This window comes from Pinus tabuliformis, chromosome 2_2 (genome assembly GCF_031772625.1).
Source record: "Pinus tabuliformis cultivar Carrire ecotype Pingquan chromosome 2_2, CPIR1, whole genome shotgun sequence".
NCBI lineage: Eukaryota > Viridiplantae > Streptophyta > Pinopsida > Pinales > Pinaceae > Pinus > Pinus tabuliformis.
In genome coordinates, this window is record NC_142300.1 from 1,310,589,222 (window position 1) to 1,310,661,310 (window position 72,089).

Below are 72,089 nucleotides of genomic sequence, written 5' to 3' on the forward strand. Positions count from 1 at the left end.
ATAGGGCCGAAAAGGAGGAGCCTTAAGCACTCGGTCACGTGGGGGAAAAAGGCAGAGGTGCTAAAGTACAAAGGCGGGACCCGTGCCCTAGGAACCGGCGGTATTGATCGGCACACCCTTGAATGGTAAGCGGTTTTGGAGAAAGCAGAGTGATCACACTCAGCGATCGACGCGTGGCAGTGAAGGTGAGAGAAAAACCGCCGCTATCGCGCGTTATCGGTCGAGCAAGTCAACCACGCTCGACGTACGAATGACGTTGGATCTGGAGGAGCCCAGATCGGACGACTGAGATTGCACCCGATAGATAGAAGCGGAATCGACAGGGGATTAAGCCGCGATTTAAGGGGATTTGGAATCCGTTGACCGCCACGGTGGAGAAAGAAACGAATCGACAAACAGGCTGGCGCTATTCTGATGGGGATGCGTGGCTACTTCTCAAGCATTCATGCTGACGTCGAACAGGGAATTCCAAGCACACAGGCGGCAGGCGAATTGACGTAGGCGGGAGAGGAACTGAACAGGCATGGAGGTCGAATGGCTAAAGCCATGAACAGAGATAGTGAACGGGCATTCGAAGGGAGAACGAAGAGTCCAAGCGACCAAGAGAGACAGTGAACAGTGAACCCTAAGAGGAGGACTGAGCACAGAGAGCAGTAAAGCCAAGTAGAGGAGACAGAGGGCCGAGCTGACCATAGGCAGCATTGAGCACCAGAGAGCTTGAAGAATCAAGCCTTCCCATAGAGGAATCTGTCTAGATTGAGCATCACAGTTGGCTCTTTCCACTGTAGACCGAGGGTCATAGAGCTGGTAGGAAGAACAAGAGTCTGTGTACTCCAAGTGGCTTGGGGAATCCAAGAAACACCCTACCAAGCAAAATCTGCTTCAGGAGAACTCATATCGAGTCCCTGCATTGTAATTTCTTTGCTGAAAGACACAATAAAATAAGGCCACCACTGAAGCTGGACTGGAGACGTAGCCCTGGAGAATAGGGTGAACTCCTTATTAAAAATTGTTTGTGTCTTTGTATCGCTTACTGTATTTCTCTGTTGTCTTTCCATTCATTTTCTGCGTATTGGCAATATGATCGATCCGTTGTTTCAATAACACAGAACACACACACACCAGCACATGGATCTGTAATACCTTTTGTTTAATAAATCTTCACTGAGGTCACTCATAGGGTGATTATCAGATCAACAGTGCTTTGAAATACAAGAGTAAACGGATGCTTGAAATAAAACCTACTTGCAATTAAAAGAAACTCAATGCTTTGAAACTAAATTATTCACTCAGGAAATTAACAACAATTATCAATCAAGGATGCAGTAGCAATAACTCTTTCCTCTTTCAACTGATGTAAATGAGATCAAACATAAACAACATCTTCAATCTGAGAACTCTGACAGTAATAGCCAATGTCCTTTACAGTTGTTGATCTCACACTCCACACTAAAATGACCGATTGGAAATGACAATGAATTAAATCAACAATGCTGATAATGGAAATGGAATAAATATGCTAACTGTAACAATGCTGAAAGGCAAAACCAAATACTTGCAGAAAGGAAATGAACAGCAATGCTATTTAGTAGAAATGAACAACGGAACTTATGAAACTATAATGAATAGCAAAGTTAGTTTACTGGAATGAACAGCGAAGCTCTGTAATTGAAATGAACAGCATAACAATATAGTTGCAGAGAATAATCTTATTATGATGAGAAGGAATGGCAACACAATTCAGTTACAACATATCTAATGAAACAATTCATAAATTCTCGAAACAAGGAATAGTAAAGAAATGTGATTCCAATAAACGAAAATCAAACCAAACCATCACACAACTGCGAACGTAAAGGAATGGTACAAAATAGCAAGTGGATCCACCAGGGCTAGGCCCTTAGCTGCTAGTGAAGCACCGTTGGACTACTTCAGTATAGAAGAAGGAACAACAACCGGATTATGTATTAATCATATGCGAAAATGGTTACAGCCAATCGTACTCTGTTTTAATCAACGAGAGTCGATGATCAAAGTGAAAATACAACAGTAAGTTCTGAATAATGATGATGCATGATGAATCCCCCATCTTTACAAGCGTTGTCCCTTTTATAATGGCCAGGTGGATAAAACAGGAATAACAGATAGACTTTGAAACAACGATCCCTCAGGATCAAGAGATCCTAAGGGATCCGCTCAATCTTCTAACTCCAATCAACTCTTTGTCTTTTTGCGTTGATGCTATGATCTTTTCCGTTCTTATCCTTAATTGTGCACTCCAATCTTGATCTACTTGTCTGGATACGGCTCCCTGGTGAAGGAACAACAGTTACTCTATTTTGTCTTTTCCTATAGAATGGTAATTTCCCATTTCTTCTCTTTCCTGCATGAGAAAAGACAATAATTAACTAAATTACAATAATCAATAACTCCCTAGTTTTCGCTATAATTCTTTGATATGTTACCATCTTAGAATATAAAGGAGATATGATTAAGGAAAAAGATACGGAAATAGATGTCAAATTCATACCATTTCCATAGCTCAACACTAATCATGCTTAAATGGTGTGGTTAAACCTCTAATCCTATTTATTTTACTTTGATGAAAATGTGGCATTTTAACTAGCAGTACAATATTCAAACTATACATGTCAAATACATACCATTTCCATAGCTCAACACTAATCACGCTTAAATGGTGTGATTAAACCTCTAATCCTATTTATTTAACTTTGATGAAAATGTGGCATTTTAACTAGCAGCACATTATTCAAACTTTCTAAGGTATTACTGATGCATTTTTTCATTTTTTGAGTGGCATTTAGACTTGCTCACTTATTTTTGGGGTATTTTGATTCTTTTTTCAATTTTCTCATTTTTTTTTCTTCACATATATATTTTTCTTTTTGTGTCCCCTTTCTTTTCTTTTCTTTTATTCTATTTTTTCTTTTTCTTTTATTTTGGAAATAATTTGCAGAAAGGGAGATTATTTACAATAATCATATACATGAAAATTCACAGATAATCAACTTATGATCCTATAGATTATAGGACCCTAACATACGCCATTATTTTTTATTGCAAGCTTGAAGTGGGTAGCATATGCTTGTTGTATAAGTCCATCCTTTGGATGAATCCATCCTAGTAAGTTTAATGAGTCCTAGGAAGGTGAAACTCGGTCTCATCATGGTGAAAAGTCCTACATCATTTAAGTTTTATAAGTCTAACGGATGGGTAACTCGCCATCTTTTTCATGTTTAGAGAGTTTGAAAAAGTTTGAAAAAGAGGCGAAAAAGAAAACTCTAAAGGTCCCTTTTCATAAATAGTCTCTTGAATCTGAAAAGGTAGAAAATAATATCACAGAGAACCTCTTAGCCATGTTCGACTAAGGTATTCATTTTTTTGTATAATATTCTATATCAGTCCAGAAAAGCGTTAAATATATACTGAGCAGACATTATTCCATTTACATTAATGAATTCGAAACGACAAGTACTCGACAATCTTTCGATATTTCGAGAGTCAGGAAAGAGCTTAAAGATGACTCCACGGGGTTCCTTTTTCATTTATTTTTGATGAGACTGAAAAAGTAATAAAATAAAACTCGTTTATACAGTCAAAATTAATCACCGTCACCATGTATCCATGACCTGTTGCTGCACAAGTGAAACACACATTACCCATTTTCGAGAAAAATATTAAAATATAAATAAAAAGTGCCCTAAATTTGTAAAAATATATTTAAAAAACTTATAAAAAATCAAAAAGTGAAAACATTTTTACCATTTCACATTTTGTAAATTAGAGAGCACTATTTACGCTATTTTATCCGATCTTCAGGCGAGGAGTGCGACCAATCCAGGACACCATTCTTCGATCTGTTTATTGTAAATAAGAGGTATGTCTCTTCTCTTCATTTTGGTTAGGATTTTATGTGTTTTCATCCATAGGATAGGTAGTAAGGAGGGCTGGAAAAAAAATTTGTGTCGAGGGTGATTAGCATGGATTTTACCCATCGGACCTGCACTGCTCACCCTATGGTCAACTGTGTCAGTGCACTGGAAGCGTGGAAAAATATAGGAACAGAGCCGCTGATGCAAAGTTATAAAATTTTCGTAAAATCCTCCATGTTTAATGATTGTTTTCTAAATTTATCTACATAGATGCTCATGAAAATTCAGTTTATGGATGTTCCACAGGTTAACCAATGAAAAATGATGATTGAATGGAAAGAGGCAGGACATGAGGCATAAGATCATTAGGCAACCCAAGACCCAAATTGCATAGTTTCCCTTCGAGCATGTGGGTTACTAAAATTCTTCCAGATTCCTGGGATTAGGATCCAGGTTGAGTTACTGCAACATTTGATTGGTTGGTGGGATGTAGATCACCAACTGTTTATGATTGGGGACCAAGAACTTGAGATAGATGTCGCAGACATCTATTTCATTACGGGTTTGTCCAGAAGGGGACAATGGATTCAGCTGTCTGGTTCTCGTACTGGAGGGGAGAGTATGGATATGTTGATCATGAGACATTTCCCAGCCACTCGGAAAACTAAGGGTGGGAAGATAGACATAAAGACCATCACCAATATCCCACTAAGAAAAATTCTCCATACCATGGCCTGAATAGCTGTGGCTCATGCTTTGCATGAAACAACAAAGTCTCATTTCCAGGATGCCACTGATTGTCTAAGTCCAACATTTTTTAACTAGTGTGAAGGATTTTTGGTCAACGTGAAGAGCCAACTCATGAAATGCAAGTCAGGAAATCTGAAACAGTTCAGTTATGGATCTATCTTGGTGGTGTTCTTCTTGGAGCGTTTACCATTGTTCAGATATCAATGGATAGAAGTGGATGCACCAATGCCCAGGGATCAACAATTGCTGAGGTGGGGTGACTTGATGCCTTGATAGGGAGGTGGTCAGCGAATGTCATTTCCTTAAGCATTTTTTGGATGGTTGCGATAATAGCTAATCATGGTAAATGATTAAGCATACACTAGCTCATATTTCTAGAGAGATCTAGACCTTCCACTTCCACCTGGAACACTGTGGACCAATGCAGGTAAAAACTATTTTTAATGTTTTTAATTTTTTTTATATTTGTGTACTAAGATTTGACACTTGTGATTTTTGTAGATGTTGTACCAGAGAGGCTTGTAGGGGTTTCTCCGATAGCAAGGTGAGTGGCATGATAGATAGGGGATGCTCCCTATGAGGAAGGAGTTGACCCGATCATAGAGGTGGAATGTAACTTGGAAGTTTTGACAAGAGGCATTCTAGAATACACGTCTATTGATGAGGTGCCACTGCAATATCAGAGGCATATTGTAGGGGTGTCTGCTAGATTACATTAGTTGTTGAACCAAGTCATCAGAATTGTTTCGCATTACCATAAGCACCACATTGGCAGATAACCGTCTCTATTTTTCATTTTTCTCCACTTATGTAGGCTCAAGAATCCATGTGTCTCAGAACACAAATTTTGATATTTTGATGTAGAAAACATTTTGCAAAATTATATATATACATGTTTCCCTTGATGCTTATCTAATGTTTCTATTATATGTTTTTGTATTTACATATGATGCAAATGTCTATCTAGAACGTAATTATCCAATGTATTTGTTAATGTGTTCAAACATCTTGGAATATGTTGATAAGTGATATAATCAAAGTCTCGTCTCAAGAGATGAAATTGCAAATTCATTCTCAAAATCTGAGGGTTTCTGACTGAATATTGTCTGTTAAGTTGTAGTACAATGAGCTGTGAATCGAGATTAATGACTAACTCTCTAATGCCAAGAGAAATGGCCTCTAACAAAAGCTCAATAACCACACTATATTCAGCAATGTTATTAGTGGTACAACCTAAAAATATGCCCTATAAATTAACTAACTCGCCATTAGGGTCATAGATTTCCCATGCGGTGGAAGATAAATTTAGTGTACTACGACAAGCACCATCAGTGAAACCAACATCAAGGTTCGATGACATTTGCAAACCAAGTAGAACACATGGTAAGCAAAGGAAAACACGTTTTCAAAGGCAAAAAAACACACCAAAACCAACTGCACACTAATGTACAAAGTATTTACACGAAATCACGCATAATACTTATTGAGGAAAAGCCCGTTTTGGGGTCAACTAAATGAATTCCTTCATAATTAACCAACTGATAAGAACATTTCTGTAATACGTGTTTAACAATGTAAGGCCCATGCCACATTGGTTCGAATTTCCCAACTCCCAATTTATCATTGGCTTGATCGTATAATAGGACCAAGTTGCCTTCAGAAAAATACGGGGAGTAACAGTTTTATCATATTGTGCTTTAACTCGTTTCTTTTGAGCTTCAATAACTAATGCAACAATACGACAAGTTTCATCAAGCCATTTAGGGTAAAGTAATCGTTCCTCCTCCGGTGAAGTGCTAGGGAGTAATTCGACAGCTAGTTTAAATGAAGGAATCTCGCATTCAATCAGAAGGATTGCCTCTATACCTTCATTCGATATGCCCACAGAGCTGAAAATAGCATAAGGTGCCAATTTCATTTATGCATCCCAACAGTTCAATGAAGCATTATAACCAAGAGTTTTTTGACTGCCTCAACTTGGTCATTGGCCTGTGGGTATTAAGGAGTTGAGATGTCATGACGTAGACCCAACTGAGCAGTAAGCTCTGTCATCATATAATTTCAAAAATGAGAGCCATGGTCAGTGACGATGGCTTGAGGGACACCAAATCGAGCTATGACATGATTAAAAAGGAATTGAGTCGCATTTTTACTGTCAGCATCATATGTGGGACATCACCTCAGCTCATTTAGTGAAATAATTGACGTCGACGATGATATAACCATGTGCCATGGTCGAGCAAGGGTTACATGTAATGAAGTCAATACCCCATTTTGTAAAGGGGCTGACAGTAACAACTGGGTGTAAGGGAGTGGGTGGGGCACGCTGTTTGCAGTTATAAATTTGGCAGGCATGACATTTTTGGACTACTAAAATGCAATCTTTGAAGATCAAAGGCTAGAAATAAATGATGCGAAATATTTTTTGAGCCATAGCATATCCCGACATGTGACCACCACAGGCCTTAGAGTGACAGTCATTTAAGACTCTCTCATCTTCCTCAAGTGTTAAACATTAATGAAGGATGGAATCGACACCAACACGATACAAATTATCCCCAATAATTCGATAAGGTTGGGACTGATGTCAGATGCAATGATGTTCAGAGTTGGATAACTCTGGTCGAAAATTTTGGGTCTCTATATAGGTAATGATATCTCCATACCATGGTTTGAAAGTACTAATGGAAGAGAGTTTTTTCAGGAATTAGCTCGTGATCCAGGTCCGGGTGTGACAAAGGAACCTTCCAAGACCTTTTACTTTCGTGATGTGTTAAAGTGCATTTTTAGAAGAACATGAATGAATACATTTGCATGTTGTAAAGAAGAGGAATAAGACAATCATCAGCGCATGAAAACATAAGCCGTTGATAATGGAGTTTGTCCTGGAGGGACTACGTCTCCGGGCCGCAGTGTCAAGATGGTGTAGGCCACTGTATTAAGTGATGTCAATGGTGATGTATATAAGAGGTGATGTCGTTATCATACAAGGAAAATGCCCTCACTCAGGAGTGGCTCTAAGAGATGTTCCACTACAGGAACTCTCAGTCAAAAGACTCCTATCAATATGACACAAACTCATGCATGATGAGCATCCCGCCAACATGGCATAAAAGGGATCTCAATACAAAACATGCATGATGACAACTAGAGTATCCTAGCAACATACAACAAAGGGATCTCAAAACATAACATGACGAATCATGACAACAAGTACATCACATATACAATTCCGCATCACATCAAGCAAGGAATCATGAAGACATGTAATAAACAAGATCCTGCATCAACATCAATCAAGGATCTGTGCAACATAATGCATAAAGAAGAAGTACATGAACACATCATATACCTCACCACCAGGGGCCATCTGAAGAAGCAGATGTCAAACTGTTGAAGCTGTTCGGACCATCGATCTCACGGCATCGATTGCATGAACATGACTACTTGCACATGAATGTGGACATCTGCACTCGCACTTAGAAAAGTGGCTAGAAAATGAAATGAGAGAATGAAAAATCTGAATGCACCATCAGATTTGTGGTGTCGAGTAGTGCAAAATCGACTGTCCAAAATCCAAATTTTGATAAATTGAGAATTTGGGGCTCAAGGAATCTTTTAGATTCCCCCTAGATTCCTCAAAGACCCTGCGCCATGGGTGGACTAGAAATATGAAACTAAAATGGCGAATCTGACCTCGCCATTGCGATCCCTGTGGAAAACCGTGAAAAACAAGTATAAACTTGACTATATTCCGACATGGAGAAAAATTACCTCCTCGTGAAAATTTCAAGGCTCATGGTTCCACTCCCTATTTTTGCAGCAATCATGGTTCCACCTGCATACTGAAAAATGGCCGAAAAGTGCAGAAATATGATGGAGAAACCAATAGTGCCATTGCGTTCATGGTGACGAGAAGTGCTGAATCCATATAAGATTTGTCAAAATCTAACAACATGAAATTTCACCCCTCTTGCAAAATGTTGCCTCAAACTACATGCACAGTGTCCTCCTGCCTCAAAATTCATGCCTACTCCTGGTTCCTCCATCTCTAGGTGCACTGGGCAAAGGACAGGTTTATATTAAATTTATGGGTGGATATTTCAATGTGAAAGCTGTTGGCACGTTGGTTTATGATCCGTTTATTGGGGAGGAGGTCGAGCGGTCAAACCCCGCCCCGTCCCATTTTACATAACAATTTTTTTTAATTAAATAATGTGGTTGGGTCGGGTCTGCCTTGGGCAGCCAGCCCACCTTACCAACCGTTATATATATATATGTTGGTTATGAGCAGAGGGGGTGGCGGGGTTGGTGGCCCCCATCCCCCTTTTTTTATTTTTTTTGTTACATAAAACAACTTGCACGTTTTCTGGAAATTCGTTTTTGACCGTAGGAGATAATTTAATGACCCCACAATTTCGCTCGGAATCCGGCCCAGGTTTTTCGGAATCCGATGGTTGGAAAAAGTCCAAATTGTGACCTCCTTAATCCTGCCAAGTCATAAAAAAGTCAACCCAACTTTGACTGCTTCTAACTTTCGCATCCGGACTCGGATTGACGAACCGGTTGCATCGTTGCGATCAGGACGACGAGATCTACAACCTGAACTTGGTTCTAGAAAATTCTGATCACTTTGGTTTTTGAGCTTCCATCAGTCCTCTTTGTCCTGTGTGTCTCTCTAGAGCCACCTAGATCAGCTCGTCAGATGCAGTAGACGTGGTTGTAGAGGGAAGGTCACAAATCAACTCGGCAAAAACTAGTGATTTCTTCGATTTATCTTTAGCAAATTCCAAATCAAATTATTGTAGGATAACAATCCATTTAGAATACTTTCCCCCTATCAACTGATGAGTTAGAATGTATGTCATGGGGTTGCAATCAGAAACAACAGTGGTCTTATGCAAGAGAATATAGTGGCGAAAGCGTTGAGCAATGTGAACAACTGCCAAAGCCAATTTCTTAACATGGTCTTATCGAGTTTCAGTGTCAAAAATATTTTGACTCAAGTAATAAATCACGTTTTCGTCACCTTCATCATCATCTTGAACAAGTACCATAGTAATAAGTAAAAAAAATAATCACGGTGATAATTTTGGGGATACAGTAAAGGAGCACTAATGAGGGATTAGTTAATGTATCGAAGGATTTTTTAGCAACTTCATACCCAATGAATGGGGTCCCTTTTGTGATAATGTGAAGATGCGCTTGGAGTACCTGAAACCAAATGAACAAGAGAGGTATAATTCGGAGGAAGTAAGGGTTCACTTCTTTTAAGGGGTGGAGTCATCCCATATAAGGATAGGGCACATATGGAAAGCCTTCAGGTGGAAAGGGATATTTAGAACCATCACCAATACCAGGAGTATGGGTGGCTGAGACTTTTGGAGGAGGATCTCGAGGAGATGTTAGCATAGATGGAATCTCACCTTCTGATGCCATGGGTGGAAATAGTTGACGAGGAGGAACCCGCGACGTACTAGGTGAACATTCCAAAGGTACGTCAAGATTATCGAATGGACTATATGGGCATTGAGGAGATATCACCAAAGGATCATAAAGCATATTCGAGGGAAACAACAAGAACTATTGAGGAACCTTAGGACTTTCTGGTTCAGATTCCTAAGATGACGAAGACGACTCTCGAGGTGGAGGATGAGAAGCAAGGGGTTGAATTCTCAAGACAATTCCAAGTTCAAAACCTTGATCTTCAAGTGACTCTAGAATATCAGGATGGACTCCTTGTGATAACCCTTCAGTATCAGATGGTGAAGGGGGTATGTGAGGTGAACTTGGCAGTTCTGCCACAATGACCTTTTCTCAAAATCAAAAGGAGAGGAGGTGATTTATTTGAGCTTTAATTAAAATTTACCATTAATAAGGCATAATGAGGCCAAGGAGAACTACATGGGTAGGACATGTTATCATGGGCAGTAAATTTTAGAACTTTAAATAAAAAAGGGTAATCTAGGGAAAAGGGTTTACCAAGTATCTGTGAACCGTAATATACACCTTGGTGGAACCAAGGACTTAACATACAGTGGCCAATCTTCCCAAATGTTGTGTTCCGTGTATCATGTCTACAAGCCAGCTGACTCGGTTACCTGTGGGTAAAGGATAGAAACACAGTTGGGTCTCCCAATATATACGCGATGGTACGGGGAGCACAAGTCCATGTTAGCGTAGTCTAATGCGTAACCATTCGATGAGAGTGTTCCCAAATACTTTCCATATGTGGGGCACCTCAGATATACGTAAAAGTACTAGAGAATTATCTTATATATGTATATACATGGAACAGGATATCACCCCTGAGATACAAAGCTAGAAGATAATGAAAGTTGCTAGGTTTATAGACGTCGGAACACGTCTCAAGTTGATATGAAAACAACAGAATTGATTATTTTCACAATTTCACCAAATATTAACTAAGGTTGTTTTTTAAGTGAATTAATAAGGAAAATGGATTTTGAAGTGCCTTAAATAAAACTTGAAATCTGAAATCAACTATGAACAATAGAGAATAAGAATCAAACACATAAAACTTGATGACGAAGCTCATCCCTCCTGGACTACATCTCTTTGTCCGCTTCCAATGGGCGTCCGTTGTATTGAAAATGCTCATAAACTCTCTTTACATCAAAATTCACCATTCTAGAATGTGCACACAAGCATCATTGGCTACTATCAACTGTTAGACCTCGGCCTCAGATTTCCAACGCAACTTACAGATTTCAAAAAGGCCCAATATTGGCCAAGTCATGCCTCAAAAGGCATTTACAAGCACAAATAACACCAATTTAGATTCGACTTTTTTCAACTCCTATTGCACTGCCGCAGTGGAAATTCATTTTATAATCCATAGGCAGGTCCCGAGGTCAAACTCGCGGGCCTCCTGGAATCGGATTTTCAAACTTAGTAATATGTTGCAACATCATATGTTAACATAGTATACGGGCGAAACTATATAACGAATATCATATAACTATTGTATCATGTAGTTTTACCTTTGGAATTTTTTGAACCGGTGGATATATGTAAACATCCCCATGGTACATTTGTTATAACCAAAGTTGATACCATTAGACCGAGGTGTAAGATTGGGGTATGGTTATACCATGAAACTATCATTGATGCATATGAATCCCGCATGGCATATAGTTGCAGCCATAGCTTGACTTTGGATATGTGTTGTTCCATAACTGTTGTCTACACACCATATGTGAAGATTCCACTAACTATGTTTGGAGCACCATTTACAACAACATTTGGGTTTGGAAAGACCACCGGATATGACAGGCTCTGCCAACCCTTCCCCAACATAACCATCACAATAAAACTTAAATATAATATTCCACCCTTAATATAACAAAGCGATAGCATGGGCCAATGTTAAAGTTTTGTGATGTCTCTTCGGAGGTTGCAAGTTCGACCCCCGAACTTGCTAGTTTGACCTTGCCTGGTTTGATCGCTTGGTAGTTTGACTTTCGCTTGCCATGTGTCCTGCTGTGAGATTGCCACTTGGCCTGCTCTGGCCCCTTTGTTTTGCCTATTTGGGAAAAACTTTAGAATGTGTTTTCTCCCTCATACGGAGGCCATTTTAAAAATCAAACATACCACCAGAATCAACACGACGAGCTCTTCAACTTGACATTGGTTTCATGGGCATTTGAGACTGTTGAATTTTAAGCATTTCGAGGATCCTCCTGGATCATTCCTTTCCACTGGAAGCTTTTGGACCACCAAAAGTTTGGTTTTAAGTAGACATTAGGTGATGCTACAACTCCCTGACCCTTTTGATCTCCATGCACCTTGCTTTGCTTGGATCCATGCCTTTGATTCCCACTCGAAGATACTCAACATCTCCTTGCTTGGAAGTGCGACCTTCCTATCCAAGATGGTATCATCCTGTAACTCATTCATACATTCAGGTGAAAAATCATCTACAGTTGGAATTTGAGCATTTTCCTCTGGATCCATGATTATAGGAGGTTCATACAACTTCAAATTTTCAACATTTACAACTGAATATATGTGCAATTATGGAGGAAAATTTAACCGAAAAGCATTGTGCCCAATATTTTCAACAATCTTAAAAGGACCATACCTTATAAGTTTCAACTTCTTACCTTCACCTTTCATTGTTGATGTATAGCCAGACATGATCACCAACCTGGAAGTGATGATCCACCCAATGCTTGTCATGGCATATTTTGTATTTGGTCTGTCTTTTCTCCAATGGATCTTTCACTACTTCATGAATCTTTTGGATTCTTTGAATGAACTTGATTTCTTTGTCAGCAACTCCATTTCCATCCTCCTTAGCTTCTTCACCAAACACGAAGTCCATTGGTTATTTTTTTAGGTACCCAAAACATGTTTCAAAATGAAATCTACAAGTAGAAGAGTGCAAGGCCCGCCTGTAAGCATGTTGGACATAATGTAAAGATTCATCCCACGACTTAGGATTTTTGTTGCAATAACCTCTGAGAAGATGTACCATTGTTCTGTTCACCACCTCTGTTTTCCCATCGGTTTGTGGATGAAAATTTGTGTTCTTTTCAACTTAGTGTCCATGAGTCCCCAAAAAGTGGACCAAAACTCCCCCATAAAATGAGAGTCCCAATTTGAAATTATAGAAGTAGGCAACCCAAAATGAACCCATACATTTTGAAAGAATAACTATGGAATATGTTCAGCAGTTACTTTCTTTTTACATGGAACAAGAATACAAATTTTGCTAAATCTATCACCCACAACATACAAATAATCATGCCCTTTTCTAGACATTGGAAGTCCTCCTACAAAATCCATAGATATAGTTTCCCATGGTCTAGAAGGAACTGGAAGTGGCATATACAAACCTAACTTTCTGTTGTTTGGTTTTCTTGTTGAACACATGACACAACTTTTGATGTATCTAGCAACTACTTCATTCATCTGAGGCCAATAGCAATACCTTTCTAACTATGCCATTGTCTTCGCTACACCAAAATTCCTTGAAACACGAGTAGAATGTGCTTCTCTGATGACATGCACTCTTTCTCCTTGTGGTATGCACAACTTGCCAATATTGTACAATAACCTGTCATGAACATGATAATTCACTTCTTCCACCTAAGCACCATGAGTTAGTGATTCATAGACATCCTTGAAATCAGTATCTGTGGCATATTATTCTATATAACTTTCATGTGCTAAAGAACTATTTTGAAGAATAACTGAAGCATTCAAAGAAAGTCTTCATAACATATCATCTACTTTATTGGTGGTACCTTTCTTGTATTTGATTACTAAATGAAATTGCTGCAAAAACCCCATCCATCTATAATGTCTAGAATGTTGAAACTTAGTTTGAGATTGAAGGTACTGAAGTGGTTGATGATCTATATGAATCACTACTTCTTTGCCCATTAAATAATGTTTCCATTTTTTAACACTTTCCACTAATGCATACAATTCTTTATCATAAGTTGGATAGTTAGCATCTGCTTTAGAAAATGTTTCTGAATGAAAACAAATAGCCTTTCCTTTTTTCAATAACACTTCATGATCCCAGATCTAATCTTTTATTGAAATTTCATTTATTCACTGTTAAATAGTGTTAATGCATAATTCTTAAAAACACCATTAAACACATAAGCATGAAGAACTGATAAGAAATTTGCAACAAATTGAACGGCAAAAATTGAAAAGAAAAGCAACACAAGAGATTGTTAACGAAGTTTGGCTATCTTCAAGCCTACATCTCTGGGCCCTGGTCTTCAATGGGGAGGCCTTTACATTAAAAATTCAAAGCCAATAGAATACACCAAAGTTACATAAACAAGATCTCTGACTTGTCCCACTGAGTTTTTCTCGACCTCAAAATTCTGACGCAATTGACCGCGTTGAAAAATACCCCCTACAACTCCCAGAATAAGCCTGCAAAGTTTCACCTCCAAATCTCCAAAGTTGTTGCGATGCTCTTCTCTGTTGCACAAAAATGTCACAAACTCTTCTCTCAAAATTCCAAGCTCACATATCCTTCTTCTGGCGCGTGGGTGTAATGTTAATTTATAAGTTTTTGAAACTCTATACATGGCAATTGGTTGCAAATTTGTTACAAAAATAACATATAGTTCAAAACCGCACCATATCTAACATTACATTTCGTTTTCAGTGCAATGAAAACTATGCACGAAACTATACAAAGTTATCAACATTAAACTCTAGCGCATTTTACATGGTTTCCAAACTTAACATGTCATTCCAACTTCCCCTGACGGTGGATGTCACCGTTGCTTGTGAATGGTGGTGTCATAACCTTTTGCGGTCTCGGTGGAGCAGTGGATCTGTGGCACTAGATTTGAGTCCTAGCAGCGAAGGATTCGACCCATGGCATGTGACCACACCACCCTCATCCACTCGGTGTTGTAACGATTTTTAAAACTGGCGGTTCTGCAACAGACCTCAACCCGTGGCATATTTTGTAACCGTTGCATGTGATAATTCTAGCAGTTTCGAAGCATCATATGTCGTTTGGACCTGTGGTGATGATACATAATAATATACCATATATGTAACCCTCATTGCAATCGCAATATAATACATGGAATTTTGTTTAAAATGCATATGGTTATATCCAACCATCGGTGCAACCATAATTAATTACGTAGGTTTTGACAATTATATTATTTTTCACATTTTAATATATGTACCATGTAAAAAAAGTCACCTCTTAAAACTAATCAACCCAAAACCTCACCTTGCAACCAAAATGGAGTTTTTCACCTATATATTGACACATGTCCCACTGTGGAGCTGCCACTTGGCCTGCAAGGCCTCATTTACCTACTTACTCATAAATGTCAACGAGCTCTTTCTCTCTCATCTGGAGGCCAAATACGCCCATTCAAGTTGCGTTGGGATCGTTTCTGTGAGCTCTACACAATGGCAATGCTTCCGCTAGAATCTAGTTACTTTTAATTTTAAGCCTTTTATAGAACCTTAATCAATTTCGGATCATTTCCTCCTCACTGAGACCTTTTGGACCACCAAAAGTCTTAAGTTCCATAAATCAAATGTGGGTCCTATTTTCCCAGTTGGTCGTTATCTGTCCACTCTATTCTAAATCTCTACACTTTACTCATCCATACGACAGTCAGTAAAACACAAAAATTACAAAGTATATCAAGTCCTTTTTCACCCACAACTACATTCATGTTTGCTGCTATTATCCAGGCACCATTAAACATTAATAAACCCATTAACAACATTGAAAGTATTGAAATAGATGAAACCATACCCTGCTTTTCCTTTATAGATGAAACAAAACTCAACTTATCATGTTGCAACTCTTGTTGATATACAATTTTAGATCCCTTAAGCATGTCTTTTTGTTTGTGATTAATTTTAATGATCTCTTTCTTAGGTTCTTTAGATTGTACAACAACATCTTTTCTGGCATAAGATGATTGTTTTAACTATTCAACTATAAAAAGAGATTTATCTTCTTTTGTGTGATGATAATGTACAACATATTCAATTCCTTTTTTGAACAAGTGATATTGATTATTTTCCGTGTAAAATATCGCTTTCATGTCATATAAATATGGGCTACCAAAGACCATCCCACATGTATCTATTTTTACCACCTCACACATTGCCTTATCCTTAAAATGAGAAGTTATTGCATATGGTAACATACATTGCTTGGTCACTCGCAATTTATGGTTTCTTCTCATCCAAATTAAAGTATAAGGTTTACGATGATTTATGGTTTTGTTGATGCCTCAAAAATTGTTGCACCAACATTGGGGATAACCACCCAGTCCGGCCCTTAATGCAGTTCCTTTTCCGTTTGGTATGGTGGCTCCGACTGGATAGTATGGGACCAGTTTCCCAATAAAATGTGTTTTGATGAATTGGTGTTTAATATATATAACAAAATGATAGATGGTTTGGACAATAAACTTATGAAAGTATACAAATAGATCTATATATAACCCGGGTAATCCAATATCAATGCGATTTATAATGATTTCTGGTAATCAAATGCTAATGAAGATCAATCACTTGGCTACAGAAAGTTAAGCATGAATGATGATCACTTTAAACAAAGTGATATAGAACATATCGCATATCATAATAACATCAATTGTCAGCATATGTGTTTAGAATATCAATTCCAACTTATTCAAAAGTGATATAATGCAGAATTGTATGAACATTCACATATAACAACAATATCGAATCGAAAGATTGTTTAATTGCATAACATGAAACAAAGGACATTGATAAAAGTACCATATGTATTTGAATCCTCTTACGGAAGTAACAGTCTGGTTCGCTCTTCTTATTCTGAAAACTTCAAAAAGATACAAAAATGCAAGTCCTCTTGAAATCCCTTTACAACAAGTTTGAACCTTGATCCCTGTCTTCTACAAAAGTAAATTAAGAAGTGCAGAAATGCTATCTTCTTCAATCTAATTTAATACAATTTCAGGACCCTTTCTAAAATGACATGAAAGGGTCTTTATAGAAAAAATAAAAACAAACTGTTTGTAAAAAGTGCTTCAGGTGGTTGGAACAACCTTTCCCAAAATATGGGATTTCATGTTAAAAATAGAATTGCAATAACTTTTGAAAAGATGCATTGCATCTATTATTCCTCCTGCGGCTTTAACTGACAAATCTCGAGCATAGTTTGGATCTCTGGCGGATGACTCATCCTAGCATGCAACTGACCTGTGTATACTGCATCCGAGAGTTCTGGAAAATGATACATTTTCTTCAAGTCTTCAAGCTTGAAGGATCCAAACATTCTTCTGTCAGTTGTGAAGAGCGTCCTGTCCGTTATATTGATGCTTTCAATTACCCATTTTACCATATCATTATATGGAAAAACCTTTGGGCGGGCCGCTATTCGATGAAGAAAAGAGTCGGCTAAATCACCAAGTGTGTTTTCTGACTCTGCAGGTCCATCAGTTGTTGCATGTCCTTTCGTTACCTTTGGCTTTTCCATTTCTAACATATCATATATGCCTTCCCATGAAATTTTCCCACAATATTGACATGTAGTATCCGAGATCAACACAGTTTTTTCCGGTCCTTCCGCCATTGCAGGGGGGACTTTCGTCTTTCGAGCTTTCTTTGACATTTTGGTTGGCTGCATACTTCCAGATTCAAACTGCGAAAATGAAACAAAGGATAGCGATAGGCTAAAAATTTTTAGAGCAACTAAAGTTTGTAAAGATAATAATGTTGAGATTAGTACAGACGAAAATCGGAGCAGAAGCATTTGATGCGAAAGATTTCGTATTGTAAATTGATAATAACACGAAGGATGAAATCTCGAAGGGCCACAGTCGTAACTGTTTTTAATTTTTTGCCATAACCAAGGACGTGAAACTTTAATTCTCAATTAATAGATCACATTGCAGGTTTCCAAGATTCTATTAGAATGTGTGCCATAAACTTTCTGGTTTTGCAATGAGTGATTTCAATATATTATTTTAATATTTAAAGAGCAATCGCATATCGCAAGTCAGGAGTTATAAGTGCCATGTTCTAAGAGTCTTTCAAATTTCGTGATTGCGATAAGTGATGACCTAGCATATAGAGTTGGGAAATTCCTCATTTAACTCACCTGAATCATGTTTTCCCTTTATTATTATTGAACCACTTTATTATATTTTAACATCGCATCGCGCATCCCTGAGGTAAGTATCACTTGTTTCCACTGGGATTGCGATATGCGATCGATGTATATCGCATCGCAAGTTTTCGAGGCTAGCTTCCTTTGGTTTTTCGAGGTATGCGGAATGCGAGAATCATATCGCATCGCAAAGTTTCAACAGACCATTAAAACATATTTTTTGGAATCTGCGATATGCGATATGTGATAGTTTTATCGCATCGCATGTTTGTCAATGGATTGTTTTAAGAAGCTCTACGATTGAGACTTTCGCATCGCAACATGGATATTTGGATTGAATGTACCTTAGCCTTAAGCGAATGCGATTTGCGATGTTTGATTTTTTAGAAAGTTTTTTGAAGCACTTTTTATTTAAAAAGAAAGAAACAAAGAAATTTATTTCTATGTAAAGGTTTTATTGCTTTTTACAAACTAAAGGGACCCTATTTCCTATCTAGCATCTTAGAATAAGATTAAGAAAGGTTTGAAATGGGGGGGTTGTTGTATAGCACAACAATTGGCGATTCACTGAAAGAACCAGTTATCTCTGAATAAAATGATGAAATTTCTAACACTTTCTCAAGTACAAACAATTGAGGAAAAGGAAACTATTTTGAAATTAGTTAGATAAATAAAATTACTCTGAATAAGAAAAATTGATCAATTTTGCAATTTCTTTTAGAAACCCTTATTATAAATGAAAACATTTTTGGTTTCTTCAAGCCTTGATTGGTTGTTAAAGATAAAGTAGGGGGCTCCTCCAACTTAGCTTTTGAATTTACTCTTTTGTCACAGGTAGTGCCACTGCTACCAGCAAACGTCTATAGTATTGACAAGGTTACCTTTTAACCATCAATCATTCATTATCCCATACATATAAGAGTATAATCTTTTAAAGATAAATTCAGAGAGATATATCTATATATATTTTTTACTTTTTATTTATTTATTTATTTATTTTATTTTATTTTAATTTTTTTCAGATAAAAGCCATTGCCCTAGTTTGGGAGCCAAAAGGTGATAATTCCATTCACTGGTTGTAATTGAACTGAACAAGCTGGCTCCTAATGAGACCCTTTGTCTTATGATTATAAGCCATTACCCTGTTTTGGTATGCAGTATTGGTAATATCAGTTTAATTAGTTCCTATGATCATGGTAAGCAGGCTCATAATGAGACCTCTTATCTTTTAAATAAGATATATTTTATAATTACACTCTAAAAAATCATAAACCTAGTGGATGGGGTGATTCTTTGGCTCCTTAAGAGTTATTGGATGACAATTATAGAGATGTAGATGCTTAGTTGTAGAAAGTCTTTACTTTTTTTTAAAATAACCTTTCTTAACTAATAAAACTTCAAATGATTCACTATGTTTTCTAGGTTTGAAAGATTTCACAATTTCAAAGAACATCTCAGAGTTTTATGATGTTTATCTAATTTCCAAAATTGTAATCATTTCCTTGAAAGTTTCTACTTTTTAAAAGTGGATATTTACAATATATTTTCAAAGAGATTTCAATAGTAAAAAGCCAATGGTATACTATTTACAACATTATTTCTGAAAGAAATCAAAATTTGCATAAAAAAAATATGTACAGATAAGAAGGGGTTACCTCCTTAGGGAAAGAATTTCTTTAGGATAAGCCCATTCACAGGAAGAGAATCTCTCTTTCCTGTTAAGTCTTGCAGTAGAAATGTTGATGAGCCTATCTTTTCGACAATCTGGAATGGTCCAAGCCACATCTTCTGAAATTTGGTATGCTTACCTTTTTCTTCATGTGCTTTGTCCCATTTCAAAACGAGATCACCAATCTGTAATGTTTTTGAGCCAGCTAAACTTGCATCAAAAGAGGATTTAATGACTTGCTGATGTTTAGCATGAGTAATCTTGGCTTTTTCTCTTTCCTCATCTAATTTAAGAATTTGATCAAACCTTAATTGAATAGAGGAAGAAGGAGTTTCTTCAATGAATTGTACTAGGGCTAGTGATGGGAGGGCTAGATTTGGTGGAATAACAACTTCTTTCCCATACACTAAGTTAAAAGGAGAAGTACCTATTGAGGCCTTCTGAGTTATACAATCTGCCCATAGTGCGAATATTAAATATTTATGCCAATTCTTTTGGCTTTGATCAACAGTTATTTTAATAATCCCGATGAGATTTTTTTTAGTTGACTCTACTAAGCCATTTCCTTGGGGATAGTAATTTGTAGAGTATTTTAACTTAAAACCTATCTTAAGAGCAAATTCAACTAAACTATTTCCAAAAAAATAAGATGCATTGTCAAAGCTAAGTGCATTAGGTAAACCAAACCTGGTGATGATGAAATGATCAATAAATTCAATAATCGCATCAGAATTTTCTACCTTTAGTGGAATTTCTTCTACCCACCTAGTGAAGTAGTCCATGGCTGTAAGGATGTATCTGTGTTGCTTGGAAGAATGAGGAACAATCTCTCCTATAGTATCAAGCCCCCACTGCTCAAATGGTTGCTCAATGTTAACTGGATGTAAAGGAAAGGCTAGTTTCCTTTATCTCCCACTAGCAGTTTGGCATATCTTACATTTCCTCACATAGTCATGGGTATCTTCGAACAAAGTTGGCAAATAATACCCAACGTACATTATTTTTTGTGCTGTAGTGTCTCCTCCAAAGTGTCTGATCTGAAAATGGGGCTCTTAGGCTTCTTGTCTAGCTTACAAGAACCTCTCCCACTTCCAAAGCTTGAATTTTCCCAAGTCTATTTGATTAACCAATGCAAAATTAAGAAATGCTTTAAAGTATAAGCATATGCTTGTTTTTATTGTTGGCTGTTATGTGCTTTTAAAATCTGTTGTGTATGCTGATATTCAAATGTGCTTGAACATATATATAAATGCATATAACAGTGTATAATGCAGCAGTAAAACAAACATATGAGACAACAATGTAATATGGAGTTCACCCTGATATCTTGGGCTACATCTCCTTGAGCTCTAATCAACTCGATTAGGCTCTTTGGGATTATGGTTGAATTATTTTACAAGTCTGCGACTCAACTCCATATGGTTTACAAATGAACCAATGGGCTCAGAATACCATCTTACCCCTGGTTGTCCTTTAGCTGCAAACAGATCTAAGCTTCTCTAGACTAATTCTTTCTGTCAGTGCCTGAGCTCCTTTGAGCTTCTGGCTTCTCTGACTCCCTCAGAATTATTTACTGTCTCTGGACTCCTTCTTCTGTCTTCAACTCAAACAACACCAGCAACAGCTCGATCATTCGGTCTCTTTGCTGTTTGATACTTCACTGAAGTATTTATGCACTGCCTCCAACCTCTGGTGGCTTTGCTCTATTAAGCGCTCTGGCACACCGAGCTTCCCAATGGGTTCCTCAGTGCTCCAACTCTGCTCACACATTCACTTCACACTGTGGACTGCCCTCTTGGCACATTCTCAGTGTCCAAGCCCCTCTGCGCTTCTGGAGCTTCCTCTGCCTCCACGCTACCTGCTTATACCTCTTAATCATGCTCTCAGACTCAGCCAACCCTGTTTCTGTTATGGAACGAATTTTTAAGCCCATCGGCGCTTGTCTATTTGTTTCAGCTCTCAGGCTCTCTAGCTCCCAGTCATTGTCCCTTCACCTTCCTTCTGGAGCATTTAACAGTCATTGATAATGTCCCAAGGCATGGTGGCCATTTGTTTTGCATGGAAGGGAAATCGGCGCTTTAAATTCTTCTGAAACAGTCGTTCTCTATTTACACAGAGAACACTGTAAAAACAAGGGACAATCCACATAAAAACACAATTCTGGGCTTGAAATTCCCATAACTGTGCTTTATTTTCCTATCGAGTCTGCCCGTAGGTCGCTATCGTAAGTCGCAATGGCTCTAAGGCCTGCCCCTTTGTATTTTGTAAATATATTAAAACATGGAAAATATCGCAAAACCCATGGAAATGGCTTTGGTCCGGATCTGATCACAGTCGCAAGTCACAAGTTGCATGGCCCAAGGTCCTTCCCTTTTGGGATCTTGGACAGCGATCCACCGATATCGGCAATCGCAGTCGCAAGTTTCATCAGCCTGGTGTCCTTCCCTTTTGGGATCGCAGTCACATGTCGCATCAGCCTCGCCCTTTGTTAAGTCCTCCCATGAATCTGTGCGATGCTATAAAGCGGCAATCGCTTATCGCAATCGCTGATGGCCCAAGGTTCTTTTCCTTATAAATAATTGCGATGCGATATTTCCTCTTGACTAATCAAACAAGGCCACGTGACCCAATCTCGGCCTGCCACATGTCAGCTATGGATTAGCTCGTGAGCCTATACTAAAATCAAGATTTTCAATATAGTTCAAAATTTAATGAAATTGCCTCCTTTTCTAAAGACATTGAGCAATTTTCGTTTTACAATAACTCCTTCATCCAGAGTCCATTTTCGCACATTCAAGTTGCGTTGGATTCAGAATAAGGAGATCTCTACAATGAGACTATTTACAGGAGCAGCCTGCGATTTTCATTTTCCTCTAATTTACAAAGGATTTGTGCCATTTGGCACCTTTTACCTCTTATATGAAGTCTTTTAAACTTATAGGTTTATCCAGGATCCATTTTTGGATCACGCCTTCCCACTAAAATAACTTTTGGTCTCCAAAAGACTGATATACTAATCTGAACAATAAATGAGAGTGACTCACCCTCTTCTTTTAGCCTCCCTACACTTGCTTTTTCATAGTGCCTCTTAACCAAAGTTTTTTACCACTTCCCTTCTCTGGATGGGCTAGTCTTCTTGAGAAGCACTATCTTCCTCCTTGCCTTCTTGCAGAACTTCTACTGAAATGGTCATAGAAGGTAGTTTGAGCTTCTTTGCCTTGATCATTGATCCAAGGTGGCTCAAACAAATGTGAAGTACATCTGCTCCACAAAAATTTCATTTGTACTTGTTTGACAAGCTGCCAACAACACTGTCAACAACAACAGACATACAAACAACAACTGGATGGACTAAAATCATGCTTCAACAAAAGAAACAGATTTTCACATCTTGTGAACAACTCCATGTCTTACATCTTCATACAAATGATGGACTAGCTAACGAGCCCACAAAACATGCCTTTAAAGAAAATGACCCTTCAAGTCAAGCATGTGGAAAAAGACTATTAAGATTCTTTTCAAAAGATGAAACAATTTCATCACTATCTCCACCAAACCAACTTTACATGCATGTTTACAACAAAGCAATCAACCCTTCAAGTCAATCACACACACATGTTCCCAAAAACAAGGAAAACATCAACATCCTTTTGTTCATGCACATCATCTCATGCATGCAATTCATCCTTCAACTTTCGCTTAAGCACACTGTACTTTCGAAGCTGAAATGAAATATAATGTTGCAGTTACAAAGTGAGTCTCCTACCAAACATTTTCCCATTCACCTTCTTGGTAGAAACCTGCAACTTGCATTCAATTACCACAGAAATGCAAATAGATGCATCATATCCATAGGCATGTAACTTTTAATTGGATAAGAATTCTAACCATTTCTTACCAATCCATTTCAAAGGTCCTTCCTTTGTCTATGCATTAGCTTCAATATGTGAATCATCTTGAGACACATCATTCATGGAATCTTCCTTTCCATTGTTGCCATTTTCTCTTTCCACCTTCTCCTTCAACTTTTGTGGAAGCATTGCTGGATTCAGAGTCCAACACCTTTCAGCAAGATGCCCTTGCTTATGGTAGTAAGTGCAACACATATGCATCCTCTTGGCAGCATGATTTGCCTTGTCCAATGGACCTTTGGCTGCTTGCATCTTTTCCTCCAAACTTTCCTATATGTGGCCATTCTCTTCCAACATCTAGAAACATGATGGTTATCCAAACCAAAAAAGGAACAAGCAACTCTTTTTCAATATCTATGTGGAAATTTATCATGTTTTGCAAAATCAAAAGGACTATGGTTAGCACTAGATTTATACCTGCCTCTTTCACCTATATTTCCTTCATGAGGAGGTGAAGCAAATGAAGAAGTGGCTCCCTTTGGAATTCCATCAATCTCTTCAAGGCTGTCAGAGTTTCCATAACTCTCTCGTTCAAGGGTGTGCTTCTGAACACCTACACCCTGCAAATGATGTTGCAAGCCATTGCATTCCTCCTGGACACAATATTCACACTCTTGAGATAGAGGACTTGCAGTGAAACGCCTTCTTGGAATGGTTTCAATGGCTTTCATGGCAGCTTTGGAACTCTCTCCATAAGACTGTCCATATCCAAGACCCAAATATTTAGGCCTCTCTTCAACCATTATTGGTTCAATAATACCTTGTGCATGCTTTCCCAAGCCCTTGCCTTCATAGCCCATCTTGGACATTAGCTTGGAACCTATGCCCTTAGTATGCTTTTCAAAAGAACCAATATGAGCATTCTTAGAAGAATTTGAAGACAAACTGGAATGGCTTACCTCTTCTTCAAGCTGATACTTGACTAAGGCTTCTTTGGCAACAAAGAGCTATGACTCCAACTCATGCATCCTTTTCAGGTTCATATTTGCAATATGAAGTTGCCTCTCCATTTCCTGCAGTCTGTCAGCAAACAATTGCTTCTCTTCCTTCATCGAATTCAGCTGCTTTCTAAGTATGTTGCTCTTCCTTCCATCCTCGTACATTTCTCTTACCATAACCATCATGGTAGATAATTCTTGCTTAATGTCTTCATCAAAGAGTCTTGTGAAGAGAGCAGAATTTGAGGACCCACTTGTAGAAGTTGTCATTATGTCAATGAACAAAAAAACTTCAACAAGATAAATAAAGAGCTTATTTAAGCAACCTCTTGCAACAAACCTCTTGTGCTTTGGATTTCCTTGAGGTCCTTTGGGATAGAAGAGTGCCTTTAGCCCTTCTCCTTCTTGTCCTTCCTGGACTGAGCTATTAATAGTTTTCCCTTTACCTCTGCAAACTCAGAAAATAGTCAGTTTGCAAAACAAGCATACAATCAACCTCTTGCTATTCAAACACCTTTCAGACAAGCAATATTTTCTTTGTCAATCAAGCATTCTGATATAACCTTCCTAAAGGTGTGGTTAATCAATCTTAAGCTCTGATACCACCTAATCTGAAAATGGGGCTCTTAGGCTTCTTGTCTAGCTTACAAGAACCTCTCCCACTTCCAAAGCTTGAATTTTCCCAAGTCTATTTGATTAACCAATGCTGAATTAAGAAATGCTTTAAAGTATAAGCATATGCTTGTTTTTATTTTTGGTTGTTATGTGCTTTTAAACACTGTTGTGTATGTTGATATTCAAATGTGCTTGAACATATATATAAATGCATATAACAATGTATAATGTAGCAGTAAACAAACATATGAGACAACAATGTAATATGGAGTTCACCCTGATATCTTGGGCTATGTCTCCTTGAGCTCTAATCAAATCGATTAGGCTCTTTGGGATTATGGCTGAATTCTTTTACAAGTCCGTGACTCAACTCCATATGGTTTACAAATGAACCAATGGGCTCAGAATACCATATTACCCTGGCTGTCCTTTAGCTACAAACAGGTCTAAGCTTCTCTGGACTAATTCTTTCTGTCAGTGCTTGAGCTCATTTTAGCTTCTGGCTTCTCTGACTCCCTCATAATTATTTACTATCTCTGGACTCCTTCTTTTGTCTTCAACTCAAACAACACCAGCAACAGCTTGATCATTCGGTCTCTTTGTTGTTTGATACTTCACTGAAGTATTTATACGCTGCCTCCAACCTCTAGTGGCTTTGCTCTATTAAGCGCTCTGGCACCGATTTTTCCAATGGGTTCCTCAGCACTCCAACTCTACTCTTGCATTCACTTCACACTGTGGACTGCCCTCTTGGCAAATTCTCAGTGTCCAAGCACCTCTGCGCTTCTGGAGCTTCCTCTGCCTCCAATCTGCCTGCTTATACCTCTTAATCGTGGTCTCAGACTCAACCAACCCTATTTCTGTTATGAAACAGCTTTTGAAGCCCATTGGCGCTTGTCTGTTCATTTTAGCTCTCGGGCTCTCTGGCTCCCAGTCGCTGTCCCTTCACCTTCCTTCTAGAGCGTTTAACAGTCATTGATAACATCCCAAGGCATGGTGGCCATTTGTTTTGCACAGAAGGGAAATCGGCGCTTTAAATTCTTCTGAAACAGTCGTTCTCTATTTACACAGAGAACGCTGTAAAAACAAGGGACAATCTGCATAAAAACACAATTCCGGGCTTGAAATTCCCATAACTGTGCTTTATTTTCCTATTAGGTCCGCCCGTAGGTCGCTATTGTAAGTTGCAATGGCTCTAAGGCCTGCCCCTTTGTATTTTGTAAATATATTAAAACATGGCAAATATTGCAAAACCCGTGGATATGCCTTTGGTCCGAATTTGATCGCAGTCGCAAGTTGCATGGCCCGGGGTCCTTCCCTTTTGGGATCACCGACAGCAATCCACCAATATCGGCGATCGTAGTCACAAGTCACATCGACCCGAGGTCCTTCCCTTTTGGGATCGTAGTTGCATGTCGCATCAGCCTTGGCCTTTGTTAAGTCCTCCCATGAATCTATGCGATGCGATAAAGCGGCAATCGCTTATCGCAATCGCTGATGGCCCAAGGTCTTTTTCCTTATAAATAATTGCGACGCGATATTTCCTCTTGACCAATAAAACAAGGCCACGTGGCCCAATCCTGGCCTACCACGTGTCAGTTATGGATTGGCCCGTGAGCCTAAACTAAAATCAAGATTTTCAATATAGTTCAAAATTTAATGAAATTGCCTCCTTTTCTAAGGACATTGGACAATTTTCATTTTACAATAACTCCTTCATTCGGAGTCCATTTTCGCCCATTCAAGTTGTGTTGGATTCAGAATGAGGAGATCTTTGCAATGAGACTATTTCCAGGAGCAGCTTGTGTTTTTCATTTTCCTCTAATTTACAAAGGATTTGTGCCATTTGGCACCTTTTACCTCTTATATGAAGTCTTTTAGACTTAGAGGTTTATCCAGGATCCATTTTTGGATCAATGTCCACCAGCTAAGTCATCATGGAGTTCCTATAAAACCGTTTGCGCTTCAGATTTTTCAAGGCATCTTAACAAAACAGAATCATAGTTTCTCCTGAATAACACATTATCAATGATTTCATAGTGTTTGGATTTTAACCTTAGGGAACGTTTTTTTTTGTAGCTATATTCAGGGGGGGCATATCCATTTTTCAAGTAAAAAATCAGATCAGCATATTGAGATTCAGAATCAATCATACTTATCTCATTTACTTGTGTAGTACTACCTGAATCTTCATGATCTGGTATATTGGAAGCTCCTGCTAATAACCTGCAAAAACCTTGTCCTCTAACAATTTTCACTGGTTTAATATCAATGTCATATTCTTGTAAAGTTGTTACCCAGTTAGCTCTTTTCTCTCCTACTTCTCTTTGAATTAGCAATTGCCTCACTGCAGAGAATGGGACTATCACTTTTGTATGTGTTTTTAGGAGGAAAGGTCTAAAATGTTTAACAGACTTAAATACAGTGAAGGCTTGTTTCTCGACTTCTGAATAATTAAGCTCAACACCTTGCAAATTGGAACTAAAGAAAGATATGGGTGCTTCCACCTGCTGATCATTGATTTGTGTTAAAACAACAGCATAAGATGATTGAGTGGCCAAAGTATACAAAATAAAATGACTAGAAAAATTTGGAGTATTCAATGCAGGAGCATTAATGATTGCTTGTTTGATTGAGTCAAAATCTTCTCTTTCGTTATGTCCCCATTTGAAGACTGAATTTTTCTTAATCATGGATTGCAAGGGTAGAACAATATGAGAAAAATCAGGAACAAATATTTTTACAAAATTTATCTGTCCCAAGAATGATTGCATAGATTTCTTATTATGTGGTAAAGGGATATCAGAAATCTCCTTTATCCTATCAGGATCAATGTATATGCCATTTTTGGATACAATAAACCCTAAGAGTTTACCTTCATTAAGAGCAAAGAATGATTTTTTAGGATTTAGGGAGATCCCATACTTTTTGCAACATTCAAAGATTTGCTTTAAATCATGCAAATGGTTGCTCTTTTTCTTAGAATAGACAGTTATGTCATCCAAGTAAACAATGACCATTTTATTGATCAAACCTTTGAAAGCTATGTCCATGGCTCGTTGGAAAGTAGCTCCAGCATTTATCAAACCAAAAGGCATTTTCTGATAAGCATATGTTCCCCATTTGGTTCTAAATGTAGTCTTTAATCTATCATCTGGATGTACCAAGATCTGATTATATCCTGAAAAACCATCAAGAAAAGACATTAATTCTGAGCCAACTACTGATTGAAGTATCTACTCCATTGTTGGTAATGGGAAATTATCTTTTTGACATGCTTTGTTGAGATTTCTAAAATCTATACAAATCCTAATATCACCATTCTTTTTTCTGACAGGTACCAAATTTGAGACCCATTTCGAATGTCTGACAGGAAAAATTATTTTGGCTTTAAGGAGTTTATTCAACTCTGATTTGATTTGACTCTCAATATTGGGGTGAATTTTCCTTAATTTCTGCTGTACAGGTTTCTCATCAGAAATCATTGGAATTATATGTTGAATAATAGAGGCATCATAAGTTTTTAGATCTTCATAATTCCAAGAAAAAATACCTTTGTATTTTTTAAATAATCTGATGAAGGAAAATCTTTCATCAGGTGAAAGTCCAAGTCCTAGATTGACATTTTGTGGTTTGGCCTCGGTACCAAGATTTACTAATTCAAACCTTAAAGTTGAACTTTGAAGTTTTGAATTAGTGACTTTTTTGAATCTATCCTTAATATCATACAGATCTTCCAATTTAACCACAGATTTAGGAATAGGGTTTTCATTGAGTTTCTGCTTTAATTATAGATCATGATCACTTTCATCGATGATTTGGTCTTCATAAGATTCCTCAGATGTTAAGAAATTCAAGATATCTTCATCATGATTGAACACACGCCAATTGGTGACATTATCTGGGATGGATGGTCTAAAAATTAATTCAATAGAAAATCTATCTGGACTATAATCCTCAGATGGAAGGAGCTTAGAAGCTACATTAGCCAGGAGATCTGCTGCTGCATTTTGTGATATGGGAATAGGAGAGATATCAAATGCTAGAAAATGAGAAATAAGATCTTGAGCGAGTGATTGATAATGTTTGAGGTTTCCTGAAAGACAATGAATAGTATTTCTTACTTGTTTTATCACTATTTCAGAATCACCAAACACTTTCAGATATTTCACATCAAGACTTATTGCTTTATAAAGACCTTGAATCAAGGCTTCATATTCTGCAATATTATTGGTACACTCAAATTATAACCTGCATGATAACATTGTATTTTCTCCTTTAGGACTAACTAGAATACATCCTGCTCCTGCACCGTCATTAGATTTAGATCCATCAAAATACAAGGACCAAAATAAAGGCTTATCTACAGGTTTATCTACAAGTTTATCTACAACATTAACACACTTAGAAGTATCGGTCTGTGAAAAAATCTCAACTTGTGATGTGACATTGCTAACTAAAAAAGGTGATTGCTAAGCATTGAAGTTCCCGAAAAATGATTCAGCCGAATAGTTTCCAAGAATATTATTATTGAAGGCTACTGGTTCATTTTCTTCTTCAAATTTTATTACTGTGTGAGTCAAGTGTTTTTCATGGTCGATTCTGATTTGATTTGGCTTCCCATTATAAGGAAGCCACATGTGAGACCAGTCAGTTGAAATATAACCATGAAGTTTTTCAGACCAATCTCTGCTAAGAATTAAACCATAAAACTCAAGGATGTCAACAATCAATATATCAATTATTTGAACAACCCTTGGATCAACAGATAGTCTAATAGTAACTAAATTTATTTCTCCTAAAACTTGAACCTTAGTTCGATCCAATTAGACAATATGAACTGTAGACTTCTGGGTTCAATATTTAATTTGGAGCAAACTGATGCTGGCATTATATTTGATGAAGCCCCTAAATCAATCAAGCAGTTATGCAAATTTCTATTGTAGATCTCATAAGTCAAAATAAAAGGAGGGGTATGAGAATTTGATCTATCTCCAATTAAAACGGCATCGGTAGAATCCACCTTATCAGATGGTGGCCTACCCGATCCTCTGGCAGCCTTGGATAATACACTAGTTGGAAGAGGAGAAGAAGGTATTGCATTTAATTCCTTAAGCAACAACTTTTGTTGATGTTTGAGCTTGCTAAGTTCATGTAGAGAAATGTTTGCTTGAGTCTTCTTCATATCTTCAACTATGTTATAATCCATGGAATCTGAAACTACTAGAGTTTATGATGATGCTGGAGGATTGGATGAAGATGGTTTTGTTTGGGGAGATGAAATTGGAGTTTTCTTCGCGGGAATTTTCTCTTTAGTAACAGGATTTGAGTTTTTTCTCTTTTGATTTGACTGATTAGGCTCTATGATACTTTTACTTCTGGTGTTTACTGGTAGGGCTTCTTGTTCACTTTCGTTATCAGAGTTGGGTAGAATAAAGTCCCACATTCCATGGCATTTAGCTGTTTCTTCTCCCTCTGTTTCTTCAGCCGATAAAACTGTCTCTTGCTCTTCATCATCATCTAAATTAGATTCTGCATTTGATATAATGTTTGGAGGCTGAGGATTTTCTAGCTGATTTCTTTTAAAATTCCTAAATGGTCTTTTTGATGAAGATTCAACTACCTGCTTTTTAATCTCTACCATTTCATTGGACATAGTTTTAAGAACCTTTTGTAGGCCTTCCATGTCATATGGATCTTTGGTTACTTTCTTCTTTGATTCATCTCTAAAAGTTACTTTCTTGGATTTTCTTTCCTCTAATGCATTTTTCTTTTCTACAGCCAAGATACGTTTTTCAACAGCTATTGCTTCTTTCATATTTTCTGCTAACGTTGGTTTGGCAGCTCTATCAACAAAGATGGTTGTGTTTGAAGGTAGAGCAGAAATGTACCATTCATTTCGGACCTCCTCACTAGGCTTGGACGTCATAGGTATTTTATTCAATAACTTATTGAAACATGAGTTGAAGTCCTTAATGGGTTCTTTTGGTTTGGCTTTCAAATTGGAGAGGTCATTTATCAAAGTTGTTGTAGACCTATCATCTCCAAATTTAGTTAAAAATTGCTCTTGAAAAGCATCCCAGCTATTAATAGAGCCTGATGGTAACGAAAAGTACCATGATCCTGTTGCTCCTTGTAGAGTATATGGGAATAATCTTACAACTGCATCTTCTTCTGCTACTCCATTCAAATTAATGGACAACATGAAATTATTTATATGTTCTTCAGCTAACAGGCCATTATCAGGGTTAAATTTAGGTAACCATTTTTCTGGATGTGCTGGAAATTGGGTCAAAGGTCCAGCCATTCTAACAGCCCCTGGGTTGGTCCATGGCCTTGGCTGAGGTTGATTCTGTGCCATTGTTGGGATATTAGTAGAAGAGAGTGAAGTAGTGGTTGAAGGTGATTGGGTAGAGGATGGTGTAGCTCCTGTACCTATGTGAATCACGATTTGGAGTTGGGAAGCAGGTGTGTGACCTTGCAATGATATGGATGGAATGGATGATGATGATGAAAGAACCTCGTTGTTAGATTTTGATGGTGTCTTCTTAGCCCTTTTATGACTTGGTAGAGGGAATTCAACTGGTGGGATTCCAAGTTTTTCACTCTTTTCTCTAGTTAGCGGTTGTGATGGGATATATTGAGAAGTGACACTGCCTTGGGATAACTCAGACTCTTCTTGAGATATTGAAATCCCCTGCAATTTTTGGATCAAAGATTGTAGTTCAGGGGGTTCAGAAGAAGAACTATCTGGCTTGTTTAGGATTTCAGTAGTGGGTTCTATATTTTTCTTTTCAACTTTTCACTTGGGAATAGGAGATTTGGAATGCGAACGAGAAGTTGGAGGTGATGGTGAGGGAGTTTTACTCTTAGAATGGATTGTAGATTTAGATTTAGTTGCCATTCATAGTCAGGCCCTCCTTCTAGCGCCAAAAATGTTGATGCCTCAAAAATCGTTGCACCAACATTAGGGATAACCACTTGGTCCAACCCTTAATGCATTTCCTTTTCTGTTAGGTATCGTGGCTCCAACTGGATAATATGGGACCAGTTTCCCAATAAAATGTGTTTTGATGAATTGGTGTTTAATATATAAAAAAAATGATAGATGGTTTGGACAATAAACTTATGAAAGTATACAAATAGATCTATATATAACCCAGGTAATCCAATATCAATGCGATTTATAATGATTTCTGGTAATCAAATGCTAATGAAGATCAATCACTTGGCTACAGAAAGTTAAGCATGAATGATGATCACTTTAAACAAAGTGATATAGAACATATCACATATCATAATAACATCAATTGTCAGCATATGTGTTTAGAATATCAATTCCAACTTATTCAAAAGTGATATAATGTAGAATTGGACAAACATTCATATATAACAACAATATCGAATCGAAAGACTGTTTAATTGCATAACATGAAACAAAGGACATTGATAAAAAGTACCATATGTATTTTAATCCTCTTACAGAAGTAACAGTCTGGTTCACTTTTCTTATTCTGAAAACTTCAAAAAGATATAGAAATGCAAGTCCTCTTGAAATCCCTTTACAACAAGTTTGAACCTTGATCCCTGTCTTCTACAAAAGTAAATTAAGAAGTGCAGAAATGCTATCTTCTTCAATCTAATTTAATACAATTTTAGGACCCTTTCTAAAATGACATGAAAGGGTCTTTATAGCAAAAATAAAAACAAATTGTTCGTAAAAAGTGCTTCGGGTGGTTGGAACAACCTTTCCCAAAATATGGGATTTCATGTTAAAATTAGAATTGCGATAACTTTTGAAAAGATGCATTGCATCTATTATTCCTCCTGTAGCTTTAACTAACAAATTGTTAGGGTCCACGCTAACCCACTTATTTATGTAATAGGATCGATTCATAATTATAGTTAAGTAAAGAGTCAATAAAGCCCATATTAATAATTGTAAGTGGTTAACCCACATTTTTGGCTAGAGACATGTTCCGACGTCTTTAAACCACGGGATCTATCGTTGAGCGCATAAACCTGCGGATTTGGGGAGGCATGCACGCAGGAAATGCAAGAGTTGGTCACGCTTGTTCGACTCCCTTGTAACCCCTGTGGGTACCCCTTCTAGTAGTAGCATTAGACAGAACCGCGCACAGACTATCTTCCAACTACCCTCTGGGTATATCGGAAGCCCCCTAGCTCCCTTGATAACCTCGCCATAGATAAACCGTCGTCCATCTTGCTGCTACAGTACACCGAGAACAGCACTCGGAGAGATTACTTGTGCATACGATAGGGCAGTCGGGTTGTACAGCTAAGGGTATGGTTGATCCTCCTTGGTTAGTGCCCTGAAAAATTGGGCCAAGTACTACTGTCAGACCCTTATGTATATTGCGATCTGTAGCACCTGACACTCCTGGAGACCATAGTTCCCTGATCTATCTCTGGATCACACATAATCTTTGCCAGATTAGATCTCACAAGTGGGGTTTTTGTCGCCACAGCAGCAATCAGTTCCGCAGTTCAGATCTATCAGATCAGCCATTTAGATCTCTCAGATCCATCAGATCCGCAACAGCAATCAGTTCCGCCGTTCAGATCCATTAGATCCACCATCCAGATCTGAGTAGTTGTGTGGGTTCCTATACCTGGGTGTGATTTTCGCAGGACTTTTGGTAGCATTGACATTTCTGGGATTCGGCTACAGCAGTATTCCTAAGGAAGGAGTAAAACTCCGTTCGGAGTAAAAAGAAAAAAAACAAACAAACAAACAAACAAACAAAAAACAAAAACAAAAAAGTCTGAGACCCCCCCCCCAGGGCGCTTATTGGTGACTTAGCCCATAAGAATCAGGACGATGAGCTGAGCAAGGTGGTACCATTCAATTATTAGTGCCAAAAAAATTCGGGCGGTCCCAACTTTCAAGCATATCGCCTTGGTGCATGGTACAAACTAGAGCTCAAAAAATGGCAAATGAGAGGATGGAAAGCCTTGAAATAGCCTTGACAGCTGTAGTGGCGCAGCTGAAGGAATTAAATGCAACACTCTCTAAGGGCAAGGCGGAGGCACGCGAGGAGGCATATATTGGCACTAAACACAGTGAGGGTGAGTCTAGCCAGTCTCTTCACCTCTTTGGCACCCACCAACAATCCCATCCGCGACCACCCAAGCTGGACATGTATAAATTTGATGGCTCTCACCCGGCAGCATGGATAGCACAAATGGAGCAATATTTCAATCTGAATTACATCCTAGATAATGCCACTCAACTTAGTGTGGGTATCATGTACTTGGACAATGAAAGATGGAAATGGTGGCAATGGCATCAACATTGCTATGGAAGGCCCTTGACTTGGGAGACATTCAAAAAAGCTCTTATGGATCGCTTTGACCACGAATCTACCTTTTTGGGTCATCTCAGTAAGCTCCAACAGACAGGAACAGTGGATGAATATATTACAGCCTTTGAAGCCTTAGTTTTCCACACTGGAGGTCTACAAGATGAGTTCTACACAGAATGTTTTTTCAGTGGTCTTAAAGAAGCCATACAAGCCCACGTCTAACTACACCACCCTCCCTCATGGCTGCAAGCTTGCAGGATAGCTCGTGAAGTAGAACATGCGTTAGCAGCCCAATCCAATCACACAAATTTCACCGCCAAGGGTCGCCTCCCACAAGCTCGCAGCACTACCCAAACACTCAAGGTTCAAAAGGTGTCACCTGCAGAAATGGCGGAAAGAAGAAAGCACGGATTATGTTACTACTGTGATGAAAAATACTCCCCCGGGCATAAATGCAAGGAGCCCAAATTCTTTCAAATTGATGCTATTGATCACAGTTCATTAGAGGAAGCCCCACCACATGAGGAACTAGAGGAGGAAGAAGAGGACAACCAGCAGGACGATGTACCTGAAGAACCCATTATTTCCCTGCATGCTTTGGCAGGGATTTCTTCGCCTCAAACTCTCAAAATTAGAGGTTTTATTAGGCATCGCCCAGTAGTAGTCTTGATTGATAGTGGAAGTACACATAATTTTATCCATCAAAGAGTCGTGGAAGCAGTGCATTGTTTTGTACGAGTAGTTTCTAACTTCCAGGTCCAAATTGCTGATGGGGGAACAATGAAATGTGAAGGCCGCTGTGAAAATTTCAAACTTCAAATGGGGAATTATCAGTTAAAGACCCACATGTTTGCCATACACATGGGAGGGTGCGACATTGTCCTAGGTGCTGAATGGCTTCGCACACTTGGCCCAATCACAATGGATTTCCAGGAGTTATATATGAGCTTTAAGCAGAACAACCACACACATATCCTCCGCGGACTCCAGGAAAGATCTCCCTCTATCATCAGCTCACATCGGATGGAAAAATTGTTAAAAAAGGGCCACCATGGAGTTATAGCTCAATTTAATGCCATCTAGGCCTTCAAACCCAATTCTCTTCAAATTCATCCTGAGATGCAATAGATCTTAAATAACCATCTGCCAATCTTTGACAAGCCTCATGAGCTTCCACCCTCGAGAGGGGAACATGATCATAGTATCACTTTGGTCCCAGGGGCCCAACCACCAAATGTGTGCCCATATAGATATCCGTTCGCCCAAAATAATGAAATAGAAAAAATAATCAAGGAACTTTTGGAAGCATGCATCATTCGTCCCAGCATTAGTCCTTATTCATCACCGGTGGTCATGGTGCTCAAGAAAGATGGGGAATGGCATATGTGTCCAGAATTCAGGGCCCTTAATAAGTTGACAGTCAAAGATAAATTTCCCATCCTGGTTGTTGATGATTTGCTGGATGAACTAAATGGGGCTCAATTCTTCACTAAGCTTGATCTTCACTCAGGCTACCACCAAATTCGCATGAAAGAAGTTGACATTCCAAAGACTGCTTTCCGTACTCATGAAGGCCATTATGAGTTCCTTGTCATGCCATTCGGTCTTTATAATGCCCCATCCACTTTTTAGAGCCTTGTGAACCACCTGCTCAAACCATATCTCAGAAATTTTTTCCTTGTTTTCTTTGATGACATCCTCATCTACAGTCGCACTTGGGCCGCACATCTTCAGCATGTAGATCTGCTCTTGCAACTGCTCCGCGAGCATAAATTATTTGTTAAGATGTCCAAGTGTTCTTTTGGCATGGAAGAAGTTGAGTATTTGGGCCACATTGTGGGGCGTGAAGGTGTCAGGGTGGACCCCGAAAAGATCTAGGCAATGCAGGATTGGCCTCAACCTAAGACCTTGGAGAGCCTGAGAGGATTCTTGGGACTCACGGGCTACTATCGCAAATTTGTCCGCAATTATGGTCGCATTACGAGGCCCCTCACTCAACTCCTCAAGAAAAATTCATTCCTCTGGAATGATGAAGCACAACAGGCCTTTACAGCTCTCAAAAATGCCATGTGTTCCACCCCAGTCTTAGCACTACCCGACTTCACCAAATCTTTTGTCATTGAATGTGATGCTTCGGGTACGGGTATTGGGGCGGTCTTAATGCAGGAAGGTCGACCCTTGGCCTTCACAAGCCAACAACTAAGTGGGAAGAATCTAGGACAATCTACCTATGAGAAGGAGATGATGGCCATCTTACATGCAATAGATACCTGGTGACCATACTTATTGGGGCGATGTTTCCAAATCCGCACAGACCATCAAAGCCTTAAATATTTTTTGGAGCAATGCCTATCCTCACCACAACAAAATAAATGGCTCGCCAAAATGTTGGGATATGATTATGAGATAATTTACAAGAAAGGGCGCGAAAATATTGTAGCAGATGCATTATCCCGCCAATTTGAGGAGGAAAGTACCCTGCTCACAATTTCCCTTCCCATTCCAGAATGGATTGAAGAGGCTCGCAGGGAATGGTTTTCACATCCTTCACTCTCCCAACTCATTACTCAATTGTAGGTGGATCCAAATTCCATAGAGGGCTACTCGTGGAAGGATGAGATTCTTCGCTACAAGGACAGAGTCGTAATATCACCAACATCCACCCTCAAAAGCCGCATTTTGGTAGAGTTGCACTCATCTCCCACTGCAAGACATTTAGGCTTTCAGAAGACGTATGCTCGCACTCGAAGATCATTTTTTTGGATAGGCATGAAAAAGGACATTCTTACATTCGTAGCTGAATGTGATGTCTATCAGTGCCACAAAGGAGAAACAGTCAAAGCACCAAGCACATTACAGCCATTGCCCATCCCGGTATCAATATGGATGGTGGCTTCTATGGATTTCATTACAGGTCTTCCAAAGTCAGGAAACAAGTCAGTCATCATGGTGGTTGTGGACAGACTTTCTAAGTATGCTCATTTTTGCGCCCTACCCCACCCTTTTACACCGACTTTGGTCGCTCAATCTTTCATGGATCAGATCTTCAAATTGCATGGCATGCCCACTTCCATTGTGTCTGATCGTGACCTGGTCTTCACCAGTAACTTTTTTCAGGAACTCTTCCGGCTATAAGGTACCCAACTACAACTCAGTACTTTCTATCATCCACAAACTAATGGTCAAACTAAAGCAGTCAACAAATGTCTGGAAACCTACCTTAGGTGTTTCACTTCAGAAAAGAAACATCTCTGGGTACAGTGGTTACCTCTAGTTGAATGGTGGTATAACACCAACTATCATGCCACCACCAAAATGACTCCATATGAAGCAGTTTATGGTCAACTCCCTCCTTCCCCTACTTCTTATATCAAGGGGTGCTCGAAGGTACAAGTAGTGGATCAACTCCTACAGAACCGCACAACCATGCTAGCCCATCTTAGAGAGAATCTTCATCAAGCTCAAAACTGCATGAAGCAACAGGTAGATCAACATCGCTCAGAACGCCAATTTCAAGAAGGGGATTAGGTATTTTTGAGGCTACAACCATATAAGCAAACATCACTCAAAGACAAGGGTTTTCAGAAACTATCTCCAAAATTCTACAGACCGTATCAGGTACTTCAGCGCATTGGAGAAGTTTCCTACAAGCTAGCTTTGCCACCCACTGCAAAAATCCATCCACTTTTCATGTCTCATGCCTCAAGAAAGTGATTGGGAACAATTGCAGAATTCAAACCAGTCTACCCAAACTAGATGAAGAAGGGTCAATCTGGCTCCAACCTAAACAGGTCCTGGACACACGAGAACAACACCTGCATGGCCGCATGATCAAGGAAGTCCTCGTCAAGTGGAAAGACACCTCTCCGGAAGATGCAACCTGGGAACCAGCCACTATTCTTCAGCAGTTTCCGCAGCTTTAGCCTTGAGGAAAAGGCTATTCTTATGGGGGAGGGCATGTTAGGGTCCCACCCTAACCCCCTTATTTATGTAATAGGATCGAGTCATAGTTATAGTTAAGTAAAGAGTCAATAAAACCCATATTAATAATTGTAAGTGGTTAACCCGCATTTAATGACGGGACCACAGTTAGTTGCAAATGGGCCATGGTATTAGATAGATGGTATTAATAAGAACCATGGTATTGCCCCATGGTATTGCATGTATGAATCCTATATAAAGGATAGAGACTCCCTTCAAGGAGCATCGTGTCTTATTTTCTAATTGAGCTCAGCTCTATTGGAGGTTGCCCCCTCGAAGAGGCAAGTGAACTTTTCTTTCTGAATAATAAAATACTTGTTTTTATTGATCATTGTTCTATGTTCTGGGTATATTTCTTCACATATTTGGTATTATGGTATCGTCTTGCAGGTTAAGAGCATAACACAAATCTCGAGCATAGTTTGGATCTCTAGCAGATGACTCATCCTAGCATGCAACTGACCTGTGTATACTGCATCCGAGAGTTCTGGCAAATGATACATTTTCTTCAAGTCTTCAGGCTTGAAGGATCCAAACATTCTTCCATTAGCTGTGAAGAGTGTCATGTCCGTTATATTGATGCTTTCAATTACCCATTTTACCATATCATTATATGGAAAAACCTTTGGGCGGGCCGCTATTCGATGAAGAAAAGAGTCGGCTAAATCACCAAGTGTGTTTTTTGACTCTGCAGGTCCATCAGCTGTTGCATGTCCTTCCATTACCTTTGGCTTTTCCATTTCTAACATATCATATATGCCTTCCCATGAAATTTTCCCACAATCTTGACATGTAGTATTTGAGATCAACATAGTTTTTTTCGGTCCTTCTGCCACTGTAGGGGGAACTTTCATCTTTCGAGCTTTCTTTGACATTTTGGCTGGCTACATACTTCCAGATTCAAACTGCAAAAATGAAACAAAGGACAACGATAGGCTAAAACTTTTCAGAGCAGCTAAAGCTTGTAAAGATAATGTTGAGATTAGTATAGACGAAAATCGGAGCAGGAGCATTTGATGCGAAAGATTTCGTATTGTAAATTGATATTAACATGAAGGATGAAATCTTGAAGGACCACAGTCATAACTGTTTTTAATGTTTTTCCGTAACCAACGATGTGAAACTTTAATGCTCAATGAATAGATCGCATCGTAGGTTTCCAAGGTTCTATTAGAATGTGTGCCATAAACTTTCCGGTTTTGCGATGAGCGATTTCAATATATTATTTTAATATTTAAAGAGAAATCACATATCGCAAGTCGGGAGTTATAAGTGCCATGTTCTAAGAGTCTTTTGAATTTCTGCAATTGCGATAAGTGATGACCTGGCATATAGAGTTGGGAAATTCCTCATTTAACTCGCCTGAATCATGTTTTCCCTTTATTATTATTGAACCACTTTATTATATTTTAACATCGCATCACGCGTCCCCGAGGTAAGTATCACTTGTTTCCGCTGGGATTGTGATATGTGATCGATGTATATTGCATCGCAAGATTTCGGGGTTAGCTTCCTTTGGTTTTTGGGGTATGCGGAATGCGAGAATCATATCACATCGCAAAGTTTCAACGGACCATTAAAACATATTTTTTGGAATCTGCGATATGCGATATGCAATAGTTTTATCACATCGCATGTTTGTCAATGGATTGTTATAAGAAGCTCTACGATTGAGACTTTCACATTGCAACATGTATATTTGGATTGAATGTACCTTAGCCTTAAGCAAATGTGATTTGCAATGTTTGATTTTTTAGAAAAAATTTTGAAGCACATTTTATTTAAAAAGCAAGAAACAAAGAAATTTATTTCTATGTAAAGTTTTTATTTCTTTTTAAAAATTAAAGTGACCCTATTTCCTATCTAGCATCTTAGAATAATATTAAGAAAAAATTAAACTGGGGGCATTGTTGTATAGCACAACAAGTTTTCAATCCCAATTGCTTAACCACTTTTTCTAAAATTAGGTTAGCTTGAGATCCGCTATCTAACAATGTGTCAATATTTGTATGTTTCATAACAACCCTTATAGGAAATAACTTGCATATGGAACTGTTAGAATCATTACCTTCATCAAATTTACCGGTCATAATCAATGATGTGATCTGCGTCTTGTCACCTGAATTTGACCCTAGGTCCATTAGTTTTGTTGTTGCCGCAACATTTTTCTTCCCTTTTCTGATCCACTTCGGTTTCATTACAGGATGCAATTGCCAACAATGATCTTCATCATGGCCCTCTTTCTTGCAATGTTTACAAGAGATATTTTCAACTTCCATCTTACTGAAGTGTGCTTTCTTTGCCTTTTCTTTTCCCTTGTTCTCCTTTCTGGATGTCGATCCTGATGATACCCCAACTCCTAATTTACCTGCTTCAATGTAAGTTTCTTGTACTACCACTTCATCCAGGTTAGTAGGACTGAACATAAGTATAGTATTGTGAAGATACTCAGGTAATCCTCCTATATATTTCATTAGAGTTTCTTGAATATAAAAAGGAATATCTAACATCAATGCCTTCTTATGAAACTCATTTGTACATTCCTACACTAAATGGCATTTCCTAACTTTTAGTCCTTTCCATTCTATTAAAGCTTTTTTCTTATATCCCAATGGATAGAATTTCTTTCTAAGTGTAGTAAGAAAATCAAACCATGATGGAAAAATCTTATCAATATGTTGAGTACCTTTCTGTAACTTACTCTGCCACCAGATCAATTTTGTGCTTGCTAAACGAAATGATTCTAGTCTAATTTTGAATTCATCTTCAATTATCTATTTCACACTACAGTATACCTCCATTTTCCTAACCCAGTTGTCAAGCTTCTCGGCATCAACTTCTCCATTATACATGGGTAATTCGAACTTAACATCGAGCTTCAATAATGGTTTCGAAGTTTCAAATGGATTCAAGAGAGAAGTGATAGGGTCTTTTTGATCGCTTTCATCTTCTTTTCTAGATTTTGATGGTTGTCCTTCTTCATCTTTAGGTTTTGCGTCTTCACCTTTTTCTTTCTTAAACTCTTGATACATTTCTTTGACCATGTCTCGCAAGGTCATGAAAGCATCCACGAATCCTGCATCAGATCCAAATGGATGATCACCATTTCCTTCTTTAGCCATCTCTTCTCCTCGAGTTGTCCTTGAGCTAACTTTTGGATCTCCTTCAACAAGTTCGCCTTCACCAAGGCTTTGATTTTTTCCTAGTGATCATGCACACTTACAAATCACAATTATCAATAACTCTATCTGATACCAAATGATCTGAGATATGATCATTTATTGAAATGTGATTTATTTACTGTTAAAATAGTGTTAATGCATAATTCTTAAAAACACCATTAAACACATAAGAATGAATAAATAATAAGAAATTTGCAGTGAATTGAACAACAAAACATGAAAATAAAAGCGACACAAGAGATTGTTAACGGAGTTCGGCTATCTTCAAGCCTACATCTCCAGGCCCTGGTCTTCAACGGGGAGGCCTTTATATTAAAACTTCAAATCCAATAAAATACATCAAAGTTACATAAACAAGATCTCTGACTTGTCCAACTGAGTTCTGATCGACCTCAGAATTCTGACACAAATGACGGCATTGAATAAGACCCCCTAAAACTCCCGGAATAAGCTTGCAAATTTTTGCCTCCAAATATCCAAAGTTGCTACGAACCTCTTCTCTATTGCACAAAAATGACACAACTCTTCACTCAAAATTCCAAGCTCACCTCTCCTTCTTCTGGTGCATGGGTGTAATGTTAATTTATAAGTTTTTGAAACTCTATACATGGCATTTGTTGCAAATTTGTTACAAAAATAACATATACTTCAAAACCGCACCATATCTAACATTACATTTAGTTTTCCATGCAATGAAAACTATGCATGAAACTATACAAAGTTATCATCATTAAACTCCGACGCATTTTACATGGTTTCCAAACTTAACAACTTCCCCTGACATTGGATATCATATTTGTTTAAACATCTCTTGTGAATGGTGGTGTCATAACCTTTTTCAGTCTCAGTGGAGCGGTGGATCTGTAGCACTAGCCTTGAGTCCTAGTGGCGAAGGATTCGACCCGTGGCATGTGACCATACCACACTCGTCCACACAGTGTTGTAACGATGTTTAAAATCAGCGATTTTGCAACAGACCTCGACCCTTGACATATTTCGTAACTATTGCATGTGATAATTCCAGCGGTTTCGGAGCATCATACATTGTTTGGCCCTATGGTAATGATACATAACAATATACCATTTATGTAACCCTTGGCACAATCACAATATAATACATGGCATTTGGTTTGAAATACATATGGTTATATCCAACCATCGATGCAACCATAACTAATTACGTAGGTTTTGAAAATTATATTATTTTGCACCTTGCTTTTAATATATTTGACATTTTAATATATGTACCATGTAAAGAAAACATCACCTCTTAAAACCAAAATCTCACCTTGCAACCAAACTGGAGATTTGCACCAGTTGACTGCCATGTGTCCCACTATGGAGCTGCCACTTGGCCTGCAAGGCCTCATTTACCTGCTTACGCACAAACTTCAGTGAGCTCTTTCTCTCTCATTTGAAGGCCAAATGTGCCCATTCAAGTTGCGTTGGGATCTTTTCTATGAGCTCTACGCAATGGCGATGCTTCTGCTCAAATCCAGTAACTTTGTTTTTTAGGCCTTTTATAGATCCTTAATCAATTTTGGATAAATTCACCCATTGCAGACCCACTAGCATCAGTTTCTTTTTCAAATGGCTATCGAAGGTATGGTAAAGCCAAGATTGGAGCTGTAACAATTTTTTGCTTTAAAGTATCAAACACTTTTTGTTGTTTGTTGGCATTATGATGCATGTGTTGTCCTTGGTGGCAACTCACTTGTAACAGAACAAGTATATGTAACTAGATGAATCCATAGGTCAATTCAGAGGTGAAAAAATGATGGAACAGAATACCAGAATGATGGGTCAAAGGTTTACAGATTAGAATTAGAATTTTGATACAGGTGAATATTTGAAAATCTATATGCGGGTTCGTCAAGGCCAAGTCGTGTATACATGCGAGTTTGGTGAAGCAAAGTAGCGTATGGTTTTTGCACCATGGTATTATAAATACCAGGGGTCCTTACCATGGTATTGGCCCATAGTAATGAGCGTGATAATGGATATTGATCCCGTCAAAGATTACCACTAGCACTACTATAGTTTTGACCCATGGTATTGAATAAACGCTAAACTATATAAAGAGGTGAATATCAAAGTGCTAAGTGTGAAAGTGAAAGGATTTTTTATGAATACTTCAATCTGAAGTATATTTGCATTGTAAGGGCCATAATTGTCACATAGATATGAAATAATTATGCACCGATGAATACAATGATGGATCAGGATCATGAGACCTGAAATGACTTTTCATTATATGATCTACTCATGGATTGACTAGATTTAAGTATTGACACATGTTTTTATCTCTGAATATTATGATCTAGGTCTTTCTAAAGTTCTAAAGAGCTGCACAATTTTAGGTCAAAATTTGCAGATCTATACGCAGGTTGGTCTTGGTAAAGGTGTGTATACACGTGGGTTCGCTTCTTAAAAATTGTGTATATAAGGTAAGGGTTTATGTTCATAAATGACTAATCAACTTGATTAGCATTGTTGTTTCTCTATTGTATGTCAATGATGTCCTCATGGTGATCTGGGTAGAGTAATAATGTCTGAAGTAGAACTAATTGAATCATGAAGTTGAATTTGTTTACATGTTGATTGGTTGAAGAGATTATTGATGTTGCTAACTGTATGAAGGTTCTATAAGCTAACAAAATATCTCTAGTCAACTCTTTTTCTGATTCAGAATTACAAGTTTTTAGTTTTCAGTGTATTAAGATCTATACGTGGGTTTCTCTACAGAAAGAGTGTATACACGCGGGTTTCCCTATAGTGAAGTACCATATACATTTTGGCATTTGAATGATCAGGATTGCAATTGATTCTGTGTGCTGAAGCAGTATTCTGAATTCATTTATGTGTACTGGTTACAGTGATCTGATTGTTGTAGTTGATTGGTTGAGTTTTGATTAAGTGTCAGTTGATTGGGTTTCAATGATTGGTTGATTCAGTTGTGTCAGAGATTGATGATTGTTAAAATTTATGAAACGTGGTCCACGGATATTGTTGAGGGTTGGAGCCTTTAGTGAGGAAGTCAAAGCTTCTTGCCAATAGTAGCTGGTAATTAGATCGAGGGGTTGAAGCTCCCTTCCAGTAGGAGCTGGAGAATGAGCGAAGGTTGTAGCCTTCTACAAGTGGGTGTCTGCGTATTGGTATGAGTCTGCACCAGTACAAGATTGTAAAAATATTTTTCTTTATATTAAAAAGAAGATAGAGACAACAACAGCAGGTGGTTTTTTTCTCGCATTGGGTTTCCACTTAAATCCTGGTGTTCATGTGTTTTTATTATGTGTGATGGTTTATTTTTTTCATACATAACATGGTTATTGTCTATCTAATGTTTAATAAAATATTTATTCACTTGCTGAAGACAAATACATGTTGAATTAACTGAAACATAAGTTTATTGAATGTACGCTAGTTGACTTAAGAACAGTCGCGTACACACGTGGGTCCCTTTTAGTAAAGTTGCGTATATATATCAAAATATGAAGTGAAAAAATTATTGACTTGAAAATACTGATTCAACCCCCCCTTCTCAGTATTTTTCCCAACAATTGGTATCAGAGCAGGTCCTTTGGCAGAAGCTTTATCTCTTGAAGGAGATCCATTGAGACAATAGGAAAGAAGCAAAAGAAGAAAGCACCTGAAAATAAGAAGACATCTCAAAGAGACAGTGAAAGAGTTAGAGACGATTGGCTATTAGATGGAAGAAAATATTCAGATTCAGAATCACCTCAGAATGAAGATGATCAAGCAAAAGAATTATCAGGTATTGATTTTTTGTCCTCTGTTGATACCTTTCCCAGTTCATGCAATATTGAAGATACACATGAATTTTCTCTTATGGGTGAAAGTGAAAGAAATATAATGACCATAGAAGTAGAAGTTAAAAGGCTCACAGATAAAATTAGATATCAACAAGATCTATTTGATAAAAGGGAATGTACCTACAAAAAAGAGGTTACCAGGTTAAAAACTTAGTTGGAGGAAGAAAACAAAATAAGGAAGCAGTACAAAGAAAAGGAAGATCAATGTCAAAGGTTGCAGGATGAAGTAACATCATTGAGAAATAAAGTGAATGAAAATGATACAACAACCAAGGAAATTAGAACCAGTGAATGTAAAGGTCTTGAAGCTGAGGTCATCTCTCTAAAAGAAGATCTTGAAAAATCAAATAAGCAGAATGAAGAACTACTTCAAACATTTGAAGAACAAGAAAATGAGATTCTCAAATTAAAACAACAAGTGGAGGAAGGAAGAAAGGTTGAAGAAATCATGAAGAAGCAATATCAGGATGAGGTAAATATCCTAAAAGGTAAATTAGAAGAAAAGGATAAACTTTTGTGATTTCAAGATAGTACTAAGATTTTGGATAATATTCTTAGTAGTCAAAGGTCTCCTGCCATCAAATCTGGTCTTGGTTTTCATGAAACTATTAAAGGTGAATCTAGCTCACAAGTTGAGGCAAGGAATTCTAATACAAAATCTAAAATGGTTGACAAGGAGATAAGAAGTCAACCTGATCAACAACCAAGGAAAGAAATTATTCAAAGGAAATCATTTACTCCTAACTATAGAAGTGTTAATTGATTTTTTCCTCTGATCAATAATGTTGAATGTTCTATATGTCACAATTTTGGAGATGTTGTAGCTAGTTGCAGAAGTATAAAGTTTCAAGCTAATAATTGTCTCATAGAAAGATCATCAACTTACAGGTACTTTAAGGGATATTGTTTTTCTTGCAATATGTTGGGTCACAAAACCATTGATTGCTATAGAAGGAACATGAAACATATAAATGTTATGCTTGTAACAATTTTGGGCATGTAGCAAAAGAATGCAGGAACAAGTCTATGGATTTTCATAGACAATATGGTAAGCAACTGTTGTAGCGGCTATAAACACCCTCCAAAATTTTTCCTTAGCCTCGTTTTGGAGCCTCCCTACCAACTTTTCATAACACCTTATCTTTCTTCGTCAAGTACACAAGCTTCAGTGTTTTTCTTGCACAAAGGCAACCTCTCGATCACAACTTGATGCATTCCCCTCACAGGCTGTTCACCCGGACTTAGTCCAGATGCAGCCTGAGAAGCTCCCCCAAGAAATTGTGCATTTCTCGAGGGCAACCAGCCCTCCCTCCAGAAATTGTGCAATTCTATCTGGAAGCCTGTTGGGCTCTAGAATTGCACAATTCTTCCAGTCAACACTCAAAGTGAAAATTGTGCAATTTTCCCTAGCAGGGCTGGTCAGCCCAGAATTTGCACAAATCTGGGCAGCAGTCAACTGCTCTGCCTAGAAATTGCACAAATCTCCTAGGCAGCCAGCCCAGCTCCTAGCCATAAATGTGCATTTCCTTCAAGCAGTTGAGAAGCTTCATGCATGAGCAGTTGGGTTGACCAGTTCCACCCGAGACCAAGGAAACTTGACTTGCATGCATGGCTTGATTTTCCCAGAATAGCAAAAGGCAACATGCAAAAGGAATCCCATGATTCAGGGAGCTATTTTTAGCAGTTAGAGGTTACATGCAAAGTTGTTTTAGAAACTTTCCTCCAAGTGTCACTTTTTCCTAGATTTGTGGCATGCACGTCATGAGCTCAAAACTTATTTATTCGATGCATCAGAGCTCATTCTTTCACATCGATCTTGGAGCTCTAACATCCCATAGCACATTTAGGACTCTTCGACACATCCAACTCAACTATTCACGGGTAAGTGGCCTCAACTTGTCTTTTTTAGCATTTATGTCGCTTTTTATGTTTTTGCTTGTGTGAGTGATGTTTTCTTGATTTCTTTGAATTCTTGTTGTCATTTACATGTATACTAGCTTGTCCTAGCATTGTTTCATTTTTCGTTGCTATCTCACTGTTGTCGCATGCATGAAACTATTTTGCATGAACGGTCGTTGATTCGGTGACTCGCTTCACCCACATGCATGTTGATCTGTTTACTGAATCTTTCATTCATGTTTGCATGCACTGTCAATCACTTCTACTTTCACTTAGTGTCGCCATGCATTCACTGTCATATTTTCTTTCAGTTTCCTGTCGATGAGTCGGGCCAACCTTAGCCCGAACTCTGCCTTCACCAAGACATAATTACGTAATATGGGGAAGGAAGGCTCTGCCTTCCTCTCCAAAAATGCACATTTCTACCCGGCACTATCCTCTAGGACTATTTTGCGCATTTCTGAGTGATAGTGACTGCTAACCGATAAAATTGTGCAATGCAGTCCCTGAGCCTGCAGTCACTCCTAGCTAGAATTTCCCATTTCGCAATCCTAGCAGCCAACAGCCAGTCTAGATTGCGCATTGCACAAATCCAATAGCCAATCTTGCCTTCCAAACTACCTTTTGCACAGTTCTGGCAGCCAATCACCCAACCTCCCAGGAGAAATTGCGCAATCTTGCCTATCAATTCCCTAGGTATGTGTTGTGTCATTCCCCGAATTCGCTTTAGTTTTCGTTGACAGATTTCTTGCCATGCATGTTGCTTGTCTCCAAATATTTCAGGTGTTCATCCGCTTCTTAGCAGTACAGGATCAATGGCTTCCAAGAGAGAGGGATCATAGAACACTGATAGAAAGATAGCTGGAGTAGCAGTTAAGCGAGTGTCCTCTAGTCCACCAATCTATGAAGATACCAAATTGTTTCTAGAAAAGGACATCAAACTGAAGTGGAAAGAGGTTAACGAAGCATTCGAAGGCACTTTCAAGGAAGGCCTCAAAGACCATCAGGTGTATTTGAACATTCACAAGTCCATCTTGTACCGGATTGCATGCAAATGCCCCGCGTTACCATGCGCAAACATGATACACTGGATCATCTATCACATTGACCCTAAGACAATGACCTTGAGCAGTGTTAGTGGAATGAAGCTTGCAACATTCTGGCAAGAGATTATGATGAGATGTATCAGATGTCAGAGCCCGTGACTGTCATGAAGGCTCCATTCAGCTTACCCAACAGTAGTGTTAACTACAGAGGCATTCTGAATAATTGGGTAAAGGATATGGCTCAATTCAGGTTGACACCCAACCAAATCTACAAGATGAAGATACTGTGGAAGGTGTATCAATACTTGGTCATATTTTCATGTTGATTGTATGGCCAACCAAGCACGGAAACCTTCCCACGGAGTTGGGTGATTGCACTGGACCAACTGGCTAGAGAAGGAAAACCATGTAATTGGTCCAGCATGTTGGCTCATCAGCTGAAGGAACAAGTAACAAAGTTTCGATAGTCACCCAGAGGCATGCATGCAGAGATTTACATGTCCGCCTACATATTAGATGAAATCTGTGCCCGACAGGAGTTCCTAGGCTTGGAGTGGGCATGGTCACTAGCGGAGACTGTTGTGAACACATATTTCAAGTTGTTGTCTGAATGCAGCTTCAAAGGAGTAATCAAACTGTTGTTCGATCATTTGGTCACCCCAATCTACAAGATGATATTCGAACAAGATCCACCTTGCATGTCAAAGGAAGCAATGGAGGCACTGATAGGCATTCCTAATTGGTATGCCTCACCGTTTGGCACCTTCATCTAAATGTTTAGCACGGAGAAGCCTCTGCATGTTCTACCAAAGTTTTCCTTAGACATTATTATCATGCAGGAAGTAGCATATGACATCTTGGCAAGATTGACAGCTAGACTACACCAGAAGAAGAAGGCACCTTGGCACGCTCTTCCATTGTGAATTGGGTTATATGAGAGCCGAAGTATCAAGCTAGCGGATGTTGAAGAAAAACTGATGAAGAAGTAACCATTTGACCTTCGAATCTACAATCTGTAGGACACACCTTGCATTTCGAAATATCACTACACGAGAGATCAGTTCAACTGGATCCATGAGGCATGTCATTGAGTCAAGGAGGACCCATGGAGATATTACTACAATTTCTCCAGACCCAATGAACCGGTTGGCTTCATTGTGGAATGGTTAGTGAAGCAACATGAAGCAGCGTCATGGAGAGCACCAGGAGCAGTAGTAGCAGCATTGATAGCAAAGGAAATCATAGCAGTGCGCGACAAAGGTAAGAGGAAGATTGTCAATCGCATGGAGGAGGAGCAAAGCTGCAAGTTCTGAGTAGATCCATTAGTAGATAAAGCAGCTATGGCTATAGAGGTAAAGAGGCATCAGCGCAACATGTGAATCACGCAAAGGCAGAGGGATAAGAGAAGAATGGAAGAAGCAGTGAAGGAGTTGCATGAGCTGAGGGAGCGACTCCAAAAAGAACAGGAGCTACACAAACAGGAGAGAGGAGTGTAACAATAGAAAATACAGCAGGGGGTGCAACATGTGCAAACAGACGAAGCATTGCTGGTACAAGTAGTTGATTTATCATATAAGTTGGCATCAGGCCAACAGGGCGAACCATCGCAGGAGAAAGACTTCGCTCAGAGATAGAGCAAGCACTTCAACAATTGGATGCAAACATGGAGTAGCAAGAATTGGAACAGGACATCAACCTCATGCCTCATCACCAAGAGGTCGACTTACCCACTTCTCCGCATCCAGATGATGAGCAAGTCTCTAGTGACCAAGAAGGCACTGAGATCCTTGGTGATCATCCGGAAGGAGAGATGCACATCTCATTTGACGAATCTCAACATAGAGTTGTGCAGTCTCGCAGAGTATCAACTCCAGAGGATCATACATCTCTTGTGCAAGTTGAGGAATGAGTGAACGTGACTGATGTGCACAAACGTCCAGCAGCCTTGGTCGATGAAACCAAAGTTATGCTGAAGACACTAGCTCAAGTGTTTGCCTTCTGATAGCTGAGAATGAGTGAATGGCAAAGGAACTACAGACGACCAAGCAAGGAGGAGACTTGGTGACAGCATCCAGCTGAGCTGAACTGAAGAAGGCAATAATAGATGAAGTATTATCCCTTGACAAGGTGATGTGAGCATTATACTCCAAGTTTGGTATTGTGCATAAGGCATTCATCCATCTCAACGGATGGCAACAACGATGTGCTAGAAGAGCACGTATATTAGCAAACTTGCATGTTGTTGTTGATGACATGCAAACATGGACGATGAAATACAAGGGAGCCCTGCTTCACTTGCCTAAGATGATGAGGGCCAATGCGGTCGAGCTGAAAGCACATATCTAGAGTTAGATCCGGAACTATGAAGAGCTCCCACAGCTCATCACTAGCATACAAGATTCCCATGCAAAAGTATTCAAGAGTATGGATTTTGTGGTGTGCACACAGGTGATCCCATCTATTGGGACTCTCACCCATGCGAAGACAAAGAAATAGGTCCAACTAGAGCTTGACTCATACCTCGACGAGTTGATGCACATTTCCACCAGCCCAAATTTTCCCATTAGTGCAAACATCATGCACAAGTATGTTGCTAGTCCAGACGCATTGAAGACAATGATGTGCATGCTTTCAAACGAGTTGGATAGAGGAGCCCGAGAAATGTACCCAGATGCTATGGAGGCAAGAGTCAGGTTTCAGACAGATGTCACTGTGGAGCACATGGACACCATCAAGGACTACCAATCTTGGCATCAATATGTTACTGTCGATCAGCATGAGGATGTTGAGGAGTTGGACTTCCATGGTTGTCTAAGTCAGAGTGATGTCTAGCTTGGCTTGCTCAAGCCATTTTGTTTCACATGGGTACATGTGCATTGTAATGTAAAGTCATGTCAAGTGTAAGTCAAGTTGTGATAGTTGGATGTAACAGTCATAGAGTAGGTGAAGAGTCATGAGGGTAGTTGAACTATCACAAAGGGGAATGTCAAGGGTCACCCCACCCTTTGTTATAAATAGTCCCTCATAACTCATTGTAAAGGCTTTTGGTCAGCCAAGCTTCTGATAAGACTATCTTGGAGAGAGCTTGGACAGTATTGTAATGAGCCTTGGCTTCTCCACTATGCAAAGCTAGTACATCTCTTTAGAGGAGCAGGCGGATGTGGTTGTAACTTTCCACTATTAGAACTACTGGTTGGACATGGATGTCTGGAACTTACACTTCTTTATATAATAAGAGCCATCACGTTTCATGCATATGTTGTATTGTATTCTATGCTATCTGGTTTACTCTAAATGATATGTTTATTGGTTTTCTTACACATGCATGTATGGAATATTTTGTATAAGTATGTATGAATCTTTCTGAAATGTGTTGTTGGTTTAACCATCACTTTGGATTGCTTGTTAACTTGCTTTCAAGCTGGTGATGCATCTTTGCTCATGTGTTCCCTTCCAAGCCGAGTACTATTATAGGTTTCCAAGGGGCACACTCATCTCAACCCCCATGTGTTAGAACCTCTCATGCACCTTCCTTGACTCACTGTAGCTGTCACACCCTTGCTACCAACAGAGTTATATTACTTGCCTCTGTGCGAAATTGCGGTCAAGGCATTACTATACGACCCACTGTTGGGACTCCTACACCAAACGGTTTGAGGTCTAATTGGGACTTCTTGCTGGGGAGATCCCTTGACATGTTGGTGGGTCCAGCACCGTCAACAACAACCAAATAAGAACATTGATATCAAAAAATTTGAAAAAGATGGATCCACCAATATGCAAGAAAAGGAAGATCAGATAAGGTGTTTTCTTTATCTCTACTCATTCGAAGAGGAAGATGAATGGTATATAGATAGTGGATGTTCTCATCACATGAATCGAGATAAGAGTAAAATGGAGTCTCTCATGAAGAACCATTATGGTAATGTTATTCTTGGAACTGATGTTTCAGCAAAAGTTCTAGGACCAGGTACAGTCAGAATAGACTCAAGGGGAGCTGAAAGTGTGAAATTTCAGTATTCCACTTTCCATACGTGGATCTTATGAAGACAAGTTGTGTGTATACGTGAGTTATAAACTGCACAGTCACGTATACTTTGGTTTGATGAAGAAACAGTGGGACAGACTCGGGAAAAGGGTTTGATATGGTTCAGTCAATTATCAATTGTCTTTTTTTTTTATGGTTGATGATTACAGTCTGTTGATGCCATTTAGAAGTGATTTTGACCCTCATAAGTTGTTGATGAATTGATGTATAACTGGTTGATGATGATGCCTTGATGATTCTTACTGATATATGAAATGATTAGATCTGACAGTGAATAGTTGGCACAGGTTCAGGGGGAGCATTTGCTATGCTTCTAATAATGCATTGTTTTTGCTTTAGAAATCCTTGGTACGTAATTATGCTTATCAATGGTGATGATTCTTATGTTGTTGAAGTGTTTAAATGATGCATCATGCTATGCTACGGTCATGGGTTTCCTATGATGAAATCACAGATGATAATTATATATTGCTTGAGACACATAGTTGCTTTGATGCTACTGATAAGATTTATGGAAGATTCTTTTGATGATGCATATAGTACATATGTTATGGTGATCTTAATAAGTTCAAGGAGAAAAAAAAATCTTGAGTTCACAACTTCATTATGTGATAATGATAAGTGTCACTCATTACTTTTATGTTGTTTTCATCATGCCTTCAAAGATGCATAAATTTCATATGGTTTAGTTATGGATGAGGATTCCTATAGTTCTTGGCTCTCATATGGTATATTGTTTGAGGATTGTTTCCTTTCATGGTATCAAGAAAGTTTGACAAATGATTGTGAGCTCATGGTTTTCTTTTCTCATTGATGAGAAGCTAGATACATATTGCTATCTCTATGATGGATACATTACAGATAAGGATCACATGGATGATTACTTAAGTTGCATATTGATGTTGGTATAAGACATCTTATTATATGAAGAAAATTTTCCAATATAATGGTGTTATTGCAGGTTTCATGAAGACATGGTTTCATGATAGTCTAAGTGCACCCTTTAAAAAAAATAAAATGTTAGTTTAGTTAAGGGTAGGTAACATAGTTGTTTTATAAATATATGCTTGTTACACCATTTTATCCGGAGTCTAAGGACATTGTAAAAAGGCAAAGCATGCACTATAGGATAAAGTGTTTTGTATATCTCCTATTTCACCTTTATCGTAAAATCGAAGGCAAAACATAAAAGGTGCATGTTGACAAATTTTTCTTTGTCGTATTCCATTAAATGACATCACGTTTAGGAGCATCGGGATCCTCTCCCCCTTACGACCCACGGTATGTATCGATCTCCGTCCCCCCCTCTCCATCCTTCCTTTACAGCCGGGGGGGGGGGGGGGTCCAAAAAGGTTGTTTCTCTTGCCAGGCCCCATCCCTACATGGCACCCTCTCCACATTTCGCACCCACCCCCCCAAGCTGAAATTGCTTACCACCCGCTACCCCCTCTGAAACTGCCTTCCCTTCGCCTGCTTTACCACGTCCCCACCACGACACATTTGCCACTCACCTCCCACCACGTCGCCTAGTCGTTAACTAATTAAAAGCTCTCCCAACAAAGATAACCATTCGGCATTCAATTCGATTTCTTGTGTAACCGTTCAAATTAACGGTCTTGCACCACTTCCAACAGAGTTCACTTCTCAGCCTTTAAAAATATTTAGAAGCATCTCCTCTCTCCCTTTCACTACTTATTCTCTATTATTAACAAGTTTTACACAACAATCACTTTCAAAGTATTCCCTCGACCTAAACCTTATCTGAATTGTCAGCATTTTGTTCTATTCCCCTGAAAATTCATTCAACTTGAGCTAGTTCTCGGTAATACATCCTTTCTCTTACTATTACTTTCAGTTGATACAGTCATGCCTCCAAAGAGAAAAACCCAAGCTAATCCATTAATCCCTCCCTCCGTAGATTTAGGTCATGTCCCTTTAGCCGGTAGGAATTATCAGATTAATGAAACCCAGTGTGATTGTGAGTTTTTAGAGTTGTATTGTTGGTTGGAAGACAAGCATGCATACCACACTGATGAAATCGTACTCTGGGAGTCAAAACTTCCCCATTATATCTTCCCTTTGACCTTCCAAGCCCCTGAATTCACCAGAAAATGTCAGGCCTGTTATGTCCTTGCCCAAGGAGTTATCATGGCCCCATCTGATGGCATTCTCTTTACCATTACTGCCCATTCCATAAATCAAATGATGCTAGCTCCCCCTGTGGAAAATAGCGCCCCTTTCTCCTTAGAAGCCCTTACCCAGCTTTATCAGAAGCTGGATTTTGCTACCAGAGCCAAAATCTTCAAGATCTTCTTGCCTAAAAATGCCCAGTTACCTAAGAAGAATCCTCCATACCCTTCCTTCATCTTCCCTAATAAACCTAAACAAATTGTATCTATAATTTCCTATATTTTGGGTTATTATTCTGATTAGTGGGTAGATGAGCCCATTTTAGGATTTCTTGCCATATTTTCCACAGACAGTAAACCATCCATTGTATTCAATTTCGGTCAATTCTTGGCTGATAGCATTCATGAGTAATTTCTAAAATTTCCCACAGAACATGTGTTTAATTACACCACCATTTTAATTTACATGTTCCTTTATCATCAAGCAGATAAGTTCAATTTTGCAATGTAGAAGCTTGATGATGCAGGAAACCAGCAGCCAGTGATTTTTTTGACCTCGTTGGTCATGAAAGAGTAGGATGAATTCTCTTACAAGCAGTTTATTGAGGAGTTTGTTCACCAAGCCATGAACATCCTTAACAGTTCCATACAACCCAGAATTAGTGAAGATATCAAAATAATTTACATCTAACAAATCAAGCCAAGACTGGAGATTGGTATTTATACCAAAAATATACCTAAATCAGGGTTTATGGTTGTGAATTGGCACCATACAAACTCCCTAAATACCTCCCCGGGAGGATTTTTGCCCTGGAATATATTAGACAGATGTTAAATTCTGATGAAATTCATTTTGTAGTGGCTAAAAAGAAATCACAGCTTTGTATAAAGACACGGGTGGGCCCATTCGTATGCAATACTAGAACAACAGGTAAAGAAGCGGACCTATTTCTTAAAGAGATGAAGTTCATCCTGAGTTTTACATGGTCTTATGACCCTTGTGGTATTATTTCAAATCTCAGAGTAGAAAATAAAAGTACTCCCTATATCCATACCTCAAGGCCTGAGATAGAAAAGTATGCTAATCAATTAGAATGGACAGAGAACACCTTGTAGCAAGCTGAAGAACAACTCTTTTCTACTTCCAGTTTGAAGACTCCCACTCCTCAGGAAAAAATGAGTAAAATACAAAGAGATGAGTGGTCATCATCAACAATAGGAAGTGAAGCCAAATAATTCAGGATCAGTTACAGAAAAAGGGAAAAATTGACTCCTAGGACAAACATAGACAAACAGATAGAAGAACATGTTGTAATCATAATTACAAACTCACCACTTGCAAGCATCAAATTTGTAACATATTCTACTGGACCTTCATCATCACAAGGTCAGAAGGAAACAGAGCTAGATTCACAGAATGTCCAAGGAGAGAAGGAAAAGACTGTTTTTGATAGGTACAGAGAGATTAAGCTTAAGAATGAGATTCTTAAAAAAATTACTTATAATCAGTTCTGGAAGCAGACCTCCAAAACACAGAGAAGATTGTTATCATATTTTGCCACAGAGCATGGAAAGATGCAGATGGCCTTCCTTGAGGCCCAAGTTCCACATCCGAAAACATCAGCAAACTACAAGAGTACTTCATTTGAGTTCAGCACCAAAGAAATCCATCCCATTGATCAAATGGAGATGCATAAGAAGATTGGTGAAATGATATCTTCTACTTTAACTAAAAATTCTATGTCATTGTCCAAGTTGTAGGTTTCATTTGTCAATGTTCAGTCTCATTTAAAAATGGAGAAGGTATCCTCCTTAGCAAAGGATAATAGGATCAAATATTTGGAAGATTGATAATAAACATAGAATATGATCCTAGAGATGTTAATGATGCAGAGGAGATTATCAAGAAAAAGAATCTGGATATTGCAGCATTGAGAAAGTAGCTTAAGTTGCCAGCCATAGAGGACCCTTTGACCAAGGACATTGAAGAAAATGAGGCACAGAAGGCTGACATGATGAAACTGATTATAGAGCAGAACATACAGATTAGACAGATGGAGGCAGAAATGGAGAAGATGATAAAAGAAAAAGAATAGAGCCAGAAGATGGCTATTGTCCCCCTGGATGCCATACCCATTTCTCAGCTTCCAGCAATAGGAACAACCACTACAACTACTTCTTCCACTCATACTGCAAGTGCTGAACAAGTGACAAAGACACTAGAGAACATGTCAATCTAGTCAGAAGAGATCAAGACTTTGCAGGAGCAGCTCAAAGCTTTAGAAGTACAGAAAGCCAAAGCTGAAGCTTCTCGTCTTACTGAAGTGCAGAAATCACAGAGACTATTGGAGAAGTTGCAGAAGGTAGAAAGGGATACCTCAATTGGTCAGACCTTGGCCCAAGCCAAGGAAACCATTTGGATGGGTATTCTAGACTCTATGAATGAGATTTGGCCATCTATCCAAATCATCTTTGAACATAAAGAATTGATAGAAAAAGCCATAGAAACCATTGTTTAGGGAAGGGAAAAGCTTGGAGAAATGCCCACAGAAGCCTCCAACATTATCAAATTCCTGAATTCTAAGTCAAAATATGAACTTGAAGAATTAGGAATTAGTGACAAAACTGCCACTATTTTAGAAGTCAAGAAAGTTTTGACCAAAAGGAACCTCATTGATCAATTGGAGGAAAGATGTGAAACATTAGAGCTAGGAGTAAACAAGTTCTGCAATAGAATTGAAGCATTAATCCAGAAAGGGTTGCCCAGCATTTATGTGATAAATGATAAATTAATCACTCAAGAAGACTATGTCTTGAAAATGAAAGAAATTGCCAGAAGCAGTGTCAAGTTCAGTGGGATAAAGGGCAGTATGAAAGCGAAAGATTTTTAGAAACCATGGCAAATGACTTCTACATACAAAATGAGGTAAAACATGTTTTTACAGTGAAGCCAACTTTTGCAAAATACACAAAGGTTGATGAAATTTATCGGAGGGTAATTAAATTAACCATACCAAATGAAAAGAGATGGGAAGAACTTTGCGATTTACTGGATTAAAAAGGTAATTCGGGTGCAGTAAAACAGCGGCTAGCACATCAGCCCACCCAACAGTGAGCACATCAGCCCACCCAACAGTTAGCACATCAACGCAACACAGTTTCAGGTTGACTCAGTAATTGAATCCACCAAAACAGAGCCACCTTTCCTTCCAGCTGTCTATGTGGCCTATTTTTCTGCCAGAGATAAATCTTATTGTTTGTAATTAGGCTAATAATACACTGTCTATTGAGACAACAATTTTGTAATGATTTTATAATTATTAGTATAAATACTTCACTGTTTGAAGTATTAAGGGTTGATTTCTGAATGTAATTTCCTCTGCATATTGTAATTTTTCAAAGTACTGGAGCATCAATAATATAGGGACCTTTCATAGGATTCATGTGGTGTACCAAATGGTGATGTGTTTCTTTAATTTATTTTTTTAAACATTGTTTTTCTCTCTCTGTTATTTTGAAAATCTCAATTACTTAACAAAAACTATGATGAATAGGATTTGTTATTTAGAGCACCCTATTCTGGATGTTAGTAATTTTCATGTTTTTTGCTGAAGTCAAATTAAGGAATTCTTAATTTCTCCTTAATTTCTATTGAATCTTACATTTCTACTCTCTCATAATCCATTTAAATTTCTGAAAGATCCAAATAGTGAAACCTAGCTTTCCCTGTGAAACTCCTCTAAAATTTGATGCCAAAACCAGTTTAATCTAGACTCCATAACCCAATGGAATTATGATAGTTTAATCAACCAAACAATCAAATCAAAACAACCAGTACAATCATAACTAGCCTAAAATTTACACCAAACATAGCTAAATTTTACAGAGAGATCCCTCTCTAAAGCTGATAGGGCTAGATCTCAGCTTCCAAAGTGGTTTTGATGTTGTCCTATGTGTTTACTCCCTCAACCTCAAAAATACAAAATGACAACACAAGAAATCATGTCCTATCATAGAAAAAGACATCTAGCCTATGGGTGATCAAAAATCCTCAAACAATCCTAGATCTACTATTTCAGATGGCCTTCCAATGAACTTCTTACTTGATGGAATCTTATCCCCGAAAGTAGAGTTGTCTAGAGAAAGGTGGGGTAGAAGACCAACTGCTTCCCACGACCAATACTATAAGGCGTTTTCCTAAGATTGGTCACTACAGTTAGCTTCATCCCATGGGGGTGGTCGAGTCTTCAACTTCTTGGTAGCTAGCCACCTCATGGAATTCCTTGCCACGCGTTGGGTAGCCCCAAGGAGAACTACTCAGGTTTCTGACGCACTCTGGCTTTGACCGTGGGATGGTGAAGGATTTTAAGCTCCCCAATGTGTCAACTTCTATGTCTCAATGAAAAGTGACCGATGGGTGTTATTGGAAGCCTATCCCACCAACCTTACACCTACACTACAAATATTGTTTGGCCTTAATGCCTATGTGGGCTTAGTCTATGTGTGTTGATTTATTAAGGTGTAATGTTTCAAGTCTTGGCTTGACAGTGTTAATTGAGCTCACGTTCGCTTAAGGTGTGAGTGTGTGAAAATGATGTGTCAAGTGGATGAGTTAATTAAGCATGTTTCATGATTCCATATGCTTCTAAAAGTAAAATGTTGAAATACTGTAAATAAATCTAAAAATGATAGAAAAATAAACAGCCAATCAAGCACACAAAACCCCACCCACAAGGGCTACTAAGCAGCTAAGCAAGAGAAGGAAAAACAAGCAACTCAAAGACACAAATAAGAGGCAAAAAAATCTAATGTCAAGGGATTGGGATCTAAAGCCTCTAATCTGTTGTAAATGATGAAAACAAACAACAAAAATCAGAAGTAAAAATTGTTGCAAAGGACAGGTGTGAAGCTCAAAGACCTAGGATGCTCAAGGGGATCATAAGGGGGAAAAGGAAAACCCAAACTCTAAAGGGAGAAAAGGTAAAATAAGCCTATCCAAGAGATCTGAAAGTAATGGATTAGATCTGAAAAATAGCAGCTGAAAATGCTGAAAACCCTAGACTCGCCACTCAACAAATATCTTCCTAACAATGTGGTGGTGTACTCTAAACCCTAGGGGGCTATTTCCTTCACCAAAGAGACAAATCAAGTGCATCTAGACCTAAGGGAGACTGAACAACAGAGATGAAGAACCCAAACTAGTCTACTGACAGCACTTTCAGCAAATCTGTAAAAATTTTGAAAAGAATTCAGAAAATTTTCAGAACACATGTACTGACCTGGAATTGAGGAAAACACAGTTTTTAGCCAAAAATTGTGCTCTTCGACTCACTTATGGGGCTGAAAATTGTGCTATGATCCCAAGAGTCTCGATTGGCAAATATCGCATAGATTTTTCCGTCTCCTACTCAGTTGGTACCTTTGACCTACGGAAAAGACCAGAAACCCAACAGAATATAAAAAAATGACCAAATAGGGTTTAATACTATAAATAGAAATTGAGAGAAAAAAATAGTTGAAAACAAACCCTGAAATTTTCTAAAACTTCAGTCACCCAACAACGTTGTTATTAATCCAGTGGAGTTGGCATTTCTTGGATGACAAATGTGTAACTAAAGACCCAGTGGAGTCGCCATTTGTTAGTGTGAAAATTCTTGGAAGGCGTACCAAAAATACTTCACTTAAGTCACTAGGTGACAAGTGACCCTAACAAAAAGTTGATGGTTTTGGTCGCCTTAGATCTGAAACACAAATAAAAAAGTTGTAGTAAAAGAAGATATAACCCAAAACATAAAGCGGCAATATAAAGTATCGAGTATAATAACCCAGTTGGAAAGACTAATTTAAATGAATAAATCCTTTATTGATAACACCTGGTGAAGGAGATCTACATATTGGTATGTAAGTCCCCCTCCGTGGGATGGGTGCTTTGATATCCTTGATGCTTCAAAAAATTGATCTTCTCTCTCAATGTGAAAAACCCAAACAAAAGTGAAGAACTCAAAATGGAAGCTCAAGAAAAATGACGATAATGTTGATGACAATTATGATCATGGTGAAGAATGATGAAAAACCATCCTTATATAGCAAAGTATGGAGTTAATTTTGAAAATGGAGAATGTTAAAATGTTATTGACCAAATTCAAATCTAACTACTTGGAATACTTTATTATATTTATTGGAGAGGGAAAAAGTATTTAAAATATTTAAATACCTTTTTTTAGAAATAATTAACAAATAAAATGATTTATTAATTATTTCACGGGAAACAAGAAAGGTGTGAAATCAAAATAATTATTAAATAGCAATTTAATAATTATTCTAATAACATAAATAAGGAAATTCAAATAAATAATGATTTATTTGAATATTCTTAAGGGATTTTCTCAAATGTGACAAGCAATAATTATTAAATAATGATTTAATAATAATTCCTAGAGAAAATTAAATAAATAATGATTATCTAATTATTCTCATGGGGTTTTTTAATTTAAATCAAAAAATAATTTAATAAAAGTGGTTTACTAAATTATTTTCCACAGTGAAAGTGATTTTACTATGGTAGAATTAAATCTCCATGGTGTATTTCGATCCACCTAGTTAGAAATGGCTACGTGATCATTTTTTGGTGATAACAATATGCATGACCTTCCCACCATCAATCATAGACCATTCAACTGATCATACGAGCTAAAAACCATCCACACACACACACCATATACTATCAACATAACTTGGAAGTCTCCATCACTGTCAACTAGGTGTAGCAAATCCACACTCTCCCATGGCATCCACACACAAGCCAAATACCTACACTAACATCTGCAACCACCGAGATAAGGTATGTAACCAATGCACAAGACAAGCACCATCTCACTAGCATAAGCCCAGTACCTGTACCAATCAACCATGTGCATAAAAAAGACTCTGCATCACATGCATAATTATTTATATTAATTTCTAGTTCGTATTAGATTACATTAGATTAATAATTTCATGATAACATGTAGACACATCCTAGCTACATGGATGAGCTTATGAGATCATCCGAGGGGGAAACTGACCAACTAGGCCATACTCCACCAGAGAATGTTTCCATGGATTCTCCTCCACCTGATAACACTCATGTGGAGGAGAGTCACTATGTACAACCACATGGACCAACAGTTGAGGTAAAAAATTTAGTCCTAAGATTTCAACAATTTTTTTTAAGTTACGATATATGCTAATTAATTTGTAGACTTATTATAATTTGTCCATGCCATTGTGTACACAAGCCCATATGCAGCATGTTGTCGATGTCGCAGTTATGTGGACGCGGGAGTGGGATATTGGGTATAGAGGCATTGATGATACAGGTCCATCAATGTAGGCCCCGATCATTAAGACACAAGCAAGGGAGCACCAAACCCAGATTCATCAGACCCCCATCCTATCTTACTTGCATTTGGAATCAACTGAGGTTAGTAGATTCATATATGTAATTAAAAATGTGGTTCAAAATCATTTATTTCCATATTTTTTATTTTGTACAAATAATGATCTAATTAGTTTGAATTTGAATGTGTTATATTGCAATACTAGGTTATGGACACTTACTTTTCGCGATGTAACTCACATAAGAGTTCTGGTGGTACTTAGAGTCCAGATAGTTTGTATGTTTTCAGGCCTATTTCATAGGGCACATTCACATGTGATATTGACTTTATGTATTTTCATATATGAACAGTTTATGGATGTACATAAACATTATTTAAGTTTATGGATATTCATGTGATATTTATAATTTGTATATATTTTCATATGGATAGTTTATTGATACATTCATTATTTCATTTTATGAATTTTTATTTAATCTTGTTTATGTATGTTCATTAATTTTGAATTGTATGGATCTATTAACATAATTTCTCTTGTTTAAAAAAATTTCTATATCCTACAACTTTTATCAAAAAATATAACAAATTTAATTTCTAGTTTCATAGACTAAGAAAATAAGTGCAATCTTAAGTTATGATGCAAGTCACCTTGATACTTAAAATGAACTAAAATATATGATGGTTGAATTAAAAAACACAAATAAGATTGAAACAAGTTTTAAATTCAATTTTAAAAGATGTATGGTAAACAAAAATTAAGTTTTATTCAATTTTATTTATTTTGAGGTCAACTACAAGAGCTTAAATAGTCATAACATGATATTTAAGTCATATGTATTGGAATATGATATACCAAAAAATAATTAAAGATATATATGTTTCTATAATTAAATATGAATTTTCCTAAATTTAATTGGCTATCTCAAGGTTAAATTAAAAAACACAAATGAAATTGAAATAAGTTTCATTCAATTGTAAAATGTGTCTTGTAAACAACAAATAAGTTTTATTCAATTTTATTTCTTTTGAGGTCATCTACAAGAGCTTATCATAATATGACATAAGTACAATCTTATTATGATGCGCGTTACTTTGATACTTAAAATGAACCAAAATATATCATGTATCAATTTAATATTGAGCATGGAAATAATTACAATCGTGCTTCATATTGGCTTGTACAAAGTGTCTTTTAGTGCAATCAACATATATGTTATTATACAATTCAATTTTGAAAATAATTATTTGAATTCTAAAGTCGTTCATATTATAATAAAACATATATTTATGAAATTTGTGACCCACCCATATACCATCGCATGGTCAATCAATTTCTTAAATCTCAAGGCTCCATTAAAAAACACAAATAGAGTTGAAATAAGTTTTATTCAATTTTAAAAGATGTCATGTAAACAAAAAAAAGTTTTATTCAATATTATTTCTTTTGAGATTATCGACAAGAGCTTAGTCATAACATGATATAAGTCAATCATATTAGAATTTAATATAGGTCAAAAAATAATATGTTATGAAACCAGCTCACAAAAAGATAGGAAAGATAGATCAACACCTTAGAATTCAACCTCTTCGAGGGGGCAACCTCCTTTACATTACATAAATGAACAATTTTTAGATGATTCAAATGAAAAAACCTCCTTTCTATATATAGGAGTCTAAGGAGTCACAATATAACCCAGCCGACCTAACAATAATAATATAAAGGCACAAAAATAACAATAGAGGGATTCTATGGGGCACAGTAATAACAATATGGGGACAATAGGGGCACAACAATATTAATAAGAGATACAACTACAATAGTAATGGGGTAATCACTAGTATTATAGGGACCTAACATGCCCCTCTCCTTCAAAAAAGTGTTGTCCTCAACGCTTGAGTAGTTCTGGATGCTTCTGTATGAAATTCTCATCCTCCCATGTGGAATCTTTAGTGGATAAGTTCTTCCACTTGATAAGATACTCCGAAATTGATCGATTTCGTAGCTGTCGAGTTCTTGTTTCTGTGACTGCTTCCGGTTCCAATATAATTTTTCCTTCCTCGTCAAGTTCTGGCAATATTGTTTGAACTAGGAGCTTGTCGCCTATAACCTTCTTTAAACATGAAACATGGAAAACTGGGTGCACTCAAGAAGCTGCAGGAAGCTCCAATTTGTATGCCATAGTACCAATCTTTTGCAACACCTTGTACAGACCATAATACTTTGGTGATAATTTATTATCCTTCTTAGCTTGCTTGAGGGACATTTGTTTATATGGTTGTAGACGTAGGAATAACCAATCACCTACATCAAAACTTCTTTCGCTGCAATGTTGATTTGCCTGTTGTTTCATTCTATTCTGCGCCAACATGAGGTTATCCTTTAAGAGTTGGAGGACTTGTTGTTGATGCTCGATGTGATGTTCCACTACTTGAAACTTAGAATTTTCTCTTAAATATGATGTGATGGATGGTGGCTGATATCCATAAAGTGCCATAAATGGGGTCATTTTTGTTGTTGTATGGAAGGAAGTGTTATACCACCATTCAGCCAGAGGCAACCATTTGACCCATTGTTTCTATTTATCAGATACAAAGCAACGAAGATATCCTTCCAAACATTTGTTTACTATCTCAGTTTTCCCATCAGATTGAGGATGATAAGATGAGCTATGAGCTAACTGAGTACCAAGACAAGAAAATAATTCTGTCCAAAAATTTCCAGTGAAAATGGGATCTCTGTCACTTACAATAATCTTTGGGTTTCCATGTAGCTTTTGAATTGTTTCCATAAATGAGTAGAAACTGTACTGGCTTTAAATGGATGTGATAATGCACAAAAGTGTGCATACTTGGTAAGTCTATCAACTACCACCATGATGACACTCTTTTCCTCAGACTTGGGTAAACCTGTGATAAAATCCATTGAAACCTCCTCCCAACATTGGCTTGGAATGGATAAAGGTTGTAATAGACCCGGTGTCTTAATTGTTTCAACTTTATTTTGTTGGCAAACCAAACATTCCGCCACAAACTTTTGAATATCCAATTTAAGGCCATCCCAAAAAAATTCCTTCTTAACCTTGTGGTAAGTTTTTAAAAATCCTGAGTGCCCTCCTAAAGGAGAAGTGTGCAATTCCATAAGAATCTTTTGTTTGAGTTGGGAATTCTTACAGAGGTATAAGCGATCTTTGTACCATAATGAATCATTTTGCCAGCTAAATGTATCAGATGTACTGGAATCTTGTTGTAACTTTCGAATAAGTGCCCACACTTCTTCATCATTCTTCCATTCCTCCCTTGCTTCGTTTATCCAATCTGGTTGGATAATAGAAATGGCACACAACAATGCTTCCACATCCTCATCCTTTCTTGAGAGTGCATCTGCCACCACATTTTGCTTCCCTTTTTTGTAGATGATTTCAAAGTCATAACCCAACATCTTTGTGACCCACTTTTGTTGCTCTTCAGAGGATAATCTTTGTTCTAAAAAGTATTTAAGGCTATCATGATCCGTTTTTACCTTGAAGTGTCTTCCCATTAGGTAGGGTCGCCATTTCTTAAGTGCATGTAGTATTGCCAACATTTCCTTCTCATAAATAGCTTTGTGTAAAAACTTTCCCTTGATTGGACGACTTTCAAAAGCAATGGGTCTTTCATCTTGCATTAAAACCGCACCAATTCCATTTCCTGAAGCATCACATTCCACAATAAAGGTTTTTGTGAAGTCCGGTGTAGCTAAGACCGGTGCTTGGCACATTGCCTCTTTAAGATGTTCGAAGGCCTTTGTTGCTTCTGGAGTCCATGAAAATGCATCTTTCTTCAATAATGTTGTTAGAGGTGCTGCTATTCTCCCATAATTCTTAACAAACTTGCGATAATACCCTGTCAACTCGAGAAATCCTCGCAGATGCTTTATGGATGTGGGGATTTTCCATTCCTTAATGGCTTTAATTTTGCTAGGGTCTACCTTAACTCCTTCATGAGATACAATATGACCCAGATATTCCACCTCTTGTACTCCAAAGAAACATTTGGATGTTTTTGCATATAATTGTTTCTCCTCCAATAGTTGTAGCACCCTATCAACATGTTCAACATGATCCTTCCAAGACTTGTTGTAGATTAGTATATCATCAAAAAATACTAACACAAATTTTCTAAGGAAGGGTTTGAAAATGGAATTCATCAAACCTTGAAATGTAGAAGGTGCATTGGTAAGGCCAAAAGGCATGACCAAAAATTCATAATGACCCTCATGAGTTCTAAATGCTGTTTTTGGAATGTCTTCAGTCTTCATTCTGATTTGATGATATCCTAAACGAAGATCCAACTTGGTGAAGTAAATTGATCCATGCAATTCATCCAGTAATTCATCAATGACAGGAATGGGAAACTTATCTTTAATAGTGAGCTTGTTGAGCTCCCTATAATCCAGACACATGCGCCATGATCCATCCTTCTTGTGCACCAATACTACTGGAGCAGAGAAGGAACTTTGACTAGGTTGAATTATACCAGCCTCTAGCATTTCTGCAACCATACGTTCAATTTCACTCTTTTGGGCATAGGGATATCTGTATGGCCTGATGTTTGGAGGAACACTTCCTGGAATCAGATGAATAGCATGATCATGATCACAAATAGGTGGGAGACCTTTGGGAGTCTCAAATACCTTGGAATGATTGTCCAAGAATTTTTGGAGATCTGGAGAAATAGATGATTTCGATGTGGAAACATCTAGCGAACATAATTGTGCAATTACACCTCTTTGTTCCTTTTTTAGAAGCTTTGTCATACCGTTAGAGCTGATTATCTTTCCTGTTTCCCTGCAATACCCCTTAATTCAACTTCCTTTCCTTCCACAAAAAATTTAATGAAAATTTCTTGAAAATTAAAAGCTTTTGTACCCAAGGATTGTAGCCATTGGACTCCTAGTACAACATCAGCACCTCCCATTGGAATGGAAAGCATTGGGCTAGTCAATACATATTCTCCCATGGATAGCTTGATATTATGGCACTTTCCAGAGCAATTTATTGTTCCTCCATTTGCAACCATCACTTGACACTCTGGTGTTGGATATAGGAAGCAATTCAATTCTTTTTCTACCTTACAATGAATAAAATTGTGGGTACTTCCTGAATCAATCAACACTATTACCTTTTTCTTCTTGATTTGTCCTTCTATCTTGATGGTTTGAGGAGTGGTAATTCCAGCCAATGCATTACAAGATATGGTTGGATTCATTTCTTCTTTATCTAGGCTTTGTTCCTGGAGTATATCCTCTTCTTTTGACCTTTCTTGCTCCTTTTCTTCTTCCTCTTCACAATCTATGTAGAATAATTTTTTCTCAGCACACTTATGAACTTTAGTGTATTTGCTATCACAACTGTAACAAAGCCCTTTTTCTCTTTTTTCTTCCAATTGTTGTGGTGTCAACCTTGTAGGTTGTGGAAGACTAGGGGCAACAACACTTCCATCTTTATAATTGTGAGTGGTATGCTTCCTGGTTGCCATAATTTTGCTTTCCATTTTTCTTGCTAACCTGAATGCCTTCTCTAATGAATCAGGTTCCCAAAGGCGAACATCATGTTGGATATTATCCTTTAAAGTCCCTATGAACACATCAATCCTATGCTCCTCTAGAATATTTTTTACCCTTATGTTCAATTTTTGGAACTCCTCAATTTGCTCCATTATTGAACCCTTTTGTTTGAGACTTATCAATTGGCTAAAAAAAGTGTTTCTTTTTGTATCCTCATAATGTGCTGTCAATTCTTCCTTAAAAATTTCCCAAGTGATAATTTGTTTACGAGAGCAAAGACATTGATGCCATACAAACTGATTTGGTTCCAAATATAAAGTTGCAATACGTACCTTTTGTGTGTTTTGCACATTATTGAGATCGAAAAATTGCTCCATCTATAATATCCATGTTGCGAGATCCTTGCCATCAAACTTCCTCATATCAATTTTTGGAATATGATGGGTCTTCGATCCAACATTAGAGTCTATGAAATCATGATTAACATTTCTTTTGTTCGCATCATGAGTTTCCTTTACTACCCTTTCACCATTAGTAAGTATTTCTTGTAGAAAATTTGTCAAATCTACCTTCAAATCTATCTTCAAATCGTCAATCTTAGCTTCCACGCCCTTTATCTTAGATTCCACGCCATTTATCTTAGCTTCTGTTAGCTTTTGTGAGAGTGAAATTTGTTGCACTTGGTCTTGTAATTTTGATATATCATGTAGCATTTCTTCCTCTTCTTCATGAGTCATGCTAGAGCTTTCAGGTTGCTTACTAGGTGTTTGCATTTTCTTTCCTCGGGGCATCAGTTACCGATAATAATGCTCTACTATGCCCTTTGAATTCCTTCAAAATAATTTTTCAAACCAAGCTTAAGAAAAAATTTAAAAAAATCTACAGACCTTTTTTCACTTTGTAGGAGCTCGATATTGCCTCTGATGTATCTCTGTAATTTCAGATCATCCAGTTCTGAAATTGTGACCTGCAGTAGCCCTCTGTGTCCTCTTTCCAATGCCACCGTCTAATCCCAATTGGATTCTCCAAGGAAGAGTTCAACCTCTTCGAGGGGGCAACCTCCTTTACATTACATAAGTGAACAATTCTTGGATGATTCAAATGACAAAACCTCCTTTCTATACATAGGAGTCTAAGGAGTCACAATATAACCCAGCCGACCTAACAATAATAATATAAAGGCACAAAAAAAACAATAGAGGGATTCTATGGGGCACAGTAATAACAATATGGGGACAATAGGGGCACACCAATATTAATAAGGGATACAACTACAATAGTAATGGGGTAATCACTAGTATTATAGGGACCTAACATAATATATGATAACATTTCTATAATTTTATATAATGTTATCAACTTTCCTAAATTTACTTAGTTATCCAAGTATTTCAATCAATTCCTTATGATTGAAATAAGTTTTATTCAATTTTAAAAAACTCAAATATGATTGGAATAAGTTTTATTCAATTTTATTTTGCTTGAGGTTATCTACAAGAGCTTAGTCATAACATGATATATATATATATATATATATATATATATATATATATATATATATATATATATATATATATATATAGATATATATATATTTGTTTCTTTTTTTACAATCCAATATGAAGCATGGAAAATGAGAATAATAAGAATGTAGTTAATTACAAATAATTTACAGTTTCAAGAAGCAAACAATTGAATTAAGTAAACGTTTTATTTGAGATGAAAATTCAAGCATTTTTTTATGGTTGAATTACTATAACATAGAAATCAATGCACGTCATCAATAATTTTTTTGTGCTTACACTGAAATCAATGCATAATGTTAATATAGTTACCTTGAAATTAATGTACACCATACAACTAGTTACATCAACTCATAAATCAACATCTTCACTGAAATCAATGCATAATGTTAATCTAATTACCTTTAAATTAATGTACACCATACATCTAGTTACATCAAATCAGAAATCAACATCTTCATTGAAATCAATGCATCTAATGTAATTAATCAAATAGGATTAGAAATCAACATCTACATTGAAATCAATGCATCTAGTGCTAGCAATGAAATAGGATTAGGAATCAACATCTACACTGAAATCAATGCATCTAATGCAAGCAATCAAACATGATTAGAAATTAACATCTAAGTTAATGAAATCAATGCATCTAATACAAGCAATCAAACATGATTAGAAATTAACATCTAAGTTAATGAAATCAATGCATCTAATGTAAGCAATCAAATAGAATTATATATCCACATCTACATACAAATAATTGCATCTAATGCAAGAAATAAAATAGTGTTATAAATCTACATTGAAATCAATACATCTCGTGCAAACAATTTTCTTCCCTTTCTCTCCCCCCTCCATGTATATCTATATCTCCCTCCATCTTTCCTTCTTTGTCTCTTTATCTCACCCCCCCCCCAAACACACACACACACTCTCTTCATATTTATCTATATCTCCCTCCCTCTCTTCATCTCTCTATTCTTCCCTCTCTCACCCTTCCATCTATATCTCCATATGCATCTCCTTATTAGTCTCTCTATATCACCCTGCAAACATACACATTGTTTCTTTGTCACTATATGTATCTCCATCCCTCTCCCTCTCCCTCTCCCTCTCTCATCCCCTTACTCTCTATGTCCCTATCTCTTCCCCTTCTCTCCCTCTGTATCCTCGTCTATATATCTTCCCTCCTACTCTCCTCTCTCCCTTTCTCTCCATCTCCCTTGTCACTCCCTCCCTCTCTCTCTCCACCCTTCTCTCTCTATGTCTTTCTTATTACCTCCCTCTCTCTCCCCCTCCAACCCCATCTCTCTCTTCCTTCATATCTCTCCCCCCCTCTCAAGTCATCTCTCTCTTCCTTAATCTCTCTCGCTTCTCTCCCACCTACCTCTTTCTCCCCCCCTCATCTCTCTCTCTCTCTCTCTCTCTCTCTCTCTCTCTCTCTCTATCATTATCTCTCTCCCTCTCTCATTATCTCTCCCCCTTCTCTATATATCTCCTTCTTTGTCTTTCTATCTCACCCCAAACATACACACTCTCTCTCCATCTCTCCCTTGTCACTCCCCCTCTCTCTCTCCACCTTTCTCTCTCTATATGTATTTCTTCTTCCCTCCATATATTTTCCTCCAACTCCATCTCTCTCCTCCTCTCTTTCTCCTCCACTCTATCCTCCTCTCCCTCTCTTAATATTTGTGCCACCCTCTCTCTCTATTACCCTTCTCTCCTTCTCTCTCTCATGTCCTTCTCTCTTTCTTCACTCCTCCTCTTCTCTCTCCCTCATTTTATCTCGATCTCTCCCTTGTCACTCCCTATATATCTCCACCTCTATCACTCTAGGTCTTTTTTCTTCCCTCCCATATATATTTGGAGCTAATATACATCCTAATATATTAATATATATTATAATATAACAAATTTTATATTATATTAAAGTTAATATTATATTAATCCAAAATTAATAATATTAATATTAAATTTTTAATATTAATATCAGATTTCATAATTTAATATTAATAGTAATAATATTTTTTTAATATTAATATTAGATTTAATAAGGTTTCTACATGACATGATAACAAAAATTATAATAAAATTTGGAATTTTAATGTGGTATTTAAACTTTAATTTTAATTTGGAATTTTAATGTGGTAAAAACTTTTGTGGAAGGTAAATTTATGATCCATTCAAATTCAAGGTATATGATAAGGTATATTTTTAGCACATATAAACATTCTTACGCCTTGCCCACGTACTGTGTTGTAGAATGTGCCTCTCGGCACAACAACATAAAAAAAATTATAATGTTGTTCATAACCTAGATCCAATTGAATTCTCATTTTTAGTAAAATAATATCATATCAACTTGGCTAAATTATTAATGGATTAAATTTTAGATCTTTATTGATTCTAAAATCTAAATTATGAGATTATGGGATTCACATAAGGATTTAAAAATTGTTTTACAGAGGATTGATCGAGCTACATAGATCGATCAAGCCATATAGCTCGATCAAGCCCCTGGTTAACCATGTAAATGGCTCAATTGAGGGTTTACGAATCTCTCGATCGAGCTATTTGAATTTAAAATTCAAGCTCTTGGTCGAGCTTTTGAGGACGTAAAAACCACAATTTTAGCACCCCTTCTGCAATTTTTCTGCAACACTATTTTGTACCCTAGCTGACATAGGGAAACATTTGTCCTTAGGTGGCGGAGTTGATCATGTTCGATTCATGAAGGAATCCTCTATATAATAGCATATGAGTTTGTCATTTTCGAATTCATATGA